At 41.3% G+C, this 72,089-nt stretch overlaps 1 protein-coding gene across 1 annotated transcript; it reads left to right on the top strand.

Annotated features, from left to right (window-relative positions):
- Nucleotides 1–40,005: 40,005 nt before the first annotated feature.
- On the top strand, nucleotides 40,006–70,518 carry Klhl24 (kelch like family member 24). The gene is made up of 8 exons (XM_057763487.1): nucleotides 40,006–40,149; nucleotides 45,997–46,059; nucleotides 49,141–50,121; nucleotides 58,874–59,058; nucleotides 60,349–60,467; nucleotides 62,287–62,475; nucleotides 64,024–64,212; nucleotides 67,869–70,518. The coding sequence occupies exons 3-8, from the start codon at nucleotides 49,202–49,204 to the stop codon at nucleotides 68,067–68,069; spliced, it is 1,803 nt and encodes a 600-aa protein (XP_057619470.1). The 5' UTR covers nucleotides 40,006–40,149; nucleotides 45,997–46,059; nucleotides 49,141–49,201; the 3' UTR covers nucleotides 68,070–70,518.
- Nucleotides 70,519–72,089: the final 1,571 nt, after the last annotated feature.

The raw sequence follows: 72,089 nt of genomic DNA, 5'->3' as shown, positions 1-72,089 counted from the left end.
GAGGGGACAGAGGCTGACTCGTGGCACTAATCTGAATTCAGCATAGATCACACGTTCAGTCTGCAGGGAGGTTGTTCACAGGCTTTATAACCCCCTTGGTATAGTCACATGAGGAGAGTTTGACTTCATTTCTGTAGGCAATGGGAATGAAAAATAAATTCCACAGATCCATATAAGCCCCAGGCTGTGTCAGTGTATGGATTATCCAGTGATTCTGTAGCCCTAAATCCTAGAGAGAATCTCCACCAGGTTCTAGGTTCAGCCCTCCACCCAGTTACTTTTAGCCTTTACATTCACCTTAGATCCACAAGCCCCACAGGGTGGGAAGCTTTCTCAGGAACTGGATGTCCACAGCCTAGTTTGAGCTGGTTTCTTGGCCAGCTTCCTAGACTTTCTTCCATTTTGCTTAACACTTCTGATTTCAGGGAGACTTTATTTCTTTGTCTTGGCCACATCGCTACTTCAATCAAACATCCTTCTCCAGCTGACCTGACTATGATCCTCCTGTCCTGGCTCCCTCTACTCAGAACTATCTCTAATTCTGAGAATGTCATCTGACCACCAGAAATCTAAAATCCTACTGCTAAGAGCACACACTCTCCATGGATCTTTTGTTCCACCCTCTCTTAAAACTGCAGAGGCGCCCTCAGCACTGCTATAGACCCCAGGCTTCTGACAGGGCTCCCAGGAAATAGGCCTCAGTCTGGATCCCAAGCACGGAGTCCAGAGCTTGTTTACCAGCCCCCTCTGCCTCTCTGCCTCTCTGTGGCACTTCCTTGGCAGCTATTTAGCCTCCTGATAACGTCATGCCTACGGCTGTCAGGAGAGGCAGAATAGATGGTGTTCTTGGTTCCCTGTCCGATGAAAATAATCTCCATCCAAGCATGCATTCCTCACGTGAGATGTTCCATCCCTCCAGTCATCTCTAGTTACAGTGAACTCAAGTATGGAAGGCAAAAACACATTTTGCCACCAGCAAGGATTTCAGAGGCTAAGCAGCTGGAGAAAATGCCCCTCCTTAGTGACCTGCAGAATTCTCTTGCAGGCCTTCGACTGACTGCTCATCCCATGAAGTCAGCTGGAAGCCAGCCCCAGGCTGAGTTTGCACCAGGAAAAGAGGCAGCAGCTGTTACAGGGTAAAGTCAGGCAAGGCTCAGAGGGGCCAACAGACTGCTAGGAGTCAATCCGGGTCAAAGAGGACACAGATCGACTCAGGTTTAAAGCAACTGTATTAGTCAGGGCTTTCTAAAGGAACATAACTGAGAAGATGAGTGTGTGTGTGCATGTGTGTGTGTGTGTCTGTGTGTCTGTGTGTGTGTGTGTATGTGTATGATTTATTACAGTGGTTCACTGGATAGTTCAACAATGGCTGTCTCCTGACAAAAAGGCCAAGAATCCCTGAGCTGTTCAGTCCAGGAAACTGGATGTCTCAACAATCCCAGTGTGGTGCAGGAGTCCCAGAAAAATTCCTTGAGAGCTGCTGGTCTGCAGTCAACCTTGGAATCCTGAAGAAATGGGTTCTGTCACCAGTGAAGAATGCCTCAGCAATAGGACAGGTGAACTTGCCAGTGAGAGTGGGGGCATGCAGGCAAAACCAAAATGCTGCTTTCTTTAATGTGTGACCCAGATTTAGGATGGGTGGTCCCCCTCTAATGACCAAATAAAGAAAGTCCTTCCTAAGTGTCCCCTGCCACTTGAGTTTCAGTTGGCAGTCAAGTTGACAAGACCAGCCATAGGGCTTTTTAGCTAGCTCTTATAACTAGCTTCCTCTACATTCTGTATGTCCTCCACTCTCAACAACACTCCAGCAGCTCTTGGTTCTTTCCTGAAGGAGTGACCCATACCCATACCCTCATTCCTAAAGGCTCTGTGCCCTTTGTCATCCTGCCCACACTGAGTTGCTGCACTTTCCCTCCAATTGACTTTAACCACATGGGCATAATATCAAAGAGATGCCCTAAAGACATAACACTCCTTACATCCCTCGTAGAGAAGTAATCCAATTTCCCCTTGGTAATCTGGATCAATCACTACTCCAAACACTGTTATTCCTTTCTTAGACTGTTGGTTTAAGGACATCAGAAGCTCAAAGTGGCCAGGAGGAAATCTGAGCTTCCAGCTCAATCAAATGTTTGCTGTGTCTCCCAACAGAAGTGCTCCACAATCCGGAGCCAAAAATCTTTAGGCCAACAGAACTTAAAGTCACAGGAAGAAGAAGGTGGAGGGAACCTTCCCATTTCTACCCCTTGATTCCTGGACCCATGGATCCTGACTATGGAAGAAATTGTACCACATATTGGACACTGTTTCAAAGCATATACCACCTTCCAGAGAACCTTGTCCCAGTCCTTCAGGGTGCGACCACCTAATAGATGCTGTAATGGTGTCTTCAAAAGGCAAATCCCATTGCTCTCTTGGGTCAGCTGCTTCAGGATGTGGAGAGCATGGTAAGACCAGTGGATTCCATTAGTGTGGGCCCATCTGCCTCTCTTCTCTGAAAACATGAATTAATCAGCCTGAAGCAATGCTGTGTGTAATATGACAGTGGATACAGCATCCTGTCAGCCCATGGATGGTAGTTTTGGCCAAAGCATTATGTGGAATAAAGGCAAATTCATAATCATAATAAACATCTTCTCTAGTAAGGACAAAGTATCGCCCTTTCTACAAAGAAAATGTCAAATGTAGTCAGCCTGCCACCAAGTCACTGGATGGTTACCCTGGGGCTCAGAATTGGATCTGCTGCTGGCGGATCTGTCACCCATCAGCAATGGTGGCCAGGTCAGCCTTCATACATGAAAGTCCGTGTTGTCAAGCCCCTGTCTCTGCCACCATGGCACTTTGATCATGACCCATTGGGCAATGACAGGGATGGCTGGGAAAGAGGCTGACTGTTCAACGAGCAGGTTATCTTATCTACTTGGTATTTGAACTCCTCCTCCACTGAAGTCACTTTTTGATGAGCATTTACATGGAACACAAGTATCTTCACATGGTTCACCCATTTGGAGAGATCTATCCACATACTTCTTCCCCAGGTGTCTTCCTCACTAGCTTTCCTATTATACTCTTTCTAATACCCTGACCATCCGGACAACTCATTGGCTATAGTCCAGGAATCAGTGAACAATCACACATCTGATCATTTCCCCTTCCAAACAAAATGTGTGACCAAGTGTACTGCCCAAAGTTCTGCCCACAATGGAGATTTCCCTTCGTTGGGGTCTTTCAGGGTTGTTCCAGAAAGGGATCGTAGTGATGCAACTGTTCAATTCTGGGTGGTGCGAGAGTGGAGGACATGTTTACTTCTTTCCTAATAATGGGGCTCTGTCAACATGAAAGAGCAACTCTCATCTCAAAGGGGATAAGAAATAGTTTGTTCTGAAACCAGTTGTTAGTGGTCATGATCTGAGCACACAGGTTACCCCAAATTGGAAGCAGCTTCAAGATGTTTTTAATAGAACAAAACAAATAAAGTCATAAATCAAAGCACTTTCAGAAACACTAGTGGAAACATTAAGCATGTGATTCCAGGAAAACTGCCAACTCTCAGCTACGGGCTTCTATACCCGTGATAGTTGGCCTTCTGGCCAATGATTTTTATCTGTTGGGCAGGGAATAATAGGTCCAACACAGAAGTGAGTATCTTAGTTAGGGATTCTATTGCTGTGAAGAGTCACCATGACCACAACAACTCTCATAAAGAAAAAACATTTGATGGGGCTGACTTACAGTTTCAGAGGTTTAGTCCATTATCATGATGATGAGAAGCATGGCAGCAGACAGGCAGACCTGGTGCTGGAGACGTAGTTGATATGTAGGAAACAGGAAGTGAATTCTTTGTTACACTGGGTGTAGCATGAGCATGGGAGACCTTAACGCCTACCCCCAGTGACACGCTTCCTCCAACAAGGCCATACCTAATAATATCACTCCCTATTGGGGCCATTTTCTTTCAAACCACCACAGGGGACAAGGAATGGCTATTTAGAAGGTGATAGTTAGCTCAGGATAAATTGTTAAGACTCTGGACTTGCAGCATTCCAAACTCTCCACAGTCGTGGGTGTTTTAATCACTCAGCATGTGTGGACACAAATTTCTTCCCAGAAATTCTGCATCAGAACCTTAAGTCATTGTGTGTTCTTAGAGAAAACATAAAAATACCTATTCCTCAAGCATTAGGCTCCCCTTATGCTGGTCCATCCTCTCATGGAAAGGAGCTAACATACATTCAGGAATGGAGGCATCAGAGTGCAGAAGCAAAAACATCAGGGACTGGGTCTGCGGCTTGGGTAAATGTGGCTGATCCCCTGGGACATTCAATCTGGTTGTGCCAATCACCTCCCTCTTAAGCTCTGGACAGAAGACAGAGAGATCACGGCAGGGACACATGCTCTCCCTCACATTGATCTCTCCCGTTTTTGTTTTGTTTTACAGAATGGATTAGAGATATTTGGGGGTAGAAGCAAAACTATCAGAGACCAGAGCCACAGTCCATAGATAAGCATTGACCGCTCCCTCCACCTAATCCCAAGTCCCAGAGAGTAGGATCACATCAGGCCATGCTGAGGTATCCTTTCTAATAGGCCTGAAATTCGCTTTCAGACACCAGACTAAGAATGAGGAGGGGGAGGGACACTCCTGATTGAATCCTCCCACTTGCTTTTACAGACTGAAAGCATTTCAAGATGTCCCTGATTCCTTGCTAGCCTTCCTCTTGTAAAACAGAAAAAAAAAAATTATCTTCAGGACCTCAAGTGAAGGGCTCTGTTCTTTTTTTATTTTTTTATTTTTTTTTAGGAGAGAAGGTACTTAAGTTTTTCAAAAGGTTGTCGGCCTCCATTCACAAGACACATAAACTGGCTGTGGGTACACCACAAATCTTGTCACCCCAAGTCTAGCCCAGGAGGATCTCAGGTTAGACACTGGTAAAGGCGTATATTTCTGTTGATTATATGGACTGGCCACTCACACACATAATGTTTAGAGATATAAGAGAGTGGCCCTTCAAAACCAAATGTTGTATGTCAGATGTCAGATGACATTCCTTTTTTATTTTTTTTAAAGATTTATTTATTTTTTTATTATGTGTACAGCATTCCTTCCATGTGTTCCCACATGCCAGAAGGGGGCACCAAGTCTCATTACAGATGGCTGTGAGCCACCATGTGGTTGCTGGGAATTGAACTCAGGACCTCTGGAAGAGCAGTCAGTGCTCTTAACCACTGAGCTATCTCTCCAGCCCGACAATACTTTTTTAAAAAGCACTATCTGCCTCTTGTCAACCCCAGTTCCCAATGTGTGCTCCAGCAGATAAAAAAAAACTCATTTGGACACATCAATACAGAGTATTAGGAGGCCAGTTGGGTCTAGCCTGTTACCACTGGACTCCACCACAATTCTACACCAAGTACCTGGAATACACAGAGGAAGAAAACTGCCTTTCGTGTATACATTCTATTGGTAAATTTTCCTGCACTGTTTAAGCTCACTGACTAAAAGTCTCTCCATCAGTAACTTTATATAATAGTTTTCTCAAAGGTTACTTAGTTTATTTCTGGACCATGTTGTAAACAAAGATATAAACAAAGTTTTTATGTGTCTCCGATTATATCTGCTATTCACACATTCAAAATCACAGTGGCATTAGATCACTCTCCAGACTGTATAGTACAAAAAAATTACTTACTTGTGTTTCCTAGAGAGCTTATCTGGAAACTTTACAAAACTTCATTGTTTTACAGTATGCACACAGGTAACATTAATTTACTACATTGTGTTATGTATGTGGTTCGGTATAAAATGATAGAATCTTAAACCAGATGCACATCTCAGCAAAGCTTGGTGGATATCTGTAAGTCTGAGGCCAGCCTAATCTACATCTGTCTACCAATGGACTATCCAAAGAATTCAGTAGTTGTTCAGCCCACAAACTGGATGTTTCAGCTGGCCTTCAGCATACACCAGAATCCCGAAGACACAGGCCGCAATGCCAGTGAAGGAAAGGACTTCTCAGAGAGGAAGAGAGCAAGCAGGCAAAGAGCCAATGTTCCCTTCTTCCATGTCCTTTAAATAGGCTGCCAGCAGAAGGTGTGCCTTAAATTAAAGGTGGATCTTCCCACCTCAAAAGATCCAGATTAAATGTGAGTCTTCCCACTTCAAATGATTCAGTTAAGAAAACAATCCCTCACAGATGTAGCCAGCTGCTTGGGTTTTAGTTCATTCCAGGTGTAGTCAAGCTGACAGCACAGCCAAGAATAGCCATCACACCACCCAAGGTCAAGTAGGGTCCAGTGAACAGCGAGACATCTTTCAAAATAGCCTGTAGTGCTGGTGAGTCATCTTTCATCTTGTTCAAGGAGCCCTTTGCGACCCCACTGGGTAAACTCTAACAGATTCTAACCACTGTCCGTTCTAGGAATAGGAGGGTCGACAGAGAGGAGAATTTTCCTCGGTATTTCAAAGTGAAGTCACAGTCAAGCAAGGTCTTTGACTTATCCTCACATGGATGAAGCCACTGGTAAAAATAATGCCAGAGAAACCTCTGCCTCCTCTCAATGCCTGAAGACCAGATCTTGAGTGGCCTTAACAATAAAAAAGAAAATCATCAGTTATGGCTACCTTAATGTTCTTAAACACCCAACAAAAAAGTATAACCCAAAAGTTAAATGATTGTCATGTTTAACAGTTTAAGAGCTCACACTCCCCAGTCATTAGACTTAAATCCATATAAGATGTTATTTACATAGCTATTTCTCACTGATAATTTTCTTCACAGTAAGGAAATGTTGTCCATGTACAGGATATTATGATGTCTCAGATCAACACTGGAGCACCTACCTGCAGCTGAGGAAAACAGGTACACCCACTTTAGTGCTGAGGCCAAATCTAAATGCATTTATTAACCGTGAAATGCCCTCTCCCTGGAAGACTGATTCTCACAGCTGGATCATGTCCTCCTGCAATCCAAGTTCCCTGATTAAATGAGGCTACGAAATACCCCGCTGTCAAACTCACGGGACTGGGAGAAATTATTCAAGATACCCAAATGGTGCAGCCCTGGAAAAACCTTACAAAATAAGACCAATGGGATCATATTTCTCTCCCAGATGATGATGTCTGGCTATGCTTTCAACAAGATCGAAATCTAGATTTCACTCAAGTTTGGCCCGTAGTGTCAACTTGCACCAAGTGTTACACCTGGTACCTTTGCCGGGGCACCTATTTCAGGGAGGATACTGCCAATGAAATTTGTTTTATTTTACTTTTCTTGTACTTTTCAGGCATTTGCTCTCACGTGTACGAGTCTGATGTAATGAACGGCTGATTAAGTGCAGATTGCACAGTTACACTTTGACCTGTCAAACAAAACTTATATCAGTCTGGATGTACAAGAGACCTTGTCCCTAAATATTCCACCTCAGGTTAAGATTACTGAGACCTAGTGGTCAGTCTCTTAATTCAAGTTAACAGATAAAAAAGAACTCTGGAAACTCCTGAGGCAGACATTACTTTAAAAATACACATCCCATCTATTTCACTTCAGATTAGGCCCCCCATCCGACCCCTGATTTCCTCTGTACTTTATCCCTTTATACTTTTGTTTCTTCTGTAATGCTAACCTACCATCATAGGCCCCTTTCTTTTTTCCGGCCTTTTCTGGATTCTACTTATGTTCAAGTTAAATGCACAAAACAAAATGTTTGCAATTAGAACCACATAGGAGAGAGAACGTGCACCATTTGTCCTTCTGTACCTGAATTATTTCACTCAGAGTAATTTTTTCCAATTCCATCCTGGGATTTAATGATTCTGTAGTCCAGGGGCTGTGCCCCTCTCCCTTCCCTCACCTTGTCTTTCCAATATAAACCGTTCACCTTGGCCACACACTTTCTTGGTCTCTTGGTCCTCTGTTCTTGGCTTCTTGGTCGCTCTTGGCCTCTTGGTCCTCAGCTCATTTCTTGATCTGCTTACTCTCACTCCTCTTTTCTCTCTCTTCTCTTCCTCTCTCGTTCACTCTCGCTCTCTCCTCTCATGGTTCGATTCAGTCTGCTGGTCATGTTTAGTTTGCCACTTTCCTCAGTCTGGACCCATCCAGATGGCTCTGGCTGTACTCTCCCTCATATCTACAATAAAACCCTTCACCTCAACTATACTTAGGAGCTATCATATCCTCATCTTCATTTAGTGTTGTCAACTTGACAGGTGACCACATGTCTTTGTCATTCTGATTTCCCAAATGAAGACAATAACTAGTCATAAGTCAGCCTAATGTAACTATCTCATGTAGAACTGAAATCATGTATAACTGAAATTCTCCCAGAACAATGGCAAAGTCCCTTGGGGAATTCTAAGTCTTGAAATATCACATAACTTAAAACAGTTTGAAGAACACTTCCTTCTTATATAATCATGTACATACAAGAAATAAAACACAAATATCTGCTTAATATGTGAAAAAATATTCTCTTTATAAACTGTTTTTTAGTTAACATAATTTATTGATTCTCTGAGAATTTCTCATCATTTACCCAAATTCCACTCATCTCTCAGTCCCTCCACATCCTCCCCTAACCCCTGTAGAAAATTTTAAAAAAATAAAACCAAAAAAAAAAACAAACAAATCAAACAAAAACAAGAACAAAACAAACCCCCCAAAAACCTCTTTGCTCTTTCATCTTTCCTGCCTTTCCAGTACCTCTTCATTCCTCCTGGTGGCACTGGGAACTGTAGTGTGTCACACAGTACACCCTTTCATCCAATCAGCTTTACTAGCAAATGTTCATTGCAACAAATCACTGGTCGGGTTCCAGGCCACTGGTTTCTGGTGCACATCAACACTGGATCTTCACTGAAACTCCTCTCAGATATCCCAGGGCCACTCTAAGTTTTGGAGATCCTTTGGGTATTTTTCCACCAGACCAGTCACTTCAGGAGCCCCAGCAGGTCCTAGATGGGGGATATTAGGATGGGCCAACCCAAGGCCTAGCTGTGGGCCTGAGCGGTAGCTCAGCTGGTCAGTCTGGGCCACTGGGGCTGCCCCCCTCAGGCAAGGGGTGGAGACAGCTCCCCTATGCCTATACCTTCAGGGCCATTTCTCCCTCATCTGTGGTGAGGGGTGGGGGCATCTCTCCTGAGTGCAGGGGTCAGCTTTCCCATGAGGATCTGGGCCAGTTCTCTTGCTACAGAATCCAGTGAGAGGCAGGGTCAGCTTTCTTAGGGCCAGTGAAAGGCAGGGCCACTCAGCATGGCCCTCTGATTTCATCATGAATGGTGTCTAAGACCCTCTGAAATAACACAGGCCGCAGATATCAACACAGACCCCAGCTGCAGCTGGACCACAGACCCAGACATGGTCCTCAGCAGCAGCGGGGGTCTGGATGTCACCATTGCTCCAGGTGGAAGGAGAGGCCACTTAGATCAGTATGGCACTCCAGTCGCAGCGTGGCCCTCAGACAACAAAATGACCCCAGACCACAGGCGTCTGCATGGCCTTTGATAGTAACAGATGTCTTGGACATCAACAAAGACTCTGGCTGTACTAGGGCCATAGACTCACACATGGTCCTAGGTCGCAACCCAGGCCCAAATGACATCATGGCCCTGGATGGCATCACAGGCCACCTGATGGGGGTGGGTCTTGTATTTATCTGTTGCTTTCATTGGTTAATTAATAAAGAAAACTGCTTGGCCCTGATAGGACAGAAAATTAGGTAGGCAGAGTAGACAGAACAGAATGCTGGGAGAAAGAAACCGAGTCAGTGAGTCGCCATGATTCTCCCACTCCAGACAGACGCAGGTTAAGATCTTTCCTGGTAAGCCAGCTCATGGTGCTACACAGAATATTAGAAATGGGTTAGATCAATATGTAAGAGCTAGCCAATAAGAGGCTGGAACTAATGGGCTAGGCAGTGTTCAAAAGAATACAGTTTCTGTGTAATTATTTTGGGGCATAAGCCATGCAGGCGGCCGGGTGCCGGGGATGCAGCCCCGCCGCTCTTATCACAACAGCCACCCAGATCTGTATGGCTGCATCATGGCCTTCAGACTTCAACAAGGCCACAGGTTGTGTTCTAGATCCCCAGGCCTCCACGTAGACCCTAGAGACAGCTTGGACCATGGATGTCAACACAGACCCTGGCTACAGCAGGACCACACAGACCACATGATCCACATAGAACCATCACATGATCCTTGGCAGCAGCTCGGGTCTGGATGTCAGCATGACCCCAGGTGGCAGAGAAGGCCACCCAGGTTGGCATGGCCCTAGAGACAGAGCAGCCCTCAGATACCAACATGGCCCCAAGTGGTGGCCCAGACCCCTGGAATCAGCGTGATCCTCAACGGCAAGAGCAGCCATGAACATCAGCACAGACCCTAGCTGCAGTAGGGCCGCAACCCAGCTAGAGTCTGTCAATCATGGATAGCCAAAGCAGCAAGACAGAAGCCACAACCAGCAGGAAGAAGAGTCAGGCAAACAGCTCTGTTTCTTTCTTCTGTCTCTTCAATCTGGGCTGCCCTTGGAATGCATCACCCTCTGTGGAAAGCCTTTCACCCTCAGTCAACCCTTCCTGGAGACATGCAGTCACAGACTCTCACAGAGGCATGCCTTTTAGTTGATGCTTCTCCACAGTTAGCAATCAGGAGTAAGCATCAGATGTGTCATTTTGTTGTTGACTAAAACAGGATGTGGCAAAACTCAAGCTGCCCCTAGAATTTCTAAGAATAACTAACAAATAACAAAATATGTGGCCACTTCTTTTTTATATTTTAACCTGCTATCTGACAAAATTACTTTTCTTGGCATATTTAATTCAAAATGTCTGAGTGAATATAAGCATAATTAGGATAAATTTTGAACTTGTAATTATGGCCCCAACACTGTAGGAGATATTGGCCTGTCTGCCTGTGTTCTCTCTTCTTGTTACTGATGCTATTACCTCTATTGAAAAATAGGTTCTTCAGGGTCTTTATCTAGGCCAAACCTAAAAAGATACAGATATTTAAAAGACTTAATTTTTTAAAAGTAACTGAAGGGGAGGGAAGCCATCTTAAAACCAAGCAATTGTTGCATGCTTAGTATGAGGCACACTACCCTCATGCCGTAATAATGAATTCAAGAGACTTCAGGAATCCATGAACATGAATTCCTGGAAAGAAGCTGTGTCTACAAACCTGACAGGTTACAAGTTAAGTGATGTGGAGGGGTTAGGATGCTGCAGGTCCAGAGCCCATGACTCTTGATCCTGGTGACTTTGAGGCCCCTAGGGACTTTCTGATGCTTCCACCGATTAATGTTAAAATGCCTTGATTTATGACTTTCTTCTGTCGCCATACAAACTTCATGGAACTGCTTCTATGTTAGAATATAAAATTTGGGATAACCAAAATCTGTGTTCCCAGGTCACTGTCACTCATACTTGGCTCCAGAATAAATGATCTCTTATGACTTTTGAGGCAAGAACTATGTTTCTTATGTACACACAGTGAAAGTAAGGCAACTTTATTATCATTTCTGCAAAGCTGGGTGTCAGCCCAAACACAGGCAAAAATGGCTGGCCCACCAACTTGGCGCAAAAGTGATTGCTATTGCCCTATTTGAAGTTCCCTGCCCTGTCTCTTTCCACTGGGCTAGGTACTACTGTGAGGTAGACACTTCCTGGCATCTGGCCTAACACCCACCTCACGTCACACAGCTTGTTTGTTTTTTTTTATGCTCTGTTTCAGTTTCAATTTGCCTTATCTAATGTATATCCTGGGCCTTAACATGCCTTCCACTTCCCTGATACATGAACAAAGTCACTAACAAATTGTTTGCAACTTTTCAACCCTAAAATAAACTAAAATCACCTAGGCAGGCAGGCACCAACCAGCAGCAAGGGAAGACAAGAGCCCAGTGCTTCCTGCTTCTTTGTGATCTGGTAGACTCAAGTCTATGAAAAGGCGCCTCTGGTATTGGAAATAGATCAATTATATTACTTTTTACACTTGGGGGCATGCAAGAGGAACCCTAAAGTCATAGCGATATGAGATGATTCTCATTTATTTCTAACGTAAGCATAATATAAATTCAACCCCTTTACTTAGGGCAATAACTTACCTAGGTACTTTCAGCCTTGAAGACAGATAAAATAATTTGAGAAGATGTAGTGAGGAGGCAAGCAGGCCTGCTTTTCGTCCCGCACGGCTCCCGTACGACTAGCTTAACACCCGAAACCACCTACATCAAGTAGACATGCACTATAAGAAAAATGAGAGAGGCAGAGGCAGGTGTATCCCTGTGAGTTCGAGGCCAGCCTGGTTTACAAGAGCTAGTTCCAGGATAGGCTCCAAAGCACCAGAGAAACCCTATCTTGAAAAAACAAAATACATACATACATACATACATACATACATACATACATACATACATACGAAAAATGAGGTGGAGGAGCAGACAGACTCAATCTCAACAGGCTGAGACTGCTTTATCAGAACATGAAGGCATTCCAATGTTTTTGTAGGTTACAGGTTGAACACATCTGGAGAGGCTGGAGGCATGCATGTATATGCACAAACACACATATACAGTCAGTTACCAGGAAGTCACAGCTGGTTTTTGTGGTTAGACTGGGAGCAGGGGAGGTTGTTTCCCATACCTGACTGTATTGTTTCTGCAGGTGAATGGTCAGGTGGCCTAAGCCATTCTTTATGGCTAGGGGTTATTGCCTGACTCAACTTCTCATGAACCAAGGCTATTTATTACCCATGACTCACTGAAAGGACTACCATGTCCACTACAAAGGTGAATGAACAGGTAACACAAAAGTAAAGAGTAAAGAGAAAGAGTGAAGACAGACATGTTAAACTTTCATTCCACTCCCAGTTGCCTTGTAGGCCCAAATGAGATCCTATGTTGCCTGGGATCCATATACAGCTTTCTGAGTTCTCACTGGTATATGCGATAATTTTGTTAAGAAAGAAACGTTTTTGGGTGTGGTAGTACATGCCTTTCATGCCAGCCCTTTGGAGGCAAAGGCAGGCAGATCTCTGTGAATTAGAGGCCAGCCTGGTCTACATAGCAAGTTCTGGGACAGTCAGGGTTACACGGAGAGACCATGTTTAAAAAGAGAGGAGAGGAGAGAAAGAAAAAGGAAAAAAAGAAAGAAATGTTTTCTAAATTTTGTAAGGAAAAATAAAACAGGAACTATTACAGAAGAAAGTGATATAAAAATGACAAAATATATTTTTGCTAAGGATTATTTTTAAATATGAAGAAAAAACGGAGACCACCATTCCAACTGAAATGTCTGGACAAGGCGAACCTTCCTCTTGATCAAGAGGGTGTACTCAGGAAGAGCAAACACATACCAAGACAGGAAGTGCATTTGGTTTTGATTCTAATGCAGGTGGTAACACTGTCTTTTCCCCCTTGGCCAGAGTCCAAACTCACAACCTTCTGCAGCTGGCTAGTCTAAAAGGAACTGGTGCATAGGAAATAAGAAAGGAAGAAGAAAGGAGTCACTGCCCCCCATCAAATTTCTAGACAGTGGGCCTTTGAGTAAACAAAGGTTTTCCTGGGTGGGGAAGATAAAAACTTTGCAAGTTTTAAATGGTGGAGGAGACAAAAAGATCTTAATTCCTTATCCTTAAACACAAGTTTTGTAGTATTTGATAGAAAAGACTCATGATTGATAATTCTGAGGGTCTTGCCTGCATGTATGTCTGCACTATGAATGTGCCAGTTACCCACAGAGGCAGAAAATGGCACCAGATCCCATGGAAGTGGAGTTACTGATAGTTGTGAGCCGCCATGTGGGTGCTGGGTCCTCTGAAAGAGCAGTCAGTGCTGAGCCAACTCCCCAGCCCCAAGATTTGTTTTAATACACTCTTGGATAAGAAAGGATTTTAGATTGAAAATTATTTTTGTGTTAAAGTGAAAGATTTTTCCAAAATGGAAAAGGAAAGATTAGGTACAGCTAGAAGTTAAGGTACTTGGTAAGTAGGTTGTGAAAGCCACAAGTTAAAATTTACTTTAGTGGACAAATGTCTAGTTGCAAAATGTGAATAGTGCACAAATTTGTAATTGAATCTACGACCTTAAGTTTTATAGATTGGTGGTTGAATAAACTTTAGATGACCCTAAGAAATTGCCAGAATTGACTAAAATTTTCTATTTCCTTAGCCAAAGACATCCCTAAGGCCCCCTTCTTCTGGATACATTAATAGTCTCCTTATACAACTACTCCTGGGGATCCTATTTTTCAAATATGGACAAAGCTGTTTGTGGTGCCCCTTGCCTTTAACCACAGTACTTGAGAAGCAGAGGCAGGTGGATCTCTGTGACTTCAAGGGTAGCCTGGTCTGCAGAGTGAGTTCCAGGACAACCAGAGCTACAAGACAGACCATCTCTCAAAAGAAAATAGAAAAAGAAAGAAAATGTAGAAATGGCAAAGGACTATAGAGACCATTGAGGTTAAAGGGGAACATTTTTAAATTTTAAACAGACTTTTAAAAGCTGAGAACCTGCTCAGTGAGCTGTCAGGAGTTGCAACACCAGAAAAATGGTTCTCAGCATGTGGATCGCGAACACTTTGGGGTCAAACGACTCTTTTCAAGGGGTTGCATATCAGATACTTACATTATGAGTCATAACAGTAGTCAAATTACAGTTATGAAGTAGCAACGGAAATAATTTTATGGTTGAGGTCACCACAACACATGAGGAACCGTATTAAAGGGCTGCAGCATTAGGAAGGTTGAGAACCACTGTACTAGAGGAATGAAAGCTAAAATTGGGTGATTTTACCAATTAAAATATACACCACATCCAAGAGTCCCTTTATCCTGGAGGGAAGGGTTGCTATCGGGTACTTCCAAAGAATCTTGTACTGCGGAACAGATGCTATCGGGTACTTCCAAAGAACCTTGTGCTGCAAAACTTCAGGAGATGAGCGCTTATATTTATACTTCTTACCTCAAACTTGAGCTATACACCTGTAAGAACATAATGTCAGAATCCTCTCACAGGCATCTTCCTGGGGCATTGTCACTGAGTCCCTAGGCAAAATCTGGGATTTCTCACACACCAAACACATCTGCTCCTGCCTCCTGCCCAGCTGCGGGCTCTTGCTGTGAAACTCCTCCATCTTTAGAGGACCCTAACAAGAGACTTTCACTTCTGCCAAATGCTCTCTGATTGCCAGCTGTTTGTGGCTGGGGCCTGAGCCTGAACTCTCCTCTGACCTTCTCCACTTCTGCCAACCCCCCCCCCATCTGTCTGTATATGGCACTAACAAGTCCTAAAATACGCCCCTCTTACCCCAGTGATCCATCCCAGCATCTTCTTAAACCTCCCTGCTCCATCTGAAACCCAATACTCTCAAGGCTGTCAGAAAAGTGAAATGATTCTCAGCTTTAACTACATTAAGAACTGAGAAAAACTCAAAGCTCTTTAACATTTAATAGGAAGATTACATTATGTTCTTTCATTAGTCATGTTTTCTTAGAACAGTTTACTTACCCTTATTTGAACAGAGTGCTCTGATTTTAAAAGCTTCGGTGTTTTTGCTAGTTTAATTTTTTAAAAAATCTTTCATTAGGTCTAGGAAGGTGAGCATCCAAACTGGCTAGGCTCCCACAAAGCTAGAACATGAAGTAGGATCAAAACCAGTGCCATTGTCCTTGGCTTTTCATCAGCCCTCATTGTCCACCGTGTTCAGAGAGTCCGGTTTTATCCCATGCTTTTTCAGTCACAGTCCAGCTGGCCTTGGTGAGCTCCCAATAGATCAGTCCCTCTGTCTCAGTGGGTGGGTGCACCCCTCGCGGTCCTGACTTCCTTGCTCATGTTCTCCCTCCTTCTGCTCCTCATTGGGACCTTGGGAGGTCATTCCGATGCTCCCATGTGGGTCTCTGTCTCTATCTTCATCCATCGCCAGATGAAGGTTCTATGGTGATATGAAAGATATTCATCAGTATCACCTTCCTAGACCCAGATGGAGGGGAGAGGACCTTGAACTTTCCACAGTGCAGGGAACCCTGACTGCTCTTAGGACTGGAGAGGGAGGGGGAAAGGAGTGGAGGAAGGGGGAGAGGAGTGGGAGGAGGGGGAGGGAAATGGGAGGTAGGGAGGAGGCAGAAATTTTTTTTTAATAAAAAATAAAAAAAACAAACTATAATTTACACTTCTAAATTTGAAGTCAGTTTTTTTGTTCAGGAGAATTTTATAATTAATGAGAACTTAAATGGTAGACACCATTTACTATGCGCTATTATGAGCTGAAGATTAATAAACAAATGTTCCATTTAGCCAAAATTTTAGAGAATTAAACGTTGTTTGAGACAAAAAAAAATCATTATTCAGTGTCATTTGGACTGTTTTCAATTCCAGTTTTTAAACTGGCAAAGACTTTCTTTAAATCTTCCAAAAAAGAATTAATTTTGTGGTACATCTATTTTAGACCCAAACTCGAAGAGCTAAAGCCAAACTTCTTACACGTAAGAAAGAGGGGTAACTATCAACTGAGTCCACCCAAATGGGTTGCTGTGTTACTGTTGATACTGAAAATGGTGTAGTCACTGGAGAAATGACTAAATGATTAAGAGAACTTGCTGCTTGTAGCATGATCAGTAAAAACCTAGAGACAGATATTAGGGTTCAATCTGAAGGTCAGAAAAGCAAAACAGTCAGCCATTAGCTCTTACCTCTACCTCAGTCTGAAATGGCAATTGGCCTCCAGGAATCTCAGAATAAGAATATGTGTAGAGCTGTCTCCCCCTGTCTTCTATTCCTCTCTAGGGCTGGGATTAAAGGTGTGCACCACTACCACCGGTTTCTATGGCAAACTAGTGTGGCTACTGGGATTAAAGGTTTGTATCACCACTGCCTGGTTGGTAATGCTGACCAGTGTGGCTGTTTTACTCTCTGATATTCAGGCAAGCTTTATTTATTGAAATAAAAATGAGATATCACTACAGCTGCTCTTGCAGGGGACACCGATTCAGTTCTCAGTACCTACATGAAGTCTCACAAGTGTACGTAACTCCAACTCTAAGACAGACAATGCCCTCCTCTTGCTTACACACTGTTAGGGAGACCCCACATCACAGACTGCTCCAAAGCAGCCCACACCACAATAACCCCAAGTGGTCCCCCAGAACTTGGGCAGCAAGCAAAACAGATGTGTTCCCCCTATACACACTGTCCCATATTACCCTCCCCCCCGCACTCCTCTCTCCCTTCCTGGCTTTGACCGGCATCCCAACCTTCCTAGGTCTTGACATCAAAATCCCAATTTCAGCAGGAAGTAGTTACAGAAGAGATTAAGTTGCCCGTTATCATCAACAGAAAGGTGGGACTATCAAAGAAACCTCGGACAAATGGCTAACTGAGGTGCCTATAAACATATCAAAGTGAATGCTGGCCCACGAAGCTCTCCCAACACCTCTCAGCATCGCTAGTACTTACAAAGTCATTCTGGCTGGCATACCCCATCCCCTATCCTAAATGTCTCTATCCCCTGAGCATCATTACCCTTCCCCCGCCTCTCTTCCCTAGAAAACCTAGCCATTTCTGCTACATGTCCTTTTGGCATCTTCATCTCTTGACTCCTGGCTGGCTCCACTTCTGGTTCTCTCTTTGTCCACTTGCCCCCTCCTCTTCTCTTGCTCTCTCTTTCTCTCCTTTCATGACTCAGTTTAGTTGCAAGCCATGTTCAGTCTGGATCTTTTCAGATGCCTCCGGCTGTTCTCTCCTATATCTACAATAAACCTTCTCAAAACCATATCTTAGAGCAATCATGTCTCATTTTTTCACTCATACACATGCAGGCAAACACCCATACACATAAAAAATCTTTTTTTCATTCTTTTTATTGATTCTTTGTGGATTTCACATCATGCATTCCTATCCCACTTATCTTCCTGTCCCCTCGCATCTGCCTTCTCCTCTTGCAAACTCCCCCATGAAACAAAACACAAAATAAAAGGAAAGCCAAAGACCAAATATAATGGGGGTGGGAGGGAGACAGAGAAATCTCACCCAGGAAGCTGTAGTGTGGCCCACTGACTGAATCACACAGTTTACCCTTTAGTCCATTCGTCTTTACCTGCAAGTGATCATTACCATGAGTCATTGGAGTCATATAAAAACATATTTTTTTATTGTCAAGAAACAATAAATCAAAGGCTTTGGATCTAAGGCCTACTTGACTACTTCAGGGTAACTTTAACTCTATTGATTTTATCAGAGACATCAAAAGAATTATTCTTAACTCTTTTTTATCCAGATTATTCAAAAGACATCGATCTCTAATGACAATATTCATGGTGTTTTCTACCTTAAGAATCCATATTCCAGCAGGACATGGTGGTGTACACCTTTAATCCCAGCACTTGGGAGGCAGAGGCAGGTGAATCTCTCTGAGTTCAAATTCAGTCTGGTCTACAAAGCAAGTTCTAGACAGCCAGGGCTGTTACACAGAGAAATCCAGTCTCAAAAACAAAAAATAAGAAAATAAAATGCTCCCCTCAAAGAAAAGTCCATATTTCATGATTAAATATTAAGGTTTCGATAATATAGTTAGATAGTATTTTTAAAAATTAAATATTTTATCAATGAAAAGTAGCTGTACAATATTGGACTCTCGTTTCCCTTTATGATGATAAAATAAGAGATGATTCTTGGCTATAGCTATCAAATCCACAAAACCCTTATATCTCATGACTCTGACTGTTACTGAACTTGGTCATTACATCCAGTGCCTCAAGCCCTTTGGCAATCCCATTCTCAACAAACTAATTAAAATAGTCAAATTAATAGTGGAAGTTGAAAAGGGAGATTTATCCAATGTAGTTCATTGGGAAGGGGGTCTAAGAGATCCAAGGACCTCCCTGCATCCCAGAACTCTAACAACCTCCCCACTTGTCTCTGAAAAATATTCTCTGCAGACAGTGCTGACTAACCATCTGTGCTGTGTTTCCCATTGTCCCATGATGCCAGGGAAGGATTCATCCTGGTTGGTCTGATTTGATCCCACACTTGGGAACAAGTGACAGATGTCAAGGAGTTAGTTAGTGCCAATAAACCCTTTAGGTGCAATTAAAGCAACTGAGATATAGAAACGGCTTTTAAATCAAACACATATTCTGCTTATCCTATGGGTAGGTTCTACATCTCAACGTTCTTCAGGTTCCTTTGTCAGAAGCTGCATGTATGTACACTGTTTAAAGTTCCATATTAAGGCTTTACAGAAACACAACTATGAAGTAATAGACCGGCATTAACGATAATGCTTTACAAAATACAACCGACATAAATAAAACTGCTTTGAAAATTAAGAAATTGTGGACAATTTACAAATATCTAGTATCTACTAAATCTTCAGAATAGTTTAAGAGACATCTATGCATATAGGTGGCAAAAATTGGAATAATGACACAGAGCCATACTGAAACTACATATAAAGCAAAATTTAGAAACTTTGCAAAGCAAAATTTAGATAGAATCTTTGTTTTTTAAAGCAATTCTAATTTAAGCCTGTTGCCACAAAAATCAAAATTTTAACTCACAAATTTAGAGAACAGTTCTTGTTATTACAAACAGATTATGTATGAGAATTTCTCATATATACAAGAGTTGAAATGTTTATTTTGTCAAAATAAGCAGATTCATATTCAGGTTTTAATTAGCAAGATTATCAGACATGATTTTTATGCCTTTTAAAGTCTGTAAGGCACTAAGAGATCAGCATTATAACATATATATATAATGAGACTTTCTTTACAGAGCATCAGAGGATCTCTGAATGTAGCATGAATAATAAAAACCCCAAGAGAGATATTGGGGTCCAACCTGAAGATCAGAAAAGCAAAGCAACTAAGCCACTAGGGAGCTCTTACCGCTATGAAATCTTCAGACAGAAAAGAGAGTGAGTTCCTGTCTCATCCTGCCTTATATTTCACGCTAGTGCTGGGATTAAAGGTGTATATCACCACTGCCCAAACTCTATGGATAACTAGTGTGGCTGCTGGGATTAAAGATGTGTTCCACCACTGCCTGGCCCATATGGTTGACTAGTGTAGCAGCTTTGCACTGATCTTCAGGCAAGCTTCATTTATTAAAACACAAATAATATACCACTATATTTCCCCTTTTTGTCTAAAATAAAAAAGAAGGCTATAACTAATATAAGAAAAACTATATACAATAAGTATAATAACTATATATAATATATACAGGTAATAAATACATCAACAATGTGTAGTCCATTTGCACTTGACAAATTCAGAGAAAATACTCCCACATCTATCCTATCTTGGTGAGTCCAAAGTCTTGTACCTAATTTACTTTCTATCATAACTTGCTTTCTGCATCTGGTAAACAAGGAAAGCTATAATTATAAATACCCAGTCTTCAACTCCCTCAAAGACTCTAGAAGGAAGAAATATTAACTGAGTAAGCAGGAAATGCAGTCAAGCAACTTCTGAAAATTGTGAGAAATGACAGAAACAGCTGGCTACCTGGACAGTCACACAGAGTTCTTCTGCAACTGTGAGGCACCCATCTTCAGCCTACAGACCTAGCATATTCGACATACATTTCTGTGAAGCAGGATATTCTTAAGGGCTGTCCTACCTTATCGTGACAATGTTTGGCAGTCACTCTCCTTTGTTTCCTGCTTGTCAAATTAGGACAGCATACTGTCAACAGTTGAGGCAAGGGCATTTTCTTGCCCAGTGGCTTACTTTTACACAAGGAAAGTAAACTCCATATGGAGTTTCTTCAATGCCCATTATCTTCTCTGTGGTAGACTGGTCTGCCAGGATCAGAAATGTCTCATTGTCAGAAAAAAAAGCCTATATTATTAAAATATCTTAAATGTCATATTCTGTAGATCTTTGAAGTGTTTGAAGTCAGTTTGAAGTCAAACTGACTATCTAAAATATATCTTTTTTGACCTTGAAAACATACCTAATATGACTACAAGTTCAATCATAATAATAAGTGATTAACTACCAACTATTAACTACTAACCTGCATTTCATTATTAATATAAACAGTTGGTAATAATAATTTTCAAGAACTAGAAATTTGCATTACATTGTTAAATGAGTTGTATAGGTACAATACCTTGAACAAGAGTAGAAATATATGTACAGTATGTTCTAAAAATTAATCTCAAATTTGTATCAATATACAAAATTTGTATGCAATATGGAAAAGTTCAATCCAATGTAAAACACTTAAAGCTAGTAGTCACTCTTTAAAAGTAGATTCAATAATCTACCTTTTATCTTATTATATCTATATCCTCCCTTGGTTTTTTGCCAGAGTAGATTCAATAATCTACTCTTATCCTATCATAGCTGTATCCCCCTTTTATCTTTTCTAAACAAGAACTCTGAATCTAATCTCCTTTGTTCAACTTTCCTCTTGACCATAACCAATAACAACAGGTAACCATCCCCCCAAAACAATGACAAATATCTATAACCCACTGAATGATCAAAAACTACCCACCCCCAACTCTTGGGAATGTGGGCATGGTATGCTTAAATTTACATCCTGCTCTCTGGAGACTACGACATCTTTAGGAGATCCTGAAAAGAAAATTTTTGGTTAATTGTCAAGTCCTGAGAGAGGTAGCTTTATCAGTTGTCCAGGCTCTGCGTAATGGGAAAGTGCAGTGCATGTTTCAAGTCTTGACTAGAAGAGTCTGTTAGGCTGAATCATCTCAGCTAACCATCTTAAAATTGTTCTGAGCACTTTGTAGCACCCAAAACAAATCTTTAGGTGTTTTTTTTTTCCAGCTTAGTGACGTTATCACAGTCCTAGAAGAATGGTTGCAGGGCCCCATGCTTCTTTTGGAGACTTAAAAAAATTATTGATATGGATACTCATGGCTTACTACAGAAATTGATAGAGACTCAAACCTGAAGTCATGTATAGGAAGGTAAATGAAACCTTTTTTTAGAATTAGTTAGTATTCTATATGACAATTATATTAATGTAAAAATTTAAAATATGTACATATTAATCTTCTAGTACTTATGCACTTATACCTTAAGAAAAGCTGTTAAAGAGTCAATATAAAACCAAAGGAGATGAGATTGTGGCAATAAAATAATCCTTAAATATTTATTTTTCTTCTGTCCCATTTCAGGTGGCTCTTCTGACATGAGAAAGAGATTTTGGATTTCACTTTAATAATCATGCTTGGGTTTAGAGAAGGAGAAACCACACTCCAACTCCAAAGCCAGCTTTGATTCTTAATTAGACTGGGACTACAAAAAACTATTTGAATTATATGTCTGTAGAGAACAGCAAAAACAAACATTTTGGAAGATTATGAAATTTTATCATATTGGAAATGTGTTATACCAATAGGCCAATTTACTTTTCTTGAGGCATTTTTTTCTGGATGATTTGTCCTCTTTTTTCAGATGTTTCATTTGTCCAGTGGTCTTTAGATTCTTTAGCTAGATGCCTTTATTCTCCTGAAAAGACAGTAACAAAACCTTTCCCCAGCCCTAAGTTTATGGAGATTCTCATTTGGCACGTTGTAGCAAATCAAATAAAAAGCATGTGCTAGTTTTATAGGTCAGTTTAGATTAAACAGCCATGCTGTTTGATGAACTATCATCTCTTCTAATTAAGAAGTATCTCTTGTTCAATCAAATTTTTATCAATTTTATCAATCCATAGCTTTTCTTCTCCTGTGGGAACAAAAGTAAAACCTTTTCCCCAATGTAACACATGTCCTGGCTTCCATTCTGAGATCAGCACATCTTTAAAGTATGTTGGCTGATTCAATTCTGTAGTTGCTTCTCCTATGCAATGTCTGTCCATAGCTGTTGTTCCTTTCTGATTAGCACTTAGGAAATTCAAAGTTAATAAAGCATTATGCAATCTATTTCTGGGGATATTTATCATCTCTTTCTGTTTATTTAACATATTCTTTAGAGTTTGATTGATCTTTCTATAACTGCCTGGCCTATAGGATTGTGTGGTATACCTATGTTTTATATTGTAATAAGCAAGAAAATATTTTATTTTTTAGAGGCATATGCAGGAGTATTGTCTGACTTTATTTGTGAAGGTATGCCCATGATGACCATAGCTTCTAGCAAATGTGTGATTACTAAATCAGCCTTTTTCAAACTCAAAGCAGTTGCCCATTGAAAACCTGAATAGGTATCAATGGTGTGGTGTATATTTTTAGTTTTCCAAATTCTACAAAATGAAACACATATATTTGCCAGATTTCATCACTTTGAGTACCTGCTGGGTTACTTCCCACAGGCAGTAGTGTTTGTTTATATAAAGAACAAGTAAGACACTTCCTTAAAATTTCCTTAGCTTGTTGCCATGTGATGAAAGTCTTTTTTTATAAATCTTTGCTATATTTTTAATTATTTATTTATTAAAGATTTCTGCCTCCTCCCCACCACCACCTCCCATTTCCTTCCCCCTTCCCCAATCAAGTCCCCCTCCCTCGTCAGCCCTAAGAGCAATCAGGGTTCCCTGCCCTGTGGGAAGTCCAAGGACCACCCACCTCCATCCAGGTCTAGTAAGGTGAGCATCCAAACTACCTGGGCTCCCACAAAGTCAGTACGTGCAGTAGGATCAAAAACCCATTGCCATTGTTCTTGAGTTCTCAGTAGTCCTCATTGTCCGCTATGTTCAGCGAGTCCAGTTTTATCCCATGCTCTTTCAGACCCCGGCCAGCTGGCCTTGCTGAGTTCCCGATAGAACATCCCCATTGTCTTAGTGTGTGGGTGCACTCCTCGTGGTCCTGAGTTCCTTGCTCGTGCTCTCTCTCCTTCTGCTCCTGATTTGGACCTTGAGATTTCAGTCCAGTGCCCCAATGTGGGTCTCTGTCTCTGTCTCCTTTCATTGCCTGATGAAGGTTACTATTCAGGAGGATGCCTATATGTTTTTCTTTGGGTTATCTTTGCTATTGATATGATGTTTTATGAAATTCTGAGGCATTCAGCACATTTCCAATCAAAAATAGATTGATTTCTGCATTGCCTTGTGCTATAGGACCCAGCAGACCTGCATGGGATTGAATATGTATTATGTATATAGGATGATTCCTATTCCTGATTGTATCTTGTAAACAAATAAATAATAAAGTTAAGTCTGTATCATCTGGTATAAATTCAGTGATTTCAACATGAAAGACAACTCTTTCTGCATACTGCAAATCAGAGGTTCTGTAAAATTTCTTAGTACCATGAAAATAGCATATAATTCTGACTTTTGTACATAATAATGGCTTTGTTCCACTTTACTTAATTTTCTGATTTATAACCTGCCATTTCTGATTTATTTGCATCAGTATAGAATGTAGGGGCTACAGTTACTTGTATGTCCCATACAGTGTAATGAAGATTCTAATAAGTTCTCTTTGTAAGTTGAATTCTCTCACTTTGGGGACAGTTGTTATTGGTCTCTCCAAAAAAAAATTACTACAAGCTATTTGCCAACATTCACTTTCTTCCCATAATTTTTTATTTCATCATTATTAAAAGGTACTATCATTTCTGCTGGGTCTATTCCTACTAATTAATGAAGTCTCAATTTTCCTTTTAGGGAATGGCAACAATTGACAGGGATTAGAAGGTATGGCCATGTTGGAATAGGTGTGGCCTTGTTGGAGGAAGTGTGTCACTGTTGGGGGGGTGTTGGGCTTTAGGGTTTCAAAGGCTCAAGCCAGGCCTAATGTCTTTCTCTCTGTTCACTGCTGATCCAGATAGAGAACTCTCAGCTACCTTTCCAACACCATGTCTGCCTGTGTGCTGCCATGCTTCCTGTTATGATGGCAATAGACTAAACCTCTGATCCTGTAAGTAAGTCCCATTTAAATGTTTTGCTTTATAAGAGTTGCTCTGATCATGGTATCTCTTCCCATTGACTAAGAAAGAAGTTGATACCAGGAGTGGGGTATTGCTATGATAGGCCTCATCATGTGTCTTGGTGGAATATGGACTTTGGGATTTTGGGTTAGGAAAGCAGTTAAGTGCTTTAATTGAGATTTAATGGACCATACTAATAGGAGCAGGAAACACAGTACTGCTGAGAGCAATGTAGATTATGATGGCCCTGGTTCAAGAGGTTTCAGAGGAGCAAAATATTAAAAGCAGCATAGAAATCATTCTTGCAATATTTTGGTGAAGAACGTGGTTGTTTGCTGATCTTGTCCAAAAAAATCTGCCTGAGGTTAAATCAAAGAGTTTTGGATTAATGGCATTGGCAGATATTTCAAGATGGCCTAGTATTGACTGTTTTACGGTTGTTAGTGGTCACTCTCACACAGATCTATAATGAAAAAGAATAAGCTGAGTAAGGAAAAAATAAAATGTACTGTTTGAAAAGAAAGCAGTACCAGGAATTGTAATGGAGCTAAATCTGGTGTTCAAAGGAGATAAAAAAAATTTAAAGAAAAGCCTAATGCTAAATGGAATAAAGGAATGGTACCTCAGGGCAAGAGCTCACCAAACTTGTGAAAACGAATTAAAGAGGAGTTTAGGGCTAGGAGTGGAGGTACAAGACTTTAATCACAGCACTTGGTAGACAGAGGTAGGCAGATCTCTGAGTTCAAGGCCAGCCTGGTTTACAGAGCAAGTTCCAGAAAAGCCAAGCTAAGGCAGTGAAAGAAATCGGTGGAAACAGAAATCTGATATATATATATATATGTCGTGTTTCAGCCACAGCAAGCAGATAAACTTGGAAGCTTCAGCCACGTGGTTCTGGCTTTAGAGTCAAGGATAAAAGAAATGGGTTATGGAATCTTCCTTCATAACTAAGGAAAGCTGCTAAAGCCCAGGTGGGTGTCAGAGATGTCCCTGCATGGATGCGTACAGAATTTTTTGCATGAAACTATGAAGGTGAATCCTGGATTGTTTTGGAGACCCAAGATGTTAATGTTAGACATGCCAGAGTCATGGGATACCTGATGACGAAAGATGCTAACAGGGAGTAGAACCAGCCCAAGAGAAAGAAGTGGGCTGCAGTCAACAAAGATGAAAGCAGTTGGAGAAGATCTGAAGAGCACTTTCACATCAGACACGGAGATGCAGAGTTTGGAATTTACCCTGCTGGTTTGGGGTATTGTTTCAGTCCAGGATTTCCTCACTTTGCTCTCTTTCCTCTCTTTTGGAATGGTAATGTATATTCTGTGCCATTGATTGTTGGAAATCTGTGATCTTATTTTTTTCTTTTGATTTTACAGGGGATTATGGTTAAGAGATTGCCATATGTCTCAGAAGAGACTTTGAACTTTTAAACACTGTTGAGGCTGTTATAGATAATGGGACTTTTGAAGTACTGGATGCATTTTTGCATTATGATATGGCTACGAGCCTATGGAGACCAGGGAGTAGAATGTATGATTTGAATGGGAATGGTCCCCATAAGCTCATATTGAGTGCTTGGTCACTGGGAAATGGTGCCACTTGACAAGGATTGGAAGGTATGACCTTGTTGGAGTGGGTGTGGCTTTTTTAGAGGAAGTGTTTCACTAAGGGTGGATTTTGGGGTTTCAACTTCTCGAGCTAGACCTAGTGTCTTTCTCTCTCCTGATTCTGCCAATCTGGATACAGAATTCCTGGGTACCTCTGAAGCACCATACCTGCCTGAGTGCTGCTATGCTTCCTGTCATGACAATGGACTAAATCTCTGAACCTGTAAGCAAACCCCAACTAAATACTTTATATGAATTGCTGTAGTTATGATCTCTTCACAATAACAAAACATTGACTAAAACACTCCTAGAATAAGAAAGTATTTAGTGTACTTTTATTTTATAGATACTCATAGCTAAAAGGCTTTGGAGCTTTAAAAAGATCTTGGACTTTTAAGTGTCGAAACATTTAAAGACTATGGAACTTTTAAAGGCTGAGCTGTGTTTTATATTGTAATATTAATATTAACATGAGATTTTAGGGACAAGCAAAAAAGGAAAAATTATGGTCCCGTTGTGATGTATTTGCAATGTCAAGTTGACAAATAGTGCTGGCTAGTTTTTGTCAAGGTGGCACTTGCTAGAGCAATCTGGGAAGAAGGAATGTCATTTGAAGAGCTGCTCCATCAGACTGATCTGTAGGATGTTTGTGGGGCATGTTCTTGATCAATAATTGATGTGGAGCAGATCACTGTGGGCAGTACCACCATTGGGCAGATGGTCTTAGAATGTATGATAAAAGCAAACTGAGCAAACCATGGAGGGCAAGTCAGCAGGCAGCATTCCTCCATGCTCTCTGATTCAAAAAAATACAACTTGTACTCTTTTCTTTTTTTCTCTTTTCTCAGTATGTTTTCCCTAACACTTTGAGGTTTCCCAACATTTTATGCTTCCTTACTGTTGGGTGGTGAGCCTCTTGTTAGTTCCTGCCCACTTAGCTACAAAATAACCACACAGAAACTGTATTAATTAAATCACTGCTTGGTCCATTAGCTCTAACTTCCTATTGGCTGGCTCTTATATATTAATTTAACCCATTTTTATTAATCTGTGTATCGCCACATGGCTGTGGCTTACTGGCTAAAGTTCCAGCATCCATCTCTGCAAGGGCTATCTGGCATCTTTCTGACTTCGCCCTTCTTTCTCCCAGCATTCAGTTTCATCTTCCCTGCCTACCTAAGTTCTGCCCTATCAACAGGCCAAGGCAGTTTCTTTATTCATTAACCAATAAAAGCAACACATAGACAGAAGGACCTCCCACATCATCTTACTCTTTCTCTAAAGTCTTCTCCCTGGCTTGTGGCTGTTGGTCTGCCATGTATCTGACCTTTATGTCAGTTTAAATAGCATGGCTTTTCCTTCTTCCCGCTATCCTCCTCCACCAGGCACTTGCTAAGATTTACAGCTTTCCTACCCTGGACTTTTTTGCTTTCAAACTATAATAAAAGTATCTTTTAGTTTCCATTTGAGTCCATTCTTAAATTCCTTTATTAATGAAACTAAGAACCCCAAGAAGGGACCCTCACTTCTCCTGTTCCAACTTCAAAAGAAGACCACATCATGTCTGTCTGAAACCTGACTACAGGAATAGAAGAATAGTGTCTTCAAACCTCCTCAGTCCTGACTTTGTCTGGATCCCAGTGCCTTCAAGAACTTTCTTCCTTCTGCATCACCATTGTCACCAGGTTTCTCTATTTAACAATAAAAGCACACGATTTTTCAAGAAAACCCCAGAAGACAAATCTAGTCATAAAATGGCAGTCATCTCAGATGGTTCAAAAGAATCCCAAGCTGCTCAAAAGAGTCCACAACAGCCAGGCGGTGGTGGCGCATGCCTTTAATCCCAGCACTCAGGAGGCAGAGGCAGGCGGATCTCTGTGAGTTCGAGGCCAGCCTAGTCTACAAAAGCTAGTTCCAGGACAGGAACCAAAAAGCTACGGAGAAACCCTGTCTCGAAAATTAAAAAAAAAAAGTCCACAACAAACAGAAAAGCAAAGCCTGAAGTGTACCTATCAAAGAGAGACTTTTCAAAGGTCAGGTTTTCTGGAGAATCTAAAGCCAAATTTGCTTTTCTGCTTCACCAAACAGAGGTAAAAAGTAGCAGATGCTGAAGTAGAAAGCTAGAAAAATGACCGGGAGCAAATGACTCCAGCAACTGCTGAAATGCCCATCTTTCCTCTTCATTCTGGGGTCAGCTCACTGAGATTAGCAGACATTCCCGAAATGTGTCTTTGTCCCTTCCTGGTTACCATCTTGTTCCTGAACTTTATAATATCTTCATTTCTGCAGGTCTGTTACATGTTTCTGTCTCTCTCCTTAATAAGATTTGCTACATAGTTTTTGTTTAAAAGGAATTCAAACTGAAACATGACTTTCCAACTGGAATCTGGCATAATACCATAAAATAATAATACAAATAAAATTATTAGTCACTATGACTGCTAATCTTGGTTATCAACTTGACTTTATCTAGAATTAACTAAAACCAAAACAGTTGGGTACACCCATGAGGGATTTTTCTTGACTAAATAATTTGAAGCAAGAAGACCCACCCTAAATCTGTATCTTTTGAGGAGGGAAGATCCACCTTAAATCTCGGTCACTCCTCCTGGTGGCAGCCTATATAAAGGACTTGGAAGAAGTAAGGGCTTGCTGTCTATCTGTTTGCCCTCACCCTCAGTGACAAATTAACTCCTTCACTGGTATTAAAGCCTACTTCTTCTGGATTCCACCATATACTGAAGCCCATCCAGCCTCCTAGACCAAATAACTATTTGATTCTTGTACTTTCTCTTGGGAGACAGTCATTGTTGAAATAGTTGGACCATAACCTGTAAGGCACAATAATAAACCCCATTCTCTCTCTCTCTCTCTCTCTCTCTCTCTCTCTCTCTCTCTCTCTCTCTCTTCTCTCTTCTCTCTCACACACATACACACACAACTATTCATTCTATCATTTCCATTTCTCTAGAGAACCCAAACTAATACAGTAATAAATATGATTAGAGATTAGAGATCAGTGTTTCCTAGAAGCAACTACTCCCTATGAAGTAATAATCACAGAATTGAGCTGACTAGAAGAAAAAATTTAAATGAGAAGATAATAAATTTTTTCAAATATCCCAAATACCAAAAAAATTCATAAGATACAAATAACTGTATGCATAGCAAAAGCATATAGTCAGTCTGGTTAAATGATATAGTGTGCCGGGCGGTGGTGGTGCAGGCCTTTAATCCCAGCACTCGGGAGGCAGAGGCAGGCGGATCTCTATGAGTTCAAGACCAGCCTGGTCTACAAGAGCTAGTTCCAGGACAGGCTCCAAAAAACCACAGAGAAACCCTGTCTCAAAAAACCAAAAAAAAAAAAAAAAAAAAAAAAACTTAAACGATATAGTGTGTGTTTGTTTAAAATGCCAGTGTCCTTTATCCACTGCCTTTACCCCTTTAGCCGTACTGTGCTCCTGATTATTTTAAGTTCAGATTTAATACTCCCATCACATGTCAATGTTATGTCAGATATAGAAGGTACAAAAAATTAAAAATCATACTTAGATCATGATGGTTGATACATTTAATATCATCAAGAAGTTTTTCCTTAATGTTCTCCTTCCCTGCATACTCAGCATCAACTCTACAGATCTTAGGAACCTAATCCTTTCTAAAACCTTGGAACATAAAGCTTGACCTCCATATGTACAAAAGGCGAAGCTGGCAAAGCAAAGGAATCCATAAACTGAGTTTCCCTCCTCCAAAGTCCATACCTGTTAAAGATCCTACAATCCAATTAACTGATTAGAACTACCAAGATGAGCCTTTAATCTTAGCACTCAGGAGGCAAAGGCAGGCAGATCTCTGTAAATTCGAGACCAGCCTGATCAGGATAACCAGAGCTGCATAACAGAGAAATCTTGTCTCAAAAAGACAAGAAGAAAAAGAAGGGCGAGAAGGAGAATCAGCAACAGCAGCACCACCACCATCACCACGATGGTGGAGAGTGGAATGTTATATATATGGACCCAAGTTATTTTTTTTAATAATTATTTAATTTCATTTTATGCATATGAGTGCTCTGCTGGAATATATGTATATGTACCCCATAAGCCCAGCGGAGACCAGAGAAAATATTTTGGGTCCCCTGGAACTGGAGCTACATATGACTGTGAACCATCATGTCGGTTCGGGAAACCAAATCTAGGTCCTTTGTACTCTTAACCTCTGAGTCAGCACTTGGTGTTCTTACTTACATATCTGAAAAGTGCCTTGATGTATTACTTTCTTTTCTGCTGCAATTGTAAACACTTCATGAACTGGTTACCATGTTAGAGCGTGGTGTTTGGAGTAACCTAATCCATTTCCCAGACCAGCTCCAGAGTAAACTCTTTCTTACTCCTCTGAGGTGAGAGCTGTTTTTGCATTGACATAATACGCCTATGTGACATGTGTTCCTAATTTCTTTAATTTTATAGCTGGGACACTGGTAGGAAAAATCATTGCGCCAACTGCTGCTTCGGTAGACACCCAGGACAAGGCTCAGCCTAAAAGCCACTGTCCCACACAAGTCAGAGCCGAGCAGTAGCGTAGCCCAGGGTACAGCCTCATCCCCACATTACCCCAGAAACCCATTTTTGCAATCAATTACTGGCTTATTCTCCAAGTTGTGTCTATACCTACACCCCATTTCACCCAGAGCTACATGGTTGCTAAAACTCAGGAAGTTTGCTGTTACTTAACCCTCCTTCAACATTCTACCTCACAATTACACAATTACCGTCGCAAAACAGGCACTCTCAAAGACAGAAGCCGGGCCGAGCAATAGCCCTCTCACTTTCTCATTTGCAAACTCACTTAAACTGCAGGATCTTTCCACACTGGGGCAGAAATACATGGTCCTCCCTGGGACTCAAGATGTATCAGCAATGATTCGCTGAATAACTAAGTGGTGGTTCAAAGGGCATTGCCCTAAAGCATATATAGTGTGTATTATAAAAATATAATAATAATGCAAAGGACCAAGTCGAGAACAATGTTGATTTGCCTTTCGATTGCTTCCTGCCCATGGTAATCATCTGTTCCGCATTTTACTTCCCCATTCATTTACCAGTAACACAAGAATACATTTAACTAAAATGTTGACCAGCCTTGCCAGACAGTATAATCATACATGGCCACATATAAACACCTGGTAAAAGCCAGACTACCAAGTTTCATTTCCTTATGAAATTTCAACAACTCATTAATCAAAACGTTATGTGACCCAAGACAACCTTAATGCCCCAAAGCAGCTCTATTGCTAAAATTCAAACTGATGTACTAATTTTTACCTTACAACATGTTCTTACTAATATAGATTTGGCTGAAATAGAGACTGTAAATAAAGAATCAAGCCAAATTGTCACTTTTTAAAAGATAAGAAGGTGGGAGTGGTGATAGATGCCGTTAATCCCAGCACTTGGGACACAGAGGAACTCTTTGAGCTTCTGGCCAGCCAAGGATACATAAGTGAGGCCCTGTCTCAAAAAATATATATTCCATATTTTACACAATGGAATCTTGTTCAGTTCTATTGAAAATGAAATTCTGAAATTAGTAGAACTGGAAAATTTTACACTGAGAGAAGTAACCCAGGCCCAGAAAGACAAACACTGTGTGGTCTCTCATTTGGGCATCTTAGCTTCAAATCTCTTTGTGTATTTAAATGAGAACACTTGTTAAAACCAGGAAACTAGAAAGAGGCTAAGGAGGGAGTCAGATGCCCTAAGGGAGGACAGACAGTTGAATATGGTGATATAAGAGGGGACTTAGCATGAAAGGGTTTAACAGGGATGGGTGTATGAGGTAAGAAGAGGAGCTAAATTAACCAAAACAAAAGGTATATGAAAAAGCACCATAGGAACCTATGACTTTGTAAGCCAAGCCCTTCCAGGAGACCCAAGCTCCATTCCCAAAATGCATGTCAAGTAGCTCACAACTTTCTGTAACTCCAACTCCAAGAGATTCAATAACCTCTTCTGGCCTCTGTGGGTCCAAGCACATATATGACATACATTCACACAAACATGCACACATATACATAGTAAAAAGAATATAATATATCTCACCATTTAAGATGAGAGAGAGATAGCCTGCATGGGCTTAGAAGTCATGGGCTAATGAACAAAAAACCCGTGCCAGGTGTGAAATACCTCCGTTTGAGTTGTTGGCCATGGAAGCCCAGAAGCCACCAAGCAATATATGCACTTGCCATTCCTCTTGGTTACCCATCAGAATTTGATGTTAAGACGATATTATTGAAGACACTACACGACTTAGATGTAAGGTGTAGAGAACTCAAGATGGAAGTGAACTAGCGGCCTCCTCCCCGCTGGCTAGATCATAAGGCTGGAGGCTGCTGGATAAATGACAACAATCTCCCCAGCTGTGAACCCTCGGAGTACAGTACCAACCCACTTGGCAAGATATGCTCAATGCTGTGATAGTAGCACGACTATTATAGAAGTAAGAATCCATCCTCTGCTTGTGTTTGTGGCCTGCTCCACAGAAGGGAATACAGGCCTGGTACTGTAAACCCACTCAATGCTGGAAATGTTATAAGAGGGGTAGCTTACTACTTGCTATTTAGCTAACCTCGCATGGCACCAAACTGTCTTCTAAATGTTGGTATATGTAGACAAATGCCACTCTGAGCCTTAGAGAAGCTGCTCTGCAGTAAACAGTGCATTTAGTGAATGCAGACTCGCCACTGATCAAGGCACTGAGCATAAGTGATGGTTGAGAGACGTGGGATGTCCTTCTGTATATGTGTTGCTTTTATTGGTTAATGAATAAAGCTGCTTTCGGTCAATGGTTTAACAGCGTAAAGCCAGGCAGGAAATCCAAACAGATGTAGAGAGACAGTAGGCGGAGTCAGGAGACGCCATGTAGCTGCTGGAGGAGAAAGACACGAGCAGCCAGTTGGAACCTTGCCGGTAAACCATGAGCCTTGTGGTAAAATATAAAATAGTAGAAATGGGTTAATTTAAGATATAAGCTAGCTAAGAATATGCTGGAGTCATTGGCCAAGCAGTTTTGCAATTAATATAGTTTCCGTGTGATTATTTTGGGTTTGGGCAGGTGAGAAACAAATGAGCAGGCTCCACCAGCAGTTGAGTACTCAGTCCTAAGCAGGACATTTAGGTTCTGCCCTCTAAGGCTCAGACAGCATCACAGAAGAATAGGAGAGCCAATAGATGGGGAAGGGCTGTGCAATGCTGTCATCTAGGAATGACACAAATGCTGCAGTCATGACCCCACTGCTGTGGCAGCCTGCATTGGGCCTGCACAAGAGGGTGTGCCAACAGTCAAACACGAATTGGGAAATAGTAATCAGGCCTTGCCCCTCCCTGATGAACCACTGACTACTAATACATTACAAGGGATGGGGTAGTTGTTGTATTCAGTTATGCAACCTCTGGTGAGCTCACCAGGCTCCAGAGGATTGTTAGAAACCTGGGGTCATACAGCTGACCCTGGTTAAATACAGTGGGTCACAATACAAACATAAAGAGAAAGCGATGCTGCTGGGACTGGAAAGGAGGTGTGAAAGGGCGAGTGGTGACAATAATCAGAATGTGTCCTTACATGGATGAAACTGTCGAAGAACAGAGTTAATTAACAATAGAAGAATTGGAAAGAGAAGATTGGGACATGTGACTGAGTTCCTACAGTGTAGGAAAGTCTGAGGGTGATATTAGTACCAACATGACACCCCCCTCCCTCCACCATACTGACTGCAAGTGCACAACCATGGCCAGGCTCCTCTGTAGAATCCAGGTGCTTCAGTAGGTTCCATGCATGTCCCAACCTTTGCTCCAGATTACTGTGGTCCTGCAGGGCACAGAGGGGCCTCTCAGGTTTCACCATCACTGTAAATTTAGCTAATGCCCATACAGCAGGGACCCTTTAGGGGCACCGGATATGGGACACCATAAGCTGAGAAAAGGGAAAGAGACATCGAATATTGTTCACCCTGATCTAGAATTAAACCTCTCATGGAAAGCAATCATTTCCAACTGCTACAGAAAGGAAGACTACATGAGTGCTAGCAAGAGGCAAGATAGTCTGCATAAGCATATAGCCCTGGCAGCTGGCAGTCAATACGTGCACTGTATTCTGCACCTAAGCTCAATGAACTGCCAGGAAAGAGGAGAAAAAGTTCAGGCATACTATGGGTCCCCAGTTTGAGACACCGTAAGCCAGAATTATAAGGAAATATGAAAGGGAGAGAAAGGGAGAAGTGTCCTCTACACTAATATAAAGTTCCTGAGGGCTCTGAGAAAAGGAAAAGAAACACAAATTAGGAAGAGACGGATAATAAAACACCTCCCATTGGACTGTCCAGGTGTTCCAGGTGGGATATGAACTGGGAGAGAACCTGTGGGAGTGTCTCAGGGAGGTCTGCTGATGCATCCTGATACTTATATCTGGGTGCAATGAAGTGGACCAAGGACTGATGGTTCGAAATAGAAAGAGATGGATGCAGAGATGGCTCCATGGTTAGAGTTGCTGCTCGTTGACAGCACCTGCATTAGGTAGGCCACAACCACTTGCAACTCCAGCTCCAGATGATCCAACACCTCTCTGGCTGCTGTGGGCACGTACACTCATATGCACATACCCACACAAAACCACGGATACATATGTATAATTTAAAAAATAAAACAGACTTTAAAAAGGAAAAGAAAGTAGAGGGATGGAAAGATTTAAATAGAATTAGGGATGAGAGAAATTGGAAGAATAATCAACCAAAACAAGAATGTATGGATAAAAGCCATATGAAAGTCTAGTACTTGATAATCTATCTAAAATATATAATTTTCTTTAAAGAATTTGAACAAGGGGCTAGAAAGATGTCTCAGCAGTTAAAAGCACTTACTGGTCTTTTAGAGGACCCCAGGTCAGTTCCCAGCACTCATATGGCAGCTTACAACCATCTATAAGTTTATTTCCAAGGGATCCAATGCCCTCTTTTGGTCTCTTTGGGGGCATTGCATGCATGTAGTATACAGACATACATGCAGGCAAAACATCCAGGCACATAAAATAAAAATAAATCTTTAGAGAGAGACAGAAAAGCACAGTGGCATCCACGTTTAATCCCACCACTCAAGAAACAGAGGCAGGCAAATCCTTGTGACTCTGATACCAGCCCAGTCTAGATAGAGCATTCCATAACAGCCAGGCTACATAAAGAGACCTATGACAGACAGAGAGACAGATGAGAGACAGACAGACAGACATACACACACACACACACACGAGAGAGAGAGAGAGAAAGAGAGAGAGAGAGAGAGAGAGAGAGAGAGAGAGAGAGAGAGAGAGAGTTTGAACAGAGAAATTTTGAACAGAGGCTCCCTGTATGGACAGATAATTCTGCACTCAGAAACCACAGGGTCATGTTCTATAACAAAGGTTGACCTTGAATATGAGATCATCTTGCCTCTGTTTCCCCAGCTCTACAGGTGCTGGTCATTTTTAGCTGTGAAGTTGTCTTTTCTCTAATTAAAATGGAAAAAACACATTATATTAGAACTATATTATGTTAATTTCACACAGCTCCATAACATTACTGGAAAACAAAAAGGAAAGTTTACCCTGGGGTTTTATTTTATGAGTTAGATCCCAGGGCTAGAGAGCTGGCTCCATAAGTAAAGTCTTATGAACACAAGTGTAGGCAGACTTTTCTGTCCCACCAGCCAGTTCCCAAATAACCACAGAGACTTAATGTTAATTATAAATGCTTGGCCTATAGCTTAGGCTTGTCTTTATCTAGCTCTTTAAATAACTAAACCGATTTTTATTAATCTATGTGCCACCCCAAGGCTCATTTATGTCATGTACGTGCTACCCATCCTGATTGCTGTGCATTTCAAGGCATCTCCTCGAGACTCCTCAGCCCTTTTTCTCCCCAGCATTCTCTCTGTCTGGAAAATCCTGTCCAGCCATTGGCCAATCAACTTTTTATTAACAGTGAGAGCAACATGTCTTCACAATGTACAGAAGGATTACTCCACAGTACACAAGTCTAATAGCTGACACTTACACTTTCAAATGCATGTCAGAAGGCAGATGCAGAGGCAAGAATCCATAATTCTAGTCCTTCCACAGCAAGATGGGAGACAGAGCCAGGAGCCATCCAGAAGTTCATGGGCCAGCCGGCAGAGCAGCAGGAAAAGAGGCCCTTCCTGACCAAAGAGAAGGTGAGAATTATCTCCACAAACAAAAAGTGCAAGGTAAACGTCTACTGAGAAATATGAGGCAGAAATCTTAGATATTCATTTTCCATTAATATAGTAATCTTCAAGCCCTGTTTTATAAGTACCAACTTTTCCTTCCAAATCCATGAATAAAAAGCAAGGTGCCTTCTGGTGTAAACTGATCTTTGTGACAAGGGTCACACACAGTTCACCCTAAAAAGCATCTAAATTTAGAGATTTGCCAGTGGGGCAAAACTTGCATGCACTAGTAATAGAACAAGACAGGCTTTCCAAAATATGCCAGGCATGTGCCTGTAACGCTGTGACAGCAGGGCCAGGCTCTGTGCCTGTGTGCTGGTGACCTGGGAGGGCTCAGCCTTTTCTAGGCCAGTTACAGAGTCATCTAGAACTGGAAGCAAACAGGCACAGCTTTTAAAATACTTTTAAAAGAAACATTCAGGGGCTTGAGGTGAAAGCCCAGGGGCAGAAGACTCGTCTAGCGTGTGTGATGCCCTAAATTCCATCGCCCAGCACTCAGCACTACTGATGGCTAAATAAAATTATTATTTTAGTACTTCACACATGTACATAATAGATCTTTTAAGGTCGAATGATTACTAGAAGAAACGTAAGTCTCTTCCACCATTGACTCTTGGACTTGTGTTCTACAGCTCAGAGTCAACCAGGGCTTATGCTGTGCTGTCACCTTTGTGTGAAGATATTCTAGGGGCAGAGACACACTTCCATACACCTTCAGAGGACAGGACTCGGAGTGGGTGGTCGGTGGGCTAGTTTTGTTTTCGTTTTTAAAATTACAGTGGCTTTAGTATACCGATGTTTATAGATCAGTCATTTATTGTTTCATTGTAGTTTCCCAAACACATTTTAAACTGCAGTTGTCAGAAGGGTTATTAAGGTCTGTAAAGCATATTTCCATGATGCTAGCCTATCAAATTACCTTTTCTCTAGCTATTTCAGGTCTTTCTCAACATTATTAAATGTAGAATAGTTTACAACAAACTATATTTCCCCATCACAAAGAGTAAACCCTCTTCTCTGGTAATGTCCTTTGTGAAAACTGTAGAATATAGATTAACAAGTCCAAAGAGGATCTTCAGAAGCCTGGTGGGGCAGTACATGTCTATAAATTTAGCACCTGGGAAACTGGGGCAGGAGGATTGCCTTGAGTTTTAAGGTCAGCTTAAGTTACATAACAAGAAACAATAAAATAAATGAAGAACATTTTTTAAAGCCAGGCAAGGTGGCTCATATCTGTAACCCCAGCACTTGAGGCAGGAGAACTGGGCCTCACAGTGAGTTCAAAGACAGCCTGGGCTATAGAGGAAGACCCTGTGTCAAAGCCAAAAACAAACAAACAAAACAAGATACAGGGAGGCAAGCTTCAGAAAACCTTTTTCTGTAGCCACGTGAAGCTTACATTTACCTTCAGTTATGTCTGTAGTTAACATATTCTTATTTCTGTGGCTTCTTTTAGCTCTGCTTTCTGAGTTTCTTTGTTAAAAACTGTTCTTTCCAAGTCAACGTAAGGGATAGTATATTTCTTTCGACTCTTCATTTATTTCCTTCTTAAGGACAAAGAATAAAGGAAGGAACAGCACAGGAGGAGTTGGAAAGATGGATTAGTGCTTAGGATTGTGTAGTGCCCTTTCAGAGGACCAGAGTCGACTCCAGCACTCGCACTTCCAGCTCCAGGGCATCCAGGCCCTTCTTCCTGCACTCATGTGGTACACATGCATATACTCAGGCGCATAAACATGTACATATCTGGCTGCTTTTCCAGAGGAAGAAGGTTAGAGTCCCAGCACCCACACATGAGGGCTCACAACCCTCATTAACTCCGCTTCTGGATAATCTGATGCCCTCTTCTGGCCTCCGTGGGCAATGCATGCATGCACAGATACAGGTAAAACGCTAGAACACAGAAAATAAAACTTTTAAAAGCTGGTGGTGGCGCATGCCTTTAATCCTAGCTCTAGGGAGGCAGAAACAGATGGAGTGTGAGGCCAGCCTGGTCTACAGAGTGAGTTCCAGGACAGTTAGAGCTGTTATACAGAGAAGCTTTGTCCTGAAAAAATAAATAAATTTTAAAAAAATCCTTAAAAAGCAAATTTAAATAGAGCTAGAGATATGACTTAGTGGCTAAGAGCACTTACTACTCTGTCTGGGGTTCGGTTCCTAGCACCCACATCAGGCAGCTAGCTCACAACTGCAGCTCCACGAGGATCCATGCCTCTGATCGCTACCAGCAACTGCATGCAGATGTATATACCCAGTACAGACACGCACATACAAAGAATAAAAAAATAAAAATAATTTTTAAAAATGAATCTTGGATAGTTTTCCTTCAAGTTAAGTGTCTTGTTTAAGTAAACTTGGAGGGGAGGGGGGAGAAAAGGGAAAGAGGAAAAAGGGGGAGAAAAGGAGAGGAGAGGAGGAGAGAGGGGAGAGACTATGAAAATGAATCCCCTGACAAGAGCCAACCAAAGGATTCTCAAAGCTGATAGTGACAACAGATCAAGCCAGAGTGACAAACAGTTTTATTGCAGTCCTGGCCATAAGCCCTGGAGAAGTCAGAGATGTTTCCCCTCCCACAGGAAGTACTCAATACATACTTTTTTTTTTTTTTTAAGGTTAATAGAAGACCTAAAAGCATATTAAATGCCCTGGACGTCCACTCTCCTCATTATCTCCACCCTGTAGCAACACACCTCCTTCCCGGAGTCATGGCTGTACTAATGAAGTGCAGAAAGAAAGAAGTACATGACAACTTTGATATCAGAAACCAGAATTAACCAAAACGTTTCAAGACAGAAACAAAACAACGTCTTGAAAGAAGTTCTATGTACCTTGGAAAATCAAAGTTTTGTTACAACTTTTGTTCGACTCCTGCGTCTGATTAAAACAAAAAGGGTCTGATACAAGCGACTTTAACAGATTTACAAAGAAAGACAGCTTCCTCTACGCTGATGGCAGTACATTCCTCCTCTCAAGCCCTTAGATTTTCCAAGTGTGTTAGAAAGAGTTAATTAAAACAAGCTTTAGTCCAACCTCTAAGGTCGACTAAATCCTGGTCTTGTGCTTCGGGATGTAGAGAGCTCTTTGAAGACAATCAACATACCATTCGGTCCTTGTTCAAGATGCATTCCTTTAACCTCATTCTACCTTAAATAAATGTTTCGCATTAGCAGCCGGGGATAGATTTCGCCCTCTAGCGGAACCCAAGGGGCCCGGGAACCCACCATGAGTAAGAACTACAACGCCCAGTGTGCTCCGGGAAGGGGCTGCCTCTTCCTCATTGGCCAAGGGTGGGTGACGTTAAGTGTTTTGGCCCAACGGTCACATGTTTCCTTTGTTGTGAGCAGTGGCAAAGACTGGTGGTTCCAGGAGACGCCGGCGCACCAGAGACCGCGGGGTCGCCGCTTGTGCAGCTTCCAACCTGCGCCGAGAGGTACCGGGGTGACCGCTCCAGGCAGCCCGCGGCCGCGGTGCTGACCCCCGACACCTGCGGGAGGGAGGCGAAGCCCCCGGTAGCCAGAAGCCCGGCACGGCCTCGGGTGTGGAGACCGGGCGGGGGACGAGCTCCGCGGCGGCGATGCACTTCGGGCGGAAGCGTCCGGAGTGCTGCGGCCTCGGTTCTGGAGTTTCCGTGGGGTGAGGGCGACCGTGGGTGCTGTCGCCGAGCACGGATAGGGTCAGGGTGCTGGGGCCACAGCCGCTCGCCGCGCTGTTGCGAAACCTGCTAGGCGTGGTCACCTGACCGTTACCCGCCCCCGCTGGGCCTTTGTTTACCCGGAGCGCGGCTGCGGGCCGTCCCGGGGGAGCCCCCGCCCGCTCGCCGGCTTCCTTCTGCGCCGGGCTCTGCTTCTTAATTTAGTTCTCAATGTTCCCGCCCCCAAGTCCCGGACACCCGAGGCGAAGACCGTTCGGGCGGCCCGGATTGGGCGCTGCAGGCGGGACCCGGGCGGCGAGTGCCGAGTTTTTATTGGTGGGGACTGGTGGCTGAGTGGCCCGTGCCGCCCAGTCCCGCCCTCGCGTGAAGGTGACCTGGAGGACGCGGGCGCCGCGGGAGGGGGGGGGCAGCAGTGGGGGCGTGCCCCGGGGGAGGCCAGGGCGAACCCCGAGCGGACGGGCTTAGGACACAAAGTGACAGGACAGCGCGGAGACGTGCGCTGCTGCCAACTTGTTCTTGCCTGATCTGCGCAGGCTTAGGTAGTAAAGGATGAACCACAAGGCCACGTTTGGGGAAGCCTCTAGCGGATTTTAATGATTACTTTTGTTCTAAACGGCGTGCTAGTGTTGCAGCCGACACCCGGCAAGTCAACCAGCTGGTTGATTGATAAGGGTTTGGATTTTTGTATCTTTATTAGGATTTAAAGTCTGCCCCTTGCCACTTAAGATTAAAAAGATGGCTTTTTCCTTTTAAAAAAAAAAATAGCGTGAAGTTATTCGCCTACAAGTTAAAGATTGGTTTTTTGTTTGTTTGTTTGTTTGTTTGTTTTTAGTGCGCTTTCTTAGTTTTTCCTGTTTGGGGGGTTTTTGTTTGTTTGTTTGCCAGTACATATACTTTTGTGTATTAATCTTCCTGGTAGTTCAGAAGTTTCTGAGAAGTGAGTTGAAGGCGTATTTTGAAAAACTAAATTAAGATCACTGAAAGGCCAGTCATTTTCAGCAGAAGATATTAAAGCTGGTTTTTCCAAGCCTTTAAGCTTATAGGGCTGTTAGGTACTGCCATTTTTATAGCTGAAAAGAAAGGCGCTTCAGTGAAGCAGGTCTTTCTGGTTATACAGACTTTTTTTTTTCCTCATTAAAAAACTTACTTTTCATTTTACATACCAACACCAGTTCCCCCTCCTTCCCCTTCTCCTTCCTCTTTTCCCACCCCCTCTCACCTCCCCTTTTCCCATCTCCCATCCATTTCTCAGAGCAGGTAAGGCTTTTCTTGGGGAGTCAACAAGGTCTGGCATACTAACTTGAGGCTGGACCAAACACCTCCCCCCATATCAAGGCTGAGTAAGGTAGCTCACCATAGGGAATGGGCTCCAAAAAGCCAGTTCATGCACCTGGGATAGGTCCTGGTGCCACTACCAGCCTCTCCCCGCCCCGCCCCCCCAAAACAGATCATCTCTTTCTCTTTTTTGTAATTTTTTTCTAAATATTGATTTATTTGTTATGTATACAATGTTCTTCCTGCATGTGTGCCTGCAGGCTAAAAGAGGCCACCAGAACTCATTACAGATGGTTGTGCACCACCATGTGTTTGCTGGGAATTGAACTTAGGACCTCTGAAAGAGCTGCCAGTGCTCTTAACCTCTGAACCATCTTGATAGCTCCAAACTTTACAGTTTCTTCGTATTTTTTAAAAAATTTTATTTTTTTCGAGACAGGAACCTGCCCTGGAACTCGCTCTGCAGACCAGGCTGACCTCGAATTCACGGAGATTCACCTGTCTCTGCCTCCTGAGTGCTGGGATTAAAGGCATGCGCCACCACCGCCGGGCTGGTTATACATTAATAGATTTTTTTTTAAAGATGTGTTTATTTTGTGTATGAGTGTTTTACCTTCTTGTAGCCACCACCTGTGTTGAGTGCCAAAGAAGGCAAGAAGAGGGTGTCGGATCTAGCAGTGGAGTTACAGAGATGGCTCAGGCTGTCATCTGCCTTGTGGGTGCAGAGAACCAAGAACCAAACCTGGATTATCTGCAAGAGCAGCAAGTGCTCTTAACTGCTGAACCTTAGCCCAAGCCCCACTTAATATTAAAAGCTCAAGTAGTGGTGACTATATCAGAATAAGCAGCTGTCTGGCCAGAGCACATAATCACTAGTGTGCCAAGGATATTTAATAGACCTTAATACATACAAATGCTATCCACTATACCTTAATAAAAACTACCATTTGGTAAGTTATGTTTCTTCATATAAAGCCTGTGTCTTAGTCTCTAAACAGGAAGCAGAAAATAAAATTCTAAGAGTTATCAGTTCAGTCTTACTGGCTTTGATCCAAGTTGCTAAAACCTTAATGCTTTTTCAGTGTGCTTTTTAACTTCCTTGTTTTCCTGCCATTTCATTAAGATTCAAAGGTCAACCCTTTCAAAAATAAATACTTAGCAAATATATTGCGGTATTTATTCTTGTATGTACTTCTACTCTTATCTTGAAATTTTAAGACAACTCTTTCATCAAATACATAGGTATGGACTCTGTAATGGAAAATATCAATAAAATGTCCTCAAGCATTTATACAGAAAACATGATTTTATTTCTGTTGATAGCTGTAGCAATGACACTAGACAGTTAGAAGTTTTAATATCTCTCTGTTCTTCATGCTGTAAAACCCCTAAAAACTCAACAAAGTAAGTCCCTTACGGGTAGTTCCAGTTATTTAGGAGGCTGAGGCAAGAAGATTGCTCAGTAGACCTAGGAGTTCAAGACCAGCTTGGACAACATAGACATTGGGGGTCTCTGGGTAATAACAAAATAGCTTATTAACTTCAGGAATTGTAATTTCTTTAGCACACCCTCCCCACTCCCTTCTGAGACTGAGGATTAAACTCAGGACCTTCTAACATGCTAGCCTCTGAGTCCTCGTTAGTTGATGATCTAAAACGTTCTAAGAGTTACATGCCGTAACCCCTGCAGGAGAGTCTAGAGTTTGTGACAAACCTAGAATACACAAGGAGACCCTGTCTCAAAACAAAGTGATTAGATTTTGTTGCAGTTTCTAAAATTATTTCTGAATAATTTGTACTTTACTAAGTTAAAAGCCATTGACTTCTGAGTGTTCTTGTATATTAAAAGGTCATTTAAGATCCTAGGTAATACCATAGCTGCTTTAGTTATAATATGCCAAAACTGATTTTGGTGGCAAGAAAAATAACTGTCAAAATTCTGTTTCTCCCTCTCACAGCAGGATCTTGTTTTATAACTATGTAATTCATAATAGCCTCTGATTCACAGTGGTCCTCCTACCCCAGCTTCAGGAGTGCTGGGATTACAAATCTTAACTCTCTGGCTTTGAGAGGCCTTTGATTTTTAAATACAAATGCAGTAAGTACTGGAGGCATGATTGACAAAATGGCATTGTTTCTTTGTCAGGCCTTATGAGGAGCACAAGTTAGGCAAAGCTTTTTAGACAGTGACTACACCTGAAATTTATATATATTTGTAAAATTTATATTTTTACGTAAGTTTTACACATGCTTGTGAAATTGAGATAGATACGTAAAAGCCTGCTTGGTTTAGCATGTACTTTGTAAAGGATTTAGTCTATTGGAAGGATTTGCTAATATGCTTTGCATTACCACTAGATCTTTAAAGATGACTGACTCTCTTCCCTTTCTTGTTTCTGCTTTAGCCATGGTTTAGTTTGAGAAAATGTAATGTGGAACTTGATGGCATGGGTGGTTGGCAAATTGTAGGACTGTACTATAGAATACCATAGGTTTCTTGTTCTCTGGTCTTTGGAAGGCCTTAGTTGGACCATACTGTCTGTCTGTAACCTCTTTGTAGAGGATTCTTTTAAGGGACAATAAAGCTGTTGTGTTGCCACCCTGTAAATCACACCTTGTAGAGCTCCTCCAGACTCCGTACCTTGTCCTTTACCGGTTAGGATTGCCAAACTGGGCATTGTGGCACCTTTAATCCCAAAGAGGTAGGCAGATCTTTGTAAATTTTAGGCCAGCCAGGGCTGCATACATACCCTGTCTCACACAACAACAAAAATACCAATTTTTAAAAAAGAAAAAGCTTAAGTAGTACTTAAAAGTCCTGCAGAAAATGCTGGAATGGGTTGTTTCCTACTTCACATGGTATAATTCTGCACCAGATGAATCATGAGAAGCACTGTTCCAACTTGTGCTGGAGTTCTAGAGAAATGCTGAGGATGTGGATCTCTGTTAGTGTTGGAGTCCTTATTTGATTCTGGTGTTAGCCAAGTTGAATTTGAATCTAGGGTTTGCTGCCCTGGGGTCAGACACAAATAGGCCTCTTTCATTGACTTTGGGCCTTATTAACTTCTGGAAAAGAATACTTAGGTAGTAACCTTCCGCTAGCTTGGCCAAGATGCAATGTTCTTTTATCAAGTGCACATACATGAAAGTATGTACATAATGAAAGTAGGTAAACACACAAGATAGTATTCTTGTCCTAATCATAGGTTAGTCTGGGTATAAAGATGTGGTTGTTTGTTTCTTTATTTAATACTTATTTATTTCGGTTTTTCAAGACAAGGTTTCTCTGTAACAGTCCTAGCCGTCTTGGAACTAGCTCTTGTAGACCAGGCTGGTCTCGAACTCACAGAGATCCACCTGCCTCTGCCTCCCAAGTGCTGGGATTAAAGGCGTGTGCCACCGCCACCAGCTGGTTGTATTTTTAAGTTGGTTATATTTGATTTTGATATCAAATCTGCCTAAACTTAATATTATACAAGTTCTTGTTATGAATGACTGGATCAGAAACCAGAATCAACCACTAGTATTTAAATACACAGTTGCTTTTCTGTGCACAGCTCTAAATCCTAGTAGTCTGTCTTAAGCATTCTTCTCCGTCTCCTATACACACAAACACACACAGGGGGCGGAGGTAGAGTGTGTTGAATTAGTTGTTGAATAGACATTAACTCTGTAAGGTTCAATAAAACAGAACAAATAGAATATATTTAATTATCTGATAAGCTTAGAGATTCTATATAAAAATAAATATAAGCCGGATGGTGGTGCATGCCTTTAATCCCAGCACTTGGGAGGCAAAGGCAGGCAGATCTCTCAGAATTCAAGGCCAGCCTGGTCTACAAGAGCTAGTTCCAGAACAGTTAGGGCTGTTAACACAGAGAAACCCTATCTTGAAAAACCAATGTATGTGTGTGTGTATAAAGCAAGAGTTTAAAAGTAGGTGGGTTTTCTTTTTCTTGATAACTTGAGATTTTTCTCAAATTGATTCCATAGTTCTATGTAGTACATAGTGAAGAAACTCTACTTTGATCAACTCTCGGAGTAACTTCATTCTTTCAAATTTGAATGAAATGTAAGGTTTTCTCAGCCTTCAAATATTCAAAGTGAAATTATCATTGGTTATACACTTCTTCATCTCACTGTCAAATTTAGCTTACTGTTACAAAAATAGTAAAATTTGAATATTATTGGATGTAAAGTTATTAATTTGCTTTAAAGTTACTACTAATGATCTATATGAAAATGAACTTCAAGTTAGGAACTGCAGCTTACCAGGAACTGTTTTCAGCATATTACTAATGTACTTGAACTGATAGTGTCTGATTGACATGTCACTTTTCTCTATTTTAGGTGTGGAAATTTAAACAACACAAGTATTTTGCCTGGAGCTTTGGTCAAACAAATGCTAAGAAGGTATATTTATTTTTATTAGCTATTTACTATTCATTGTTATTAGAGAGTTTAAACCATTTCACTTCTTTAACCTGGAATCATTCGGTGCCAGTCAGCCTAATGGTGAATAACAATGACAAGTTTTTTAATGGGCGGGTTTTTTTGTTTTGTTTTTGTTTTTGTTTTTTTTCTCTTGAGACAGGGTTTCTCTTTCTGTCCCTTGCTGTCCTGGAATTTACTTTGTAGACCAGACTGGCCTAAAAATCACAGAGAACTCACAGCAGTCCACCTGCCTCTGCCCCCTGAGTGCTGGGATTAAAGGTGTGTGCCACCACTACCAGGCCAGACCAGTTCTATCTTAAGACAGAATTGGGCTGAGTGTAGTGAGGCACACTTGTAATCTTAACACTCAGGAACTGCTGCTACGTTTTAACTATTGCTGATTTCTTTGTAAAAAACAAATTAGTAAACCAGTGGTGGTGGCACACCACTTTAATCCCAGCACTCAGAAGGCAGAGGTAGGCCTGGTCTACAAAGCAAGTTCCAGGACAGCTAGGGCTGTACACAGAGAAACCCTATCTTGGAAAACAAGCAATAAGTAAGTAAATAGTTTATTTGTAATAATTGGGAAAGCATAAGGCTGATTAATTATATATGGAAGACCCAGAGTTAAACGTTGAAAGCCTATCAGTTTTAAGATGACTGCAAATCACTTACCCTGTGATAACTAGTAAGATTTTGTATTTGGTTCTGTTGTTGAGGCTGGTTAATAAGAGTTTTCTTAAAAGGTCCAGAGATAGCAAGTTTTAATCAACCTCTGTGCCCCCGATTTTACCTAATATTTTTGCACTAGCTACCGAAAGCTGTTCGCTGTTTTCCTATAGGCATCAGGGAAATGAAAATGTGTGTGGAGCCAGCGGACTCAGGTAGATGAGGGGTTGTTTTTATTTAGAGCAGTGGCTCTCAACCTTCCCAGTGCTGCGACCCTTTAATACCAGTCTTCATGTTGTGGTGATGCAACCATAAAATTATTTCATTGCTACTTCATAACTGTAATTTTATACCTGTTATGAATCTTAATGTAAATATTTGATAGGAGTCTCAAACCACGGGTTGAAAACTGCTGGCTTTTAAGAGAGGGGGCAGTTTTGTTCTGTGGCTTAAAGAGCGGGTAATTTTGTTCTTGCTGGCTGGCTGGTTGGTTTGGTTAATTCATTTTGAGTTTTTAGACAATATATCTTTGTGTAAGTCAGGCTGACCTCAGACCTGCAGCCGTCTTCCTACCTCTGCCTCATGAGTGCTGAGATTGTAGGCATACATTACCATGCCCAGCTTAAAAGGGTTTTTATTGTCAGCAGCACCAGCAATTATATTTCTGATCAAAGTACCAGTGGTTTATGTGAATTTTTTTGAGCCTGAAATACAGTAGTGATGATGATGACGATGATGATGATGATGATGATGATGATGATGATGATGATGATGATGATGAACTGGGTGAGCTGTTACAAAGAATAAGTTCTTGATTGGGGAAATTGGCTTTTAGTAATTCAGTCATTTGAATCCAGAATAGTAACGATTCAAATATGAATTCTTTTCCATATCATAACTATTTCTGTCTTTGTGTGCTGGTTTTGAGACAGGGTGTCATGTTTCCCAGGCTGGCCTAGAGTGCTGTCTAGCTGAGGATGACTTTGAACTTGTGATCCTTCTGCCTCTACCACACAAGTGCTGTTTACAGGCATACACCATCATGCTTGGCTATTCCTGATCCCTCCCCACCCTCTGCATTCTTAGAGGAAATCAAAGAATATTTTGTTCTTTTATTATTTTGCAATCTTAAGTGCTAAAAATTTAATAGAAATTAGAGGAGAACTATAATTTGGCATCTTGTCTGTGCTACTATATATTGTCATGCATCAACATTGTGCTTTAAAGACTGGATGTGTTCACCAGGTAGTCTGTAAAAGAGGCAGATTACATTATAAGTGCGCCTAAGGTTAGAAAATAGGAGGTGTTTGTTGATTGCTTCTGTTTTTGTGCCACTTAGTTTGATTTTTTTCTTTGTCAGCTTGACACAGCTGGAGTTATTTGGGAAGAGGAACCCCTTGAGAAAATGCTTCCATAGCATTGCTTGTAGGCAAGTCTATAGGACAATTTTTTTCTATAGGATAATTTTTGATGGTTGATATGGGTGGGCCCAGGCCATATGGTGGCATAGCACCTCTGGACAGGTGGTCCTGAGTAGTGTAAGAAAGAAGCTGAGCAAGACTTAGGACACAGCCCAGTAAGCAGCACTCTGTGTCCTCTGCTTCAGTTCCTGCCTCAAGATGAAATGAACCCTTTCCTCCTCAGTTTGCTTTTGGTTGTGGTGTTTTCAGAGCAGTAGCAAACCTAACTAATACACTTTCCTCCAGATTTCCATTAGTAGTAGGTAGTGCTGTTTTAAAATGTTAAATGTGCCGGTTACTAGGTGCTGCTCTTTATTTTCACATTCGTTCATTCGTTAAGCTGGAGGGCACAAGTGTGCCACAGAATCTATATAGATGTCAGAAAATGACTTGTGCCTCCTGAGTGCTGGGATTAAAGGTATTCGCCACCAACCCCGAGCTATACAATTTATATATTTTTAAAGTAGATAAGTATTAACACTGCTATATTAAGATAATAACTGTTCAAACAAAAAAAGATAATAACTTTATATTGGGGTTCTGGCTGTAAGCCATGCCTTGTGGTGTGTGCCTATAATCACAGCTTGCAGGAGGCTGAGGCAGGAGGAGTTCTAGACCATGTTAGACTACATTGGGGAGACTTTGTTTCAGAGAAACAGAATGACAGCTAAAAGATGCTTAGTCCGGTTGTGCATGCTTTCTTACCTCTGCCATGCAGAAGACGGTGAAACATCGCCTGGAGGATACATAGAACCCTTTGAGCTGAGGACTGTAGGATACTGCAGATAACACTCAGGTTCTAATCTTGCAAGTGCAAATTTCTTATCAGTGTTTAGTAAAATAAACTGGTATATGTTGTAGAGCATATTAATCATGTGATTTTTGTTATATTTACATAAAAATGAAATTGCCTATTTTTATTTTTCTTTAGCCACATAAAGAAGATCCCTAGCAGCCATTTCTCAACCGATATATAGTCACCTGATGTAACAATGGTACTAATATTGGGACGCAGACTAAACAGAGAGGATCTTGGGGTGCGTGATTCCCCAGCAACTAAGCGTAAAGTTTTTGAAATGGACCCCAAATCTCTGACAGGTCACGAGTATTTTGACTTCTCCTCAGGATCATCCCACGCTGAGAACATACTCCAGATATTTAATGAATTCCGAGACAGCCGCTTGTTCACAGATGTTATCATCTGTGTGGAGGGAAAAGAGTTTCCTTGCCATCGAGCTGTCCTCTCGGCCTGTAGCAGCTACTTTAGAGCCATGTTCTGTAATGACCACAGGGAGAGCCGCGAAATGCTGGTGGAGATCAACGGCATTTTAGCTGAAGCTATGGAATGTTTTTTGCAGTATGTGTATACTGGAAAGGTGAAGATCACAACGGAGAATGTTCAGTACCTCTTTGAGACCTCCAGCCTCTTTCAGATTAGTGTTCTCCGTGATGCGTGTGCTAAGTTCTTAGAGGAGCAGCTTGATCCTTGCAATTGCCTAGGAATCCAGCGCTTCGCCGACACCCACTCACTCAAAACACTCTTCACAAAATGCAAGACCTTTGCGTTACAGACTTTTGAGGATGTGTCCCAGCATGAAGAATTTCTTGAGCTTGATAAAGATGAACTTATTGATTATATTTGTAGCGATGAACTTGTTATTGGGAAAGAGGAGATGGTTTTTGAGGCCGTCATGCGCTGGGTCTACCGAGCTGTTGATCTGCGAAGGCCACTATTGCATGAGCTCCTGACGCACGTCAGACTCCCTCTCTTACATCCCAACTACTTTGTTCAGACAGTTGAGGTGGACCAGTTGATCCAGAATTCCCCTGAGTGTTACCAGTTGCTGCATGAAGCAAGACGGTACCACATACTTGGCAATGAAATGATGTCCCCAAGGACTAGGCCACGCAGGTGAGGAGACGCGCCACAGATAAGAGCTAACAGAAGTTTTGGTCTTAAATATCTGTTTTAAACTCCCGAACTCAATCTCAGTGTACTCATGTAAAAGTATAATTTATATGGATCCTAGCAGTTGAAGATCTGTTTGGATTCTTGAAGATGTAGCTTAGTTTGTAGGGTACTTACCTACATAAACTGGAATCAGCACACAGAGACAGGTGGATCAAGAGTTAGGGTCAACTTCAAATATGTGCTTAAAACCTATGTTTCAGATCTGTATTTAATGTCAGTCTCAAATTTTCAATGATTTTTTTTTCTGGTGTTTTTGAGAACATACATTATGGACCCCAGGCTGGACTTAAACTCTATGTTGGCTGACATGGAACTCCTGATCCTCCTGCTTCTGCCTCCAAGTGCTAGGATTACTGGCATATACCCCATGTGCTATGTCTAAATTTGAAAATTACTTCCACATTAAAGAATATTTAGTAAGCTTATGTTTGGAGTGAAACATGACTATTAGTATTATATATGAGTATTATATATGTTATTCTTATAGATACCTATAGACTTCTAAGTCCTCCTGCCCTCAGAACAAGTGCTCTTATCCACCGAGCCATCTCCCTGACCCTGTTTTCCGTCTGACTTTTAAGGGAATGGGCCCGTTTCTTACAGTGAAAAGTGTGTGTCAGGTTGCAGCATCAACCCATTTGAAAACCAGTGTGGAGAGCTAAAGTAGAATTCTGTTACATTTGAGGCTGTTTCGATGCAGTAGCAGGTGCTTTTCTTGCATAAGCATTCCCTGAAATTAAAGATGATCCCTTGTTTACCAGTCTGCTGCCAACCCCTGGTCTTTCCAGCCATTGTGCCTGTTCTGTATTGTTTCATTAGTTACTAGAAACTGTCTAAACATCCATATTCTTTTGTATGGATTTTGCTCTGGGGAACTCCAGACTTCTCCATTCTCCACTGCTTAACTCCAGTCCCCTCCTCCGACCTCAGCTTCTGTCTTCAGTCGTGACCTAAACTCCTCTGATCAAGTCAGCGGTGACTTTGTTTTGTTTGTTAGTGTCCTTTCAGCCTGGAGCCAGCTTGGCGTCTCTTTAGGATGTTGTGCTGATTCTGGTGCTAGGGACAGAGTTCATGGCCTTGTAATACGTGTTGGTGAGTGCTGTCCCACTGAGCCACACCCTCAGACCTAAGATCCGACATTAACTGCCATATCTACCTTGAAACTCCATTGGCTTCTGGGATATCGTTGACCTCCTGAGCTTCCTATTTGGCATGTTCTTTTCCAGGGTTGACAGTGTCTGATTCCTGTGTCTGATCTATAGTGTTACCTGTTTAATGTGCATTGTTGTGTCTGCCGCACATAATTTCCTGGGTGACTTGATCTCATCCAGGCCAAGATTTTCATTACCCTGAACTGCCTGCTGTCAGCTCTAACCCTGAATCTTTAACACGTATTTTCTCACTTATTCATTCATACTTTTTTAAAATTGTTGAATAATTATCACCCTATTCCTTTGTGTCTGACATAATTTATATAATTAATTTATATACACATTTATTACTTGATTTTTTAAAATTATTTATTTATTATGTATACAATATTCTGTCTGTGTGTATGCTTGCAGGCCAGAAGAAGGCACCAGACCCCATTACAGATGGTTGTGAGCCACCATGTGATTGCTGGGAATTGAACTCAGGACCTTTGGAAGAGCAGGCAATGCTCTTAACCTCTGAAGCCCTCTCTCCAGCCCCCTTATTACTTGATTTGTGTGTCTTTTAGTTTCCTTTCTTTCCTAAGTAATCAATGCAGATGCAAAACTTGTTTCCAAGGTAAAAGGTTTTTTGTTTTTTGTTTTTTGTTTTTTTTTTGCATTGCTGCATTATGGGGGTTGAACCCAGGCCTGTGACTGCTAGGCAAGTATTCTATCTCTGAGCCACTTCTTTAGCCCCTCCAGGAGGCAAATTTAATATTAGTATGGAAAACATATTAACACCTACATAAGGATGCAGATGTGTAATCCTGTTCTCAGGTGGTTGAGGCAGGAGGATTGTTATGAGTTTGAGACTAGCCTGAGCTATATAAATGAGTACCAGGCCAGCTAGGGCCTGTGAGACAAAAAGGGAAAACGGGGAGGGGGGATAACACAAGTTTGGGCTTAAAATTCTTGAATTTTTCTTTGCTGCTGAATTTTTTTTTCTTTTATGTACATATGCCATGCAAGCCATGGCATGTGTGTGGAGGTCAGAAAATAACCTATGGAGTAACTTCTTTCCTTCTGCCATGCAGGTCCCAGGGGTCAAACTCGGGTCATCAAGCTCTATGGCAGGCACCCTTACTCTCTGAGCCTTGTTGACAGCCTTGAAATACTTTTTTTTCTTGTTTTTGTTTCCTGAGACATAGTCTCATGCAGCCTCTATGGCTTTGAACTTGCTATAAAGGCAGAGCTGGCCTTGAACTCCTGCTTCTCCAGTTTCTGCTGTCCTGCACCAGGATTGTGGTGTGCATGGGGAAACCCTTGGAACTCTGAAGAATCATCTAGCCATCACCTTGAACAATCCAGGCTTCATCTAGTAAACATGTGCCATCCTTGTATGCTAAGTGCTGCTTCAAAGCTTTCACCCGGACTGTGGCGGCCTCTGCCACACCTTGTCTCCGTCTGTAAATCTGGTTGGTGGTCCTGGAGAAAAGTGACTTCCCTCTGGTGGTCCTGGCATATCATATACCTAGCCTTTTTTTCTTTTTTTGCAGGCTAATTGAGACCTACATTGCACTTCATTTTGATTTCTTTTTAAAGTTTGTGTGTGTGTGTGTGTGTGTGTGTGTGTGTATTCTATGGGGGAACATTGGAACACTAGTGGAGATCAGAGAAGAGTTGCATGAGTTAATTCATTCTCTCCACATTTATGGGAGTTCCAAGGTTCAAACTGAGGTTGTCAGTCTGTATATGGCAAGTGCTTCACCCACTGACCCATTTCACCAGCCTCCTAGACCAATTCCTGATTTCTGTATTTTTCTTTTTTTCTTTTTTTTTTTTTTTTTTTGAGATTGTTGTCCTAGAACTCACTCTGTAGACCAAGGTAGCCTTGAACTCACAGGGATCTGCCTTTGTCTCCTGAGTGCCAGGACTAAAGGGGTGCATCTTCACACCCAGCCCTGTGAATACCAGACTTTTCAACTAACTGTTTGGGAGTTTGGGTCTGAGGTTTGCATGGACCTCCCATTCAGATTGTCCCTATTACAGTGATTACCTGGAATTTCCTCTGGCAGATGCCGATTCTTTGTTTTGGTAGTTCTAGGCTGCTACAAAATGAGGTTCCCAAGTAGCAGCATGGATAACAGTGAACTGGACTGTTTGCTGATGTGGTGGCCATATGTGGCAGATTGCTTACATTGGGGGGCAGGGGTGAGCAATAGGCATAGAATTTGCAACTTCATTATTTTGAAGTTAGGCTCAGGAGTTAATTATATTCTTGAATCCTGACTCTGATATTTGTATGTGTTCATTTTTGTGAAAGTAAGTACAGGTATGGGTCATGAAACTAAAAAGGGAACTGTGGGAGGAGAACAGGAGGTTTTCAGTAAGGGGGTTGGGAAGAGTAGTAGAGGACATGACAGTGAAGGGGATGCTGGGGGAGGAGAGGTGGGAGGACCAAATAAAACAAACCGGCTACTTTGTGTGCTGATTTATTTTTAGTTTTTGCACATGGGTGGTTTACCTGCATGTGTGTCTGGATACAGTGCCCTCAGAGGACAAATGAAGGCATCAAAACCCCCTGGGACTGGAGCGAGCTCCATGTGGATACTGGGAATCGAACCCAGGTCATCTCAACAAGCAGCTAGTGCTCTTAGCTGCTGAGTCAGCCTTCTTTCTAGCTCCTAATTTTTAATTATTTTTATAATGTATATAAATGTTTTGCCTGCATGCATGTAAGTGCGCATGTGTATGCCTGTGCCTGCAGAGATCAGAAGAGAGTATTGGATCCCTAGAACTACAGTCACAGATGGTTGTGAGCTGACATATGGGTGCTGGAACCAAACTCAGATCCCCTGGAAGAACAGCCAGTGATCTTAAGCATTGAGACCTCTCTCCAGCTCATGTATTTTTGTGGAGAAAAATCACAATATTTCTCCTAATATTCTCTACTCCCCCCCCCACCTTTGTTCATGAGACAAGGTCTCATTATGTAGCACAGATTATTCTTGAACTCTCAAAGATCCACCCACCTCTGCCTCGGTTCATAATTACTGGGATTAAAGATGTGTGCCACCATACCCAACCTCTGATCACTCTTACCTGATAATTAGTATGGGAACATAATTATTATAATGAGGACAAAGCTTAAGTTCCCAAGAACAAGGAAGTCGTGAATATATTTTTTCTTAAGAAATAGGATTTTAGCCGAGCGGTGGTGGCGCACGCCTTTAATCCCAGCACTCGGGAGGCAGAGGCAGGCGGATCTCTGTGAGTTCGAGACCAGCCTGGTCTACAAGAGCTAGTTCCAGGACAGGCTCCACAACCACAGAGAAACCCTGTCTCGAAAAACCAAAAAAAAAAAAAAAAAGAAATAAGATTTTATTGCTGGGCAGTCTATGGTCTCTTCTTCCTGCCTGCTCTTTCCTCTGTGTGCGTATGTGTGTACGTGTGTGTATGTGTGTTGGGGGGGGATTTATTTGCTGGAGCTGGGGCAGCTTAACAGTGCACACCTGTTTTCTCAGTACTTGAGAAGTGGAGGCAGGAAGATGAAGAGTTCAAGGTTGTCTTCAACTACATAGCAAGTACAAGGCTAAACTGGGCTATATGAGACCCTACCAAAACTCTGTGTGTGTGTGTGTGTGTGTGAGTGTGAGTGTAAGAGAGAGAGAGATTGAAATTTAATGATTATTTAATAAGTCTGTTCATTTTAGAGGCAGTACAGCTGTGGCACCAGCTTGCCGTGACCACGGAAGTAGGCAGCAAAACTACCTCTTGACCTCGGTGCTCTGCGTGCCTGGTCCAGTGCATCGTATTCTCCCTTGTGGCTGGACGCATGGTTCACCATTATGACATGTTTAGCTCCTTTGAAATTAGGCTCTTTACATAAAATACTCATTGTGAGCTTCTGTCTACCTGCCCTTCATCTCACTGTGAACCCTGAGATTTCATTGTTTACTGGAGGAACCTGCTTCTAGCTGTGGTGTGGCTCAGCCCTAGCACTCGCTTTTAATCCAAGAAGTTTTTGCTTGAATATTGTAAACAGGATTAAGTAAATCATCGATTGGTAAAGAGGCGGAGCAAGCAGCCAGTTGACAGGAAAATAAATGCCATAGAGAGTGGGAAGTCAGGATAATGGAGAGAGGGACGCACAGGAAGGAGAAGGGAAGGACATGTGGTTGGAGGAGTTTTTGTTTGAGGTGGCATAGGAGAAAGCTCTTTCTGAGCTGGTGAAGGAGGAAGCAGCTGGGTTCTTTCTCTGCCTCTCTGAGCTAGCAGGTTTTCACCTCAGCATCTGGCCCCCGAGTCTTTATTGATAAAATAGAACAATAGAGACTTAGATTAAAAACAATTCAAGGATTTGCATTTATATATCATTGGCCCAGTCACTCAGAATAAACCTGTACTTCAGCCAGACAACTCTAGGACATGGGTCAACGTTACAGTGCCACATGGGAGTAAAATCTCCGAGCAGAAAGGTGTTAACTGAAAACCTCATCCCATGTTAGGCTGATCAAAGAAGTAGTGGTGGCTATTAATAGTAAGATACTGTGTGGGTCCCTTCGAGCTCTGCTGCCAGCAGAGAAACAAGTGGAGGAGACAAGAAGGGCTTAGTTAGCCAAGGAGTTCTGACCCTAAGCAGTTTACTTTTGACAGTGCAACTTTGGGTTATCACAACAAAGCTTAAGGCATGACTACACCACTCCTTTGGAAAGTACTTGTGAACACTTTCCAAGAATGGGTTCTGGTGACTCACAGTGCTCAGGATAAGGGTCTAGGGAGGAAGGGTTTGTAATAAGCATAACAGTAAACTCTTTTGCAAAACACATGGAACCTCTTTTATAAGAGTGGGTTATATTAGCCCAATGGTGGTGATGCACGCCTTTAATCTCAGCACTCGAGAGGCAGAGGCAGGTAGACCTCTGTGAGTTTGAGGCCAGCCTGGTCTGCAGAGCAAGTTCCAGGACAGCCAGGGCTACACAGAGAAACCCTGTCTTGAACACCACCACCACCCATCACCCCCAAAAGAACAATGTGTTCTATTGACAGAGAAACCGTGCTCAGGAGTCTTGAAGATTCTGATGAAACCTGGGTCTACAGAATAGTAAAAGACACCATGTTATAAACAACATTCACTCCAATCTTCTAGGTAGAAAACAGGCATGCTCATCCCTTTCATTGAAGAGAACAGTCTGTATAACAGTTCTGGCTTCTCTAATAGTTATCTGTGAGCAAATGTGCCCCCTATGAGATGTGATACTTTTCTTTTGTTTTTCTTAAGCTGGGCTACGGTAGGAAGTGGATGAAGTACTTTATACCAGTTGGAGAAAACTTAGAAAAAGAAAAAAAAAATCTGGTATATTCTTACCGCCCAGGGATAATATACACTATTGAATAAAGCATTTTGCTTTCTTCTTTTTTTTTTTTTTTTTTAATTTTATCTGCCTACCTCTGCCTCCTGAATACTGGGACTAAAGGTGTGTGCTGCTATGGTCTGCCTCAACTTTTTATCTTTTAAGTAATATGAGCATCATTGTGGCTCAGTATTTAAGCATATCTGCTATTAGTTCCTGATGATAAATTTTTAAATAATTGCTGCTTTTAAAAAAGTAAACATTTTGAGTCTCAGTTACTGCATCTGTTTCCTTATAAAAGCCACCTGCCTGGTCTGGTGCAGTTCTCGGCAGAAGGCCCTGGCACACAGACTCAGAACTGTGTCCTCGCCAAATTTAGAAAATAAGTAGGTCAGATTGTCTTTAGGGGCAGACCTAATGTTAGCTGTGAGAAACTGATTAACTCGCTCGTCTTCTAGTCTGTGGCTGAAACCAGAGAGTCACAAACCATGGCCTCAAGGCTAGCCTAAGCAACAATAGTGAGACCCTGTATCAAAAACACTAATAAAGGATAAGGGAGTGGCCAGATGCTTTTCCAGCATGTACAGGGGCCTGGGTTCTAAACCAGTACCATTCAAAAAGAGAAAAGAAAGGAGAAGAACCAGCAAGCAGGTTAGTGGGGGGGCGGGGTGTTTGGGTTTTTTTGTTGTTGTTGATTTTAGGGGGGTTTTGATTTGGTTTTTTGTTGTTGTTGTTGTTGTTGTTGTTGTTGTTGTTTTGAGACAGGGTTTCTATGTAGCTTTGGAGCCTGTCCTGGAACTAGCTCTTGTAGACCAGGCTGGCCTCGAACTCACAGAGATCTGTCTGCCTCCTGAGTGCTGGGATTAAAGGCGAGTGCTGGGATTAAAGGCGTGCGTCACCACCACCCAGCTACAGGTTGGTGTGTTAAGGCCACTTGCTCAGTGTGTTGTTAGGTCATTACAGGAAATTGGTAGAGCTAGTAGCTTGAGAAACTCACCCCAACGTATTTTCTTGCCAAAGAACTAGCAATGTTCAAGTCATTATTGCTAAGACAATAACTTGAATGGGTGCAGCAAGTATTCACTCCTGTGGTTATAATTTCTTCTTTTACTCACTTCTTCCTAGCTGGATGACCTGAAGACCTTGCACATAAAATAACATATTTCTGAAGAAATGCTCTTTAGATACATACACTACAGATTTATTTTAGAATTAGCAACACTGAAAAGTGGTAGAGTTCTTGCCTTGGAATCCCAATGACCTGGTTTCAGACCCTAGTACTGTAACAAAACAAAAGGTTCAGAAGTCAAAACCTATAGCCCTTGCCTTCAATCTCGGCACCCAGGAAGGAACAACTGGCAGATCTGTTCCAGGCCAGCCTGGCCTACATAGTAAGTTCCCACCCGGCCAACCAGAGCTACATAGTGAGAACCTATCTCCAAAGCGACAAAACAAACCAGGCTTGTTGTTAGGTTTGGTGACTGTAATCACTTACATTACTCACTTGTACTGTCAGGAGCTGATACAGGAGGATTGTGTCCTTTAAGCTAGCCTGGGCAATATATTGGGACTGTTTTTTAAAAAATAAAACGTTTAATGGCAGAGAGGCTGGAGAGATGGCTCATTGGCTGAGAGCACACGATGTTCTCTCAAAGGACCCGGGTTTGGTTCCTGCACCCACATGGTAGTTCACAGCCATCCCTAACTCGAGTTCCAGGGTATCCAATACCAACGCGGTCTTCTGACCTCCATATGTACCACATATGGTGCGCGCACATAACATGCAGGAAAACATTTTAACCAAAAAAAAAATTTTTTTTTTTTTTTTTTGGTTTTTCAAGACAGGGTTTCTCTGTAGCTTTTGGTGCCTGTCCTGGAACTAGCTCTTGTAGACCAGGCTGGCCTCGAACTCACAGAGATCCGCCTGCCTCTGCCTCCCGAGTGCTGGAATTAAAGGCGTGCGCCACCACCGCCCGGCCCAAAAAAATTTTTTTGAAAAAATTGCTTGTAGATACTTTCTGTGCAGTAATGATGTCACTAACAAATGTTCTCAAAGTAAATAATTGCTAGCCTGTACTGTTTGGCACATCTGTAAGAATAAACTTAGCTGTCTGTCATGGTGTTTTGTTTGTTGTTAGGTCTTTGAACTATCTTGAATATAAATGTATTACAATTATTTTTGCATTCTTAAAATAATTATTTTAGGTCCACTGGCTATTCAGAGGTGATAGTTGTGGTCGGAGGCTGTGAACGAGTTGGAGGATTTAATCTTCCGTACACTGAGTGCTATGATCCAGTAACAGGAGAATGGAAGTCCTTGGCCAAGCTTCCAGAATTTACCAAATCAGAGTATGCCGTCTGTGCACTAAGGAATGATATTCTTGTTTCAGGTAAATAAATAATTACTGCAGTAGCTACTATGTTTGATTTGGATATAGGTTGGCTGGTTCTTTTTAATCAAATTATTTTATGTTTGAGTGTGCCATCTGCATGTATGCTTTTATGCTTCCGTCTTTTATGCCAGAAGAGAGCGCCAGATCTTACTATAGATGGTTGTGAGCCACCATGTGATTGCTGAGAATTGAACTCAGGACCTGTGAAAGAGCAGCCAGTGTTCTTAACCAGTGAGCCATCTCTCCAGCCCCCAGATTGACTATTTTTAAAAAATAATAATACCTTTTTAAGTGTGAAACGGATGTTTCAGGCAAATTAGTTTATACAAAACTGAAAAGACCTTTTGTAAAACTAGAATGATTTACAAAAGATCTACCAGAAAATGCTTTTGGTCATGATATTTTAATGCTTTTACATATGCTTAGAGTATATGTGTTTTAACTGTGTGTGTGTACATAAGTGAATGTGTGTGCACGTGCATGCGTGTGGGAGAGCATAGAAGTGCCTGCAGAGGCCAAAAGAGGTCATCGGATCTGGAGCTGAAGTTTCAGGCAGTTGTAAGCTCCATGGGGTGCTGGGAACACTCAGGTCCTCTGAAAGAATGGCAGCTGCTCTGACCATGGAGCCGCCTCTCCAGCCTTGTTATGGTTTAACTTTACCTCTTTGTGGTTTTTTTTTTAAATCATTGTAAACTATAAAGTCAAAAGTATTTATACAGCTAAGCATGTTTAATTTGCCTACTTTCTGAAATTCTTTCCCTAAGTTTTATTAATTGGAATTTTTCTGTAAAATTCTTAAGTTGAACATATTTACTATACATGATGTAGTCCTAAAAATCAGACAAAGTGATAGATTTTCAAAAAGTATATCTAGTATCTATCTATTCTTTGAAGTCTGTTGAATGATAAATAACTTAATTAGCCTTGCAGATTATTTTACTACCTAATGTATGACACTCCAGCAATCACCTGATTTTTTTGTATGGTTTTTTAAAAGTCTTTAGAATAATCCTGCTATTTGTAATTATCTGACCTCTGATTTGTAAAACTCAACATCTGTATTTTATTATTGTGGAGCTTGTGGTCCTTGTTTCTCAGGAAAACAGCTAGCGGAGTTTAAACTCTTTCCATTAAGCTATAGAAGGTTCCTCCTTTATTTGTTGAGCTAGTTCTGAACTTCTCAGATTGAATGAGGAAGTTCTGCTTTGTTTACCTATGTGCTAGTGACATAAATCTCTTGGTCATATTGAGTGACGTTGCCGAATGTGCATTGTTTTATATTTGAAGGTGGAAGAATCAACAGCCGTGATGTCTGGATTTATAACTCACAGCTAAATATCTGGATCAGAGTTGCTTCTCTAAATAAAGGCAGATGGCGCCACAAAATGGCTGTCCTTCTTGGTAAAGTAAGAGAAATGGCTTTTTAATACTACTGTTGGTATATGTCCAAAAGAATGCCACAGTTGCATCTTGCATTTCCCTCTGGGTATTTTGGCTTCAAATGGTATTTCCTTCCATTCCTAACCAAGATAAACTAAAGACATAAACAGTATGACACTGTGCTTTTTGAATAGATATTTTGTTCCTCCAATTTAAAATTTGTGCAGTACAGCACATTTCTCACACATTGGATCCAAGTGCTTAAGAAGAACTACAAAGGCATTATATCAGATACAGAACCAGACAGTGTCTAGTCCACACAGCTTTTCCCCTTTTACTGACTTTGGCAATCAAGCAGAAAAATGTTTACCTTAAGTGGTATTATTTAGCCTTCTTTGTTTGTGCAAGAGGGGATAAAACTAAGATAAACTCTCCAACGTGTGTGTGTGTGTGTGTGTGTGTGTGTGTGTGTGTGTTATGCATGCTTTAATTTTCAGTTGGACACATATGTGACACATGAAGGCCAGGGGAGGATGTCAGATGTCTTATTCTATAACTTCACCTTATTCCTTTGAGGCAGAGTACTAGCCAGCAAGCCCTATCCCCACAGCACTGCAGTTACAGGACATTGCTTTGTTTTTTATGTGGGTATTGGGGATTTGAACTCAGATCCTTATGCTTACACAGCAAGCCCTCTGACTTGCTGAACCATTTCCTCAGTCCCCTCACCAACATGTTTTATAGGAAATCTTTTATAGACGACAGCTAACAAATGTATTAAAATAGATTCAACTGAATGCCAAGCAAGATGCTCCACCTGTGATCCTGGCTTTGGGGGCCAAGATAGGAATGTCACAAGTGCAAGGCCACCCTGGGCTACACAGTAACACTGTGTCAAAAGAAATTACAATTTGGGTTCTGAACTTCAACTACCATTATTTAATCTGATCTGTGAAGTAGTGGTTTGGAACTTTTTTGTTTGTTTGTTTTTTCAAGACAGAATCTCATTGTGTAGCCCTGGCAGTCCTGGAACTCACAGAAATTCATCTGCCTCTGCCCACTGAGTGCTAGGATTAAAGGAAGAGCAGTCATGAGAGATTCTGTGGAAGACTCAGTTGAACCTCACAGTTAATTAGAAGTGGCCTAAAGAGTTGATAATTATCTATTAAAAGAAATGTGGGTATGAAACTGGAATGCTTGATTAAAAGCTTCTAATATACCCATGATGCACAAGGGATTCTCTGCTGGTAAGCTGTTCACTAGACGTCTTGTTTATGGCTTCGGCTGTCATGGAAACGTATTGACCCACCACTATTCATGAAAAATGTTGAGAGCTTTGAGCTCACTGTGTCTTGGGTGTTTTTCTAGCTGCTATAGCTGCTAAAAGATAGGCCTTGCCTTCAGAGAGCTCACACTAATGACTCTTAACTGGTGTTAGAGTTGCATAGCTTTATTACTTTATAATCAAATATCTCATTGTTAAGTGAAGAGAACTTGAGAAACCTTATTCCCTTCGGCATGGTAACGATTTGTTCTTCTTAGGGGATAAAACAAAACAAACATGAACATTTATAGGCAAAGCACAGGTATACAGTAAGGTAAACAAATACTCAGTATGCCTGTGTGATTAAAATGTCGCCAAAGGGAACATGCCAGAAAAGGCTCTGTAATGGTGGGGAAGTCAGTCGGGATTACTAAGAAATGACAAAGTCTCAGAAAACTGAACTAATACACTGTAGTTACAGCTGTCAAGGCCTTGAATGAGAGGGATCCTCTAATTTTAACTGAGCAGATAAACAGTTTAGACTTGCTAATAAGATTCTTTATCCTGCATTTTACATACAGGTGTATGTTGTTGGAGGCTATGATGGGCAAAACAGACTTAGCAGTGTAGAGTGTTATGATTCCTTTTCAAATCGTTGGACAGAAGTTGCGCCACTTAAAGAAGCAGTGAGCTCCCCAGCAGTGACAAGCTGTATAGGAAAATTGTTTGTGATTGGTGGAGGACCTGATGATAATACTTGTTCTGATAAGGTAAGCTGTGTGCTTAGAAAACTCCCCGTACTGTATATAAAAGGAGACAGGTGGCGAGGTAGCAAAGTGTGAGGGGTCTTTGAAAAAGAGGGAAAAGCCCTGGATTTCAAGTTGCCTCAGTGACACCATCATATAGCCAGTAATTTGTTATGTGTAACAAATGTGATTAAACCTTTGTGAAATGAGGCCCATCTCACAGTGAAAAACTTTTCTATCATTTACAGGATTTAAAACTTAGATGCAACACAGAAAATGAAGAGCAAAGGTCAAGGCACTAATGGTGCTGCTTCCCAGCTAGTCGTGTCTTTAGACCTTTGGAGGGTATATTTGGTTTGGTTTGGTTTGGTTTGGTTTGGTTTTTAGAATAAAGGAAGAGGAAGGATTGCCTCTGTAGTGTAAGTAGGGGATGGTCCAAAGTAGCTGCAGTTCATCTGACTCGGACAGAAGAACACGTGCCATCCTGGCGTTTCAGGAAATACCGTGTTTATTCTGAGGAAGGATATCCAATGGCTAGTTGGTTTAGTGGTGATAATGAAATTTCATCAGTTAATTCATTTATTTTCTTACTTCAATGTTAATATATCATCAGGTGTATCATCAGGTGGTAAAGATGTTAACCACCAAACCTGCTGATCTGAGTTCGATCCCCAGATCCTACAGCTGGACGAGAGCACCTGCTCTGTGGGTTGTCCTCTGACCTCCACCTGGGCACTGTGGCAATAAAGAGATAAAGTTACCTATTTAAAGTTCATTGAGAATTTATGCTAACTAAAAATACAATAAACTGGCTGGGCAGGCAGTGGTGGCACATGCCTTTAATCCCAGCACTCAGGAGGCAGAGGCAGGTGGATTTTTGTGAGTTTGAGGTCAGCCTGGTCTACACAGTGAGTTCAAGGATAGCCAGGATTGTTTCACAGGGAAACCTTGTCTCAAAAAACCAAACAAAACAAAAATAAAAACTAATTAAATTGAGGTTCTTTTGAAGTAAGGATTCCCTAAAAGCATAACGAAATTCTATTCAGATTGAAACATGATACATAAAGCAATTTCAGAAAAACTTAAGACTTTTAGTATACATTAGTAAACCTGGAGGCCATTCTTTTTGGAAATAATCTGTGTGTATTTTGTTACTTTTTCTTGATGGTAATAACTTAGGCTTTTTTGGTCATTTGTTTGTTTTTGTTTTTAAACAAAGGAGTTTTATCTTTCACCAATAAGTAAGAATTTCCCTAATTTAATTTTTTTTTTATTTTTTATTTTCAAGACAGGGTTTACTAATAGCTATGGGTCCAGTTCTGAAACTCACTCTGTAGACCAGGCTGGCCTCGAACTCACAGAGATCTGCCTGTGTCTGCCTCCCGAGTGCTGGGATTAAAGGCATGTGCCACCACTGCCTGGTAATTCATAAATTTTATAAATAAGACTAACTTCATTTAATTCTTTGAATTAATGGCATTTGATTTTTAACCATGTTAATATATTAACATTTTTAAAGCAAATTTACATATTTGTTTAGATATCTTTCTTTATATTTTTCTGTATTATTAGGTTCAGTCTTATGACCCAGAAACCAATTCTTGGCTACTTCGCGCAGCTATCCCAATTGCTAAGAGGTGCATAACAGCTGTCTCTCTGAACAACCTGATCTACGTTGCTGGTGGACTGACCAAGGCGGTGTATTGTTATGACCCAGTTGAAGACTACTGGATGCATGTACAAAACACATTCAGTCGACAGGTAATAGCACAGAGTCCAAACAGAAATGAAGAGGAAATAAGTGACATGATTATTTACTTGAATGTCACTTTTCAAATATTTCATAATTTTTTAAACTCCCTCCTAAGGAATTGTTTTTTAATGTTTTGTTTGTTTTTTGTGGTGCTAGGGATTTGGTCCAGGGCCTCATGAGCACTAGGTAAACACTACACTGAACTGCATATTCTGCCCCAAGGGTTAACTTTAGCAGGTTAACTTCTTTTTATCAACCCAACATGAAGTACCTTTGTTTTTTTTGACAGAAAAACCCTCAGCCTTCATTCTTCATAGTCTTGTCCCATTCTTCTGCCATGTTTCAAAAGAGGAGAGGGAAGACGCAGGGCCCTTTGTTTAGAGGCTTATAGTTTTGTTGTAAAGAAATAGATGATAGTGCTCAGGCCTCATTGATTCGGACGTTCATTCCACCTGAGGCTGTAGCTCCCTTTATCTCTGTGTTCCCAGAAAGGCTCCCAGCTTCCGGGTTCTTGGCTCTGCTTGCTTTCCTTTTACTACCAAAATGCTGCTGTCTGTCTTCACATGTTAGTGTGTGCATAGGGATGTGGATGCCCAGAGAGACCAGAGGGGGGAGCACTCCTGTAGTTTCAATTACAGATGGTAGTGAGCCCCCTGATATGTGGGTGCTGGGAACCAAACTCCAGCCCTCTGCAAATGACACAAGTGCTCTTAACCCCTGAACCAGTCTGCTCTCCCAAAATGTATTCTTTGTTTCTTTCCATCTATCTTTCTTTCTTCTTCCTTTCTTTCTTTGATTAGTTGGCAGGATTTTGTCTATTTTTCTTTCTTCTTTTTTTTGAGAAAGGATCTCACTATATAGTCCTTGCTGGCTTGAAACTCACAGATCTGCTTTCCTTTCCCTCCTGAATGCTGAGATTAAGGTGTGCCCCATACACATTCTTTTTGGTTTTTCAAGACAGGATTTCCTCTTTGTAGCTTTGGAGCCTATCCTGGGACTTGCTCTGTAGGCCAGGCTGGCCTCGAACTCGGAGGGATTCACCTGCCTCTGTCTCCTGAGTGTTGCGATTAAAAGGCGTGCATGTGCCACCACCACCCAGCCAAAGTCACATTTCTTAAAGTCACCAACCAGTCATATCTCCTGTTTTCAGTCTCTCTCTTTTTTTCCACTCCATCTTTAAGTATTAATGTTGCTTAGCCTCTTTCCCCTGACTTTAACTCTAGTTTACTCCTGAATTACTTCATTTGCTGCTCAGGACTCACCTTGTTCCAGCTCCTGTTCCCAACAGCTGTGTGGCATTATCCATGTTGCAGATGTACAATAGGATCTGCTATTCTGCTGCTGTCTCTGTGTCCAGACATTTCAGATACCGCCCTAGGTTTTTTCCCTGTCTCTAAAAGAGTGAAGCTCACACACTGGAGCTGTCCTCAGAGTCCCGTCCTGTCTAGTAGCTTCTCTAAACCTGTTTTTTGTTTTAATTTAATTTTCTGTAACTTTATTCTAATTGCATTGTTATTTTTATTTTCAGTACAAATCACATTATTTTGTATTGGCTTGTGTTGATCCCTCAGCCTATGACGCTTTGTTTACCTTCTGTACTTGTAATTCCACTCATCTTTCAACAACAAATGCAGGTTACCTTGGTCAGAACTGACCTTTTCCCCACTCCTTTTGTAGTATTCACACTGAGTATAGCAGTTGCATACGCCTAAAGTCTTTGCTTTATTTTATTTTGTTGCTTGGTCGGTTTTGGTTTTTTTGACTGGTTCTCAGGCAGTTGGAACTAGCCTTGAACTTTGCTTGATCTGCCTTCCCCTCCAAAATGCTGGGATTCCAGATGTGTACTACAGTGCCAGAATTCCTTGTGAGTTTAGGTTTTGAGGGGTTTTTTTAACATTTATTTATTTGTTTGGGTGTTTGTATGTATGTAACAGCACATGTAGAGGTCAGAAGGCAACATGTAGCATCCCACTATGTGTATACTGGAATGGAACACAAGTTGCTGGGATTGGCAGGAAACACCTTTAACTAGCGAGCCATCTACCAAATCCTTGTTATAATTTGGTATGAGAGTGTGCATGCGAGTGCGCGTGTGTGCGTGTGTGTATTATGTGTGCATGCCACATGTATGAGTGTTCCCAGATAAGAGAAAAGAATGTTGTGTGCTGCCGGGCGGTGGTGGCGCACGCCTTTAATCCCAGCACTCGGGAGGCAGAGGCAGGCAGATCTCCGAGAGTTCGAGGCCAGCCTGGTCTACAAGAGCTAGTTCCAGGACAGGAACCAGAAACTACGAAGAAACCTTGTCTCGAAAAAATCAAAAAAAAAAAAAAAGAAAGAAGGAAAAAAGAATGTTGTGTCCCCTGGAATCAGCAGCAAGTACTCTTTTTTTTTTTTTTTTTTTTTATTAAAGATTTCTGCCTTCTCCCCGCCACCGCCTCCCATTTCCCTCCCCCTCCCCCAATCAAGTTCCCCTCCCTCATCAGCCCGAAGGGCAATCAGGGTTCCCTGCCCTGTGGGAAGTCCAAGGACCACCCACCTCCATCCAGGTCTAGTAAGGTGAGCATCCAAACTGCCTAGGCTCCCACAAAGCCAGTACGTGCAGTAGGATCAAAACCCAGTGCCATTGTTCTTCTCAGCAGTCCTCATTGTCCGCTATATACTCTTAACCACTAAGCCATCTCTTCATACTTCCCTGGATTAGTTTTTATATGTTTCTTTTTAGATTTTTTTCTTTATTTATGGGTCTGTGTGAATGTATGCTATATGTATGCAGGTGCCCTTGGCAAGTAGAGAAGTTTATCAGATCTCCTGGAACCAGACTTAGGAACAGGCAGTTGACCTGCCCAGTGTGAGTGCTGAGACCTGAATGTGGGTCCTAGAAGAACAGCGAGCCCTTTAAGTCCTGAGCCACCTCTAGCCCATGCCCTGGTTTTTTAAATGTTTATTTCTTTTTTGGTTTTTTGAGACAGGGTTTCTCTCACCTTTGTAAGAATAGCTCTTTTTGCCTAGTAATTATTTACACACAAATACAATTTGGCTAAGGATCTCTTTATGTAGAATAAACTAAAGATTAACTATTGGTGGCATTTGTGTCCCCACTAAGACCTCTGATAACAGGGGTTTTGTTGTTGTTGTTGTTTTGCTTTACTTTGATTAAAACTTTTTTTTCTCTTGGTGGTGGTGGTGCATGCCTTTAGTCCCAGCACTTAGGAGGCAGAGACAGGTGGATTTCTAAGAGTTTGAGGAATCCTGGTCTACAGAATGAGTTCCAGGACAGCCAGGACTACACAGAGAAACCCTGTCTCAAAAAAACAACCAAAGAAACATACAAACTGGTTTTCATTTTTCTCAACTTAAGGCCCTCTCAAGGGACTTAGTGTCCCTGTTCATTGATCATGTGATAATTACAATAGCTGCCCTTCACTGCACTGAGCTAGTCAAAGCCTTTTTAGCCTACCATGCTCTTCTGGTCTTGGCCTTTGTTACTCACTTCATGCAAATACTCATGAATAACAGGCATTGGGCCAAAGGTAGATGAGATGATATTATATCTTTTTTTTTGTACTGTGTTAAAACGTATTGTTGTTTTTCTGTTTATTGTCAAATCCATTATCTCCAGTAGTTAATTGGTTTTTTGTTTTGTTTTGTGTATTTGATTAAACAGGAAAACTGTGGTATGTCTGTGTGCAATGGTAAGATCTATATCCTGGGTGGAAGACGGGAAAACGGAGAAGCCACAGACACTGTTCTCTGTTACGATCCTGCAACAAGTATCATCACAGGGGTCGCTGCGATGCCCAGACCGGTGTCCTATCATGGCTGTGTGACTATTCATAGATACAATGAGAAATGCTTTAAGCTCTAAACCTGGGTTACCTCACACAAGAAGCCACGCAGTCCAAGAGGGAACTTTTAAAGTAAGAACACATCTCCTTTGTGCTGTATGGAAAAAGAAATAAAGGAATAGCCCTGATGCCGTTTTCCAAAAATAACAGTATTTCAAGCTGTAATAAGTTCTTTCCTGTAACTGGGGGAGAGGGCTGTTAAGATGGTAGTGGTTAAAGCCAGACATAGTAGTGCACACCTTTAATTCCAGCACCCAGAAGGCAAAGGCAGGTGGATTTCTCCGAGTTTGAGCCAAGCCTGATCTACATAACAAGTTTTAGGTCACCAAGGGCTACACAATAAGGCCTGTCTTCAAAAAAAAAAAGTAATAATGATAATTTGGCCTATGAATATATTTTTGCATCTGTGAGAAACTGTGGGGTAGGAAATGACATCTAGCTGTAAACTTCTTAGGGATTTGTGAACCATCTTTTAGAAATGTTTATTTCTTTTTTGTCTGTTAAGTAGAGAAAAATTGTATGACTGAAGCTTCATTTAGGTTGACTTGCCTGATTTTAAGAATGTTTAGCATTCATTGTGAGGGGAAGAAACGAGTTTTAAATACATCTGTCACTGACTTATCCATACTGGTTAATTTCATTGAAGGTGGTTTTTTTTTTTTTTAAGCTGTAAAAATGTAGTGACAATTCAGCTACCATAAAACATCAAATTTAATGACTTTATAGGCTATTCTCTGTTACTAAATACTTTTGAGCTTATGTAGGAGATATAAAAGGAGATTTAAATTATATATTAGTCCCTAAGGAAAAAATTAAAATAGCTATCAGAGGGAAAAAAATGTGATCCAGTTTGGTTCTCAGGGTATTTAATGAATCATCTGTGAGTTCTTCACTGAAGTCCTCCCTTAAAGCTAGCAGAGGAGTTGAATTCCTTTTCCAGAGCCAGGATATGGGCACACCTGTCTCCAGGATCTGGACAGTGCATCAAACCAAATTGGGACTGAAGAGATGGCTCAGTGTTTAAGAACATTTACTGCTCTTGCGGAGAATCCTGGTTTGGTTCCTAGTATCCACATCAGATGGTTCACAAAGACCTGTAATTCTAGTTCCAGGGAACCCAGCACCCTCTGGCCTCCTTGGGCACCTACAGGCATGTGGTGCACATAAATTCACACAGACACACGTATGTACATTAAAGAACTAAATTAAAGAAATTTTAAAAAGATAGGTTTGCTCCCTACGAACCCAGCAGAGTTGACCTTCCTAGTTTGATGCTTTGTTGAGTATCTCTTCCCTGACTTCTGAGCATCTACCAGTCCTAGGAATCTCTACACCAATTCCTTAATAGCCTAGAGCAGAGGCCACTCTTCAGTGGGGCCACTTGTTTGTAAGTTAGCGCCCAGCCACACTGGCAAACAGCAGTTCCAATCTTCTGACCAAGAGCTCTTATTTGAGAGCCATTGTATAAAATATTGATCAACGTTTTCAAATTTCTATTAAAAAGTTTTTCCTCTAGGTTTTTTACCTCCATTTTATAAAGGTTACCTGTTTTCAAAGGGAAATACGAAAGTTTTTTTTCTTAAAAATGTGAGTGAGTACAACAGGAACTATCATAACTAATTACTGTGACTTCTGTGTGGACAGATAACTATTCACAGTGCTGTGGCTCTCCCAGGTGGCTTGCTGTGTTTAATGTCCCAGTCACCATTGTCTCTCACACCACAATATACTCCCTGTCAGTGACTATAATAGTGTCATTAGAATTCTGTTAAAATTAAGGTAATCATCAAATGCCTACCATTGACAAACTTTATTCCTCATCTAGCATAATACAAACATTTCTTAGGAGTCAGTGCTTAATTGGAATCTAAATTCTGAGAAAAATGCTAGAAAGTACACTTATACTTTCCAAGTCATAAATTTTAAATGATTTAACTGATAACTGTACAAGCAGTTCTGAAAACAATTATCTGTCAGTTGAGAGACAGTTGATGTACAATTGAGATATTTGTACTGTAATTTTATAGTAAATACCTGCATTATACTTTTTTGAGATAATAGAAACTGTTTAATTCAGAAATTCTTAACAGTAAAGTGTGTGAACTAAAGTGTTTCGTAAATGCTTAAGATTCTACAAATGATAATTGTTACCCTCATGTATATTTGTAAGATTGTGTCCATTCATAAATACACCATATAAAAAACTTTCTCAAAGTAAATTTGTATTTTAGTATTTTTGTCTATTGTAAAAGTATTATCTACTTGTAATTTGTAATGTTTATCTTTCATAATCCTTGTGTTTGTTGTAGTAAATTGGAAAAAATCCTGAGAAATCAGAATTTGTTTAAACAAATGAATTTTTCTTTATGTAATTTAAAAACGATGTAAATTGAGTAGTTGCAAGTTATGTTAAAAGTCACCCAAAAGTACCTCGAATCCAAGAAAATTAAATTTTTAAAGCTGCCCAACTGATATTTTAACTTTTTTTAATTACCTTTCTTATATTTTAATTTCCTTTAATTATCTTTCTTTACTAATTCTTGATAAAAAGCAGTTGTGGTAAGTCCTGGTTTAAGAAACATAATTTTAGGGTATAATTAGTATATTAAAAGGGACATATCAACCATCATGGTGACAGACTAATATTCTTTCCGTCCTCCCATAACTGGCAGTTTTTCTTTTGGTAGGTGATGGTTATGTGCACTTCTAGGTTACATGTATGTGTTTATATGTAGACAGTATGGATGTGTGCATACATCATAAACACCCAATGATTTTTGAAGTTTCATTATCAGAAATCGATAATAAGATTAAAAAATTAGTTGATCATATTTTATTCAAGTGCAGAAGACTAAATAAGACGCTTCTGGAGGACTCTGTTTTTGAGACAGGATCTCTGTTGTCTGTGCTAGCCTCAAGCTTTTGGCGGCGATTCTTTGTTTTTTGGGTGCCATAGGCACAAATGGAAGCCAGCATCTGTTTTCTAGAATAATCCTTTCATCTGAAAGTCCAGATCTGGTCATGGGGATCTGTACACCTGTGTAACAGCAGGGTTACAGTCAGAAAGCAGACTTCTCAGATCACAAGAGCCCATTGTGATCATCTCAGCTGGAGAGAACTTGAAGGTATGTTTTGTGAATCAACAGAAAATTACAGTTACTTGTTGTTGTTCCTTCTTTAAGACAAGGTTTCTCTGTCTAACAGTCCTGACTATCCTGGAACTCCTCTGTAGACCAGGCTGGCCTCGAACCTCTCTCTCTCACACATGCTGGGGTTAAAGGCATGCACCACCACCACCACAAAGCTACACTTGGTTTTTGTATACATTTTTTCATGAACTTGAATCCTTTTCTAACTCTTCTCCATGTGTGTGACAAGGTGGTCTGAGTTCCTCCTCTTCCACTATGCTGTCCCCACTGACTTTATTAACGGATGAATTGGGTTCCATAGCTGTTTTCATGGATGATTGGGGCCCAGGTGTTTACTCCATTTGAATCAGGTTTAAAAATACATAAATGCTCAGGGAGGATGTGAGCTGGTCACTGCTGCCTGTTTGGGGTGCTGTCTCTTAAACAGAGTTGCTGACTCTAGACTAATGCTCAGGGAGGATGTGAGCTAGTCTCTGCTGCCTGTTTGGGGTGCTGTCTCTTAAACAGAGTTGCTGACTCTAGACTAAAGTTCTTCGAGAAGCTTCACACATGACCATGGTTGAACATTCATTCTACTTAGGATGACAATGCTTCGTGAATTGATAGATTCTCCTGGTTAGTATGAATTGTTTATGTATCTGGTATCAGACTCCCATCCAGAAACTCAGGAAAGACAAAGGTTGTTTTCTGCTTTTGTCCATGTCCAAACCAGGTGTGTGCTGCTTTTTCCTGATCTGACAATAGATTTTAACAATCACTTTTGAGAGCCCATCTATGAAGAGAGGGAGTTATCTTCTGTGTTCCTTTAACATCTTGGGATAAATATGTGAAAAGGCTATGTACTTCAGACTTTATGTGGTACCGAGTGATAAGATGATGTCTAGAGGTTTC

Source organism: Chionomys nivalis, chromosome 3 (assembly GCF_950005125.1).
Source record: "Chionomys nivalis chromosome 3, mChiNiv1.1, whole genome shotgun sequence".
Classification (NCBI taxonomy): domain Eukaryota; kingdom Metazoa; phylum Chordata; class Mammalia; order Rodentia; family Cricetidae; genus Chionomys; species Chionomys nivalis.
This window is presented reverse-complemented; position numbering and strand designations above follow the sequence as displayed.

Coding starts and splice junctions, on each gene's coding strand:
- Klhl24 (XM_057763487.1), top strand. CDS start 49,202: ATGGTACTAATATTGGGACGCAGACTAAACAGAGAGGATCTTGGGGTG. Junction 50,122..58,873: donor CCAAGGACTAGGCCACGCAG/GTGAGGAGACGC, acceptor TAATTATTTTAG/GTCCACTGGCTATTCAGAGG. Junction 64,213..67,868: donor AAAACACATTCAGTCGACAG/GTAATAGCACAG, acceptor TTGATTAAACAG/GAAAACTGTGGTATGTCTGT.